The sequence below is a fragment of the Dreissena polymorpha genome, chromosome 1 (genome assembly GCF_020536995.1).
Source record: "Dreissena polymorpha isolate Duluth1 chromosome 1, UMN_Dpol_1.0, whole genome shotgun sequence".
In the NCBI taxonomy this organism is placed as follows: Eukaryota; Metazoa; Mollusca; class Bivalvia; order Myida; family Dreissenidae; genus Dreissena; species Dreissena polymorpha.
Window position 1 is genome coordinate 103822942 of NC_068355.1, and position 72089 is coordinate 103895030.

The 72089-nt window shown below is 35.7% G+C and overlaps 3 protein-coding genes and 1 long non-coding RNA gene across 4 annotated transcripts; 1 reads left to right on the plus strand and 3 right to left on the minus strand.

Annotated features, from left to right (window-relative positions):
• Positions 1-8859: 8859 nt before the first annotated feature.
• LOC127842052 (protein SET-like) lies at positions 8860-26296 on the minus strand. Its single transcript, XM_052371409.1, has 8 exons — positions 26225-26296; positions 25275-25412; positions 24004-24075; positions 22286-22403; positions 19106-19272; positions 17899-18064; positions 14734-14880; positions 8860-12871 (listed from the first exon to the last, which is right to left on the minus strand). Exons 1-8 carry the CDS (start codon positions 26294-26296, stop codon positions 12396-12398), a joined length of 1356 nt encoding a protein of 451 aa, XP_052227369.1. The 3' UTR covers positions 8860-12395.
• LOC127865276 (uncharacterized) lies at positions 24531-25170 on the minus strand. The gene is made up of 2 exons (XR_008042565.1): positions 24898-25170; positions 24531-24735 (listed from the first exon to the last, which is right to left on the minus strand). It is a non-coding gene; the product is annotated as an uncharacterized LOC127865276 (long non-coding RNA).
• A 4485-nt stretch (positions 26297-30781) lies between the features above and the next one.
• LOC127865232 (uncharacterized) lies at positions 30782-39522 on the plus strand. Its single transcript, XM_052405248.1, has 4 exons — positions 30782-30853; positions 33704-33827; positions 36146-36331; positions 36715-39522. Exons 2-4 carry the CDS (start codon positions 33707-33709, stop codon positions 37095-37097), a joined length of 690 nt encoding a protein of 229 aa, XP_052261208.1. The 5' UTR covers positions 30782-30853; positions 33704-33706; the 3' UTR covers positions 37098-39522.
• Positions 39523-42219: 2697 nt separating this feature from the next.
• LOC127865183 (kelch-like protein 10) lies at positions 42220-49606 on the minus strand. The gene is made up of 5 exons (XM_052405155.1): positions 48440-49606; positions 46984-47153; positions 44311-44502; positions 43472-43591; positions 42220-42573 (listed from the first exon to the last, which is right to left on the minus strand). The coding sequence occupies exons 1-5, from the start codon at positions 49576-49578 to the stop codon at positions 42287-42289; spliced, it is 1908 nt and encodes a 635-aa protein (XP_052261115.1). The 5' UTR covers positions 49579-49606; the 3' UTR covers positions 42220-42286.
• Positions 49607-72089: the final 22483 nt, after the last annotated feature.

The following is a 72089-nucleotide window of genomic DNA, read 5'->3' on the forward strand; positions in this document are numbered from 1 at the left end:
GTTGAGGTTTACTTTTTTTCTTTGTTTAAATTTTATTCTTGATTTGTTACTGCAGCTTATTAGATACAATCTTTACATTTATCAATATAAAGCATTTAATGACAACTTTCATTGCATGCCAAAATCTGTAAAAAGGCCCCTTTACTATGTTCCCGAAATACTGCATTGAAACGAACTTTCTCCATGTATGTTTAAATATATGCAAGTAGGACACTAAATTAGATTTATGACACGTGGTCAAGTAGTGAAATTTAACTGGTTTGGAAAAAAACAATAACGGCATAATTCCTAAGCGATACAAAGTCGAGATTAGGAAAAAAAGTCGTGGTCTGAGAAAACTGGGCTTAATGCATTTGCGTAAAGTGTCGTCCCAGATTAGCCTGTGCAGTCCGCATAGGCTAATCAGGGACGACGCCTTTCGCTTTTATGACATATTTCGTTTAAATGAAGTATTTTTTTAGCAAAAATCCAATTTAGGCGGACAGTGTCGTCCCTAATTAGTCTGTGCGGACTGCACATGCTAATCTGGGACGACACTGTGCGCACATGCATTTTGCCCAATTTTCACAGAACAAGACACACATTATGACTATGAACGCGGAAAGAGATTGAACGAGTAATGAATACACAGAGACATGAGTGGCACAGCTATGGAAATATGATATAGACGTGTTAAAAATACAGCACTTTAAATAGCAAATAGCCTGCTATTGACTTATAATTGTCGGTTTAAATCGTAACAGGAAAAGACAATTGACCTTAAAAAATCATATTCAAGCCTTTTTGCACATCACATAATTTTAACAATTTAAGATGATCGAGATCACTCGTGAATTCAAATCAACAATCAAAAGCAAACCATATCCTATCTATAAGTGTAATTAAACCAATATTTTTTATGAATTTTAGGAGCATGCGATAATTATTGAGACCTAGTTTAAAGAGCGATTTTTTTAAGTGGTTTAATTGTGCGCTAGCACATTTTTCTGCTAATACCGCAAGAAATCACGGTAAAAATATCTACTAGTCAGCAAAAAAAAAAGAAAAGAAACATCGTATTACATATATAAGTATTTTTATGATCAAATATGATATATGCGGAAGACGCCACTGAAGGGAGAGAATGGGTCCAGAACTTATTTGAAAGCACCAGGTTATCACCAGGTTGACAGTGAATGTATTTTGTATAAAAACAATCCCAATACTGTGTTACTATGTTTGCACGTGGGAATATTGGTTTTGCAGAATACGTCCGCAAAACATGCCTTCATGTGGTATGTCTCGCTATGTCGTTACTTTGCCACATAAAACACGAAATCAGCACTTAAGATTTCCACCGTGCTAATGCCCGCAAAATTAATCGCTTTTTATTGAAAAGTTATCTTCAGCCTGATTCAAGTGGCTGAAATGTAAACAGTCAATTAGCCCAAGGAGAATAATGGCCTTCAAAAGCGCTGATAGAACGTGCAAACAAAATGCCACTAGTGCTTAACGCCACAATGTTTATAGGGCTTCTAGACCAACAAATATCAAATGATTGAGACCAATATTGTTAGCAATTATTTATAGTGTGTTGATCGGTATTTTGTAATGTTTTTAATGAAAAAAAGTTTATATCTTTGTTATAATTGTAATGCATATTTCCGTCAATCTAACAATGATATTCAATGGCTATTCTAGACAAAATGTAGGTACGGCGTATCGGATATATTGTAACTAAATGCTATCACAATATTATTTACCCTATTGTAGATCTGTTGCGCAAGTTTGCAGTTGAAGCAGAGAAAAAATCGTATCGATTTATGATTCGAATAAAAATCAATGAATTTGTTGAAATGATTGGTCCAGTAGTTTTTTGGTCATTAACAGTCAGCACCTTTAAACAGTTTTGTTAAGTCGATCGGTCACTAAGTCTTATTTAAACATTGCGAGTTCAAGATTAGTTTTAATAGGGTTGGTTGAACGAGATTATCTTTCGGGTTGAAAGTTATATGAAGATTGGCTTCCCACCAACTTGCTTACAATAAGCCATTCATTTATCTTTCATTTAAAATGAAATTATATTTACAAAGGACGGTATGTATTAAACACATCGTTCTACATGGGAACTGACAAAATGTTGACAGGCATTTTTATTTTAACGTGGAAATAGATATTAATTAGTTTATAGATTGTAGCTTTTGCACAGGTGTCGATAATACGCGAAATAATTTTTTTCGAAGGTCTTTGAACAACGGCCTACATGTTTAATGCAATAAAGCGAGCTTTCCTGACGGTTTGAAGTCATGTAAAACATATGTCCATGTGTACATGTAATGAAATGAAAGACGTATGCATGTTCATATTACAATCCATCATTTTTACAGAACAGATACCACTATATATAAATGCCATTATTTTATTCAACCATATCAAATCGAAATGTTTACAAATCTCAGCTATAAATGTTGAAACAATAACATTCACGTAATGTCTATCCACACTTACGAAAGTTTTCAAACCAGAAACATAAGAAAGCAACTGAATATGTGAAATGGTAACCTGAATATGTCCCTTCAAATATCAGTCAACAAAATGTATTTACATCCCTTGTTGCAAGAAAATAAGCAAGATCCTGCGTTCAATGAACGCCTATGCACCTAGTGGTGATTCATGCGCCCATTTGAATAAGTAAAAAAGTAGGTAAACTGCAAGGTAAAAAGGTTATGTCATATGGGTACGGTGGCATAGAGGTGACATTCACTTTTCTTTTTTAAATTGCTCTCCTCTTTTTTGTATCTCGTGGCTGCAAGTTAGCTATGTGGCCAGTAGTAGTAGTAGCAGCAGCAGCAGCAGTAGTAGTAGTAGAAGTAGTAGTAGTAGTAGTAGTAGTAGTAGTAGTAGTAGTAGTAGTAGTAGTAGTAGTAGTAGTAGTAGTAGTAGTAGTAGTAGTAGTAGTAGTAGTAGTAGTAGTAGTAGTAGTAGTAGTAGTAGTAGTAGTAATAGTAACAGCAGCAACAACAACAACAGCAGCAGTAGTAGTAGCAGTAATTGTAGTACTAATAGTAGTATGTTATGTTATATCAGAGCCTTGCCTGCTTTGACCAACTATATATATGCGTACAGAATATTTACACATGTTACGACATAGCTAACTCGTGGCCACGAGATAGAAAAAAGAGGAGAGCAATTTAAAAAAAAGAGAAGTGAATGTCACCTCTATGCCACCGTATATGGGTGTCTTGATAGTGTTTGGATATAATATCCATGCAGGTATCAAAGCTTTATGTAGAAAGCGGTATTTATATTAACTTTATTAAGACGAAACGCGTAAAGTTGGGTTAACATAGAATTCGGCCCTTCTCAAGTAAACAAAGTCCACAAAGTAGGTCAATGGCAATACCAAAATGAGGTCAGGTGAGGTGGGTGTGCTGATAGCGTTCAAGGACGCCATCCATGCAAGTATCAAAGCTTTGTTTGAACAATGATTGATTTTGGAAGAAATGTGTCATTGTTTTAACCTTATACGGACGGAAAAAAACGGACTTACAGACGGAAAGACGGACAAAAATAAACGAACATACCGACGGAAAGACAGACAAAAAACGGACGTACCGACGGAAGAACAAACAAAAACGAACAAACATACCGACGGAAAGACGGACAAAAATGAACGAACATATCGACGGAAAGACGGACAAAAAAACGGACGTACCGACGGAAAGACGGACAAAAACGAACAAAAATACCGACGGAAAGACGGACAAAAACGAACGAAAATACCGACGGAACGACGGACAAAAATGAACGAACATACCGACGGAATGATACACATAAGTGAACGAACATACAGACGGAAAGACGGACAAAAATGAATGAACATACCGACGGAACGACGGACAAAAATGAACGAACATACCGACGGAAAGACGGACAATAATGAACGAACTTACCGACGGAAAGACGGAAAAAATCAACGTACATACCGACGGAACGACGAACACAAATGAACGAACATACCGACGGAAAGACGGACAAAAACGAACGAACATGCCGACGGAACGACGTACAAAAATGACCAAGCATACCGACGGAACGACGGACAAAAATGAACGAACATACCGACGGAACGATGGACAAAAATGAACGAACATACCGACTAAAAGACGGCCGAAAATGAACGCACATACCGACGGAACGGCGGACAAAAAAGAACGAACATACCGACGGAAAGACGGACAAAAACTCGAACATACCCACGGAACGACGGACAAAAATGAACGAACATACCGACGGAAAGACGGACAAAAACGAACGGATATATCGACGGAAACAAAGACGGACATAAACAAACGGACATATCGACGGAAAGACGGACAAAACGATCGAACATACAGACGGAAAGTCGTGACAATATATTAATAATAATTACCAATATTAAGTTGTACTAAAATACTAATTGTACTTACACAAGGCCGTAAGACTACTTCCATAACAACACCCACAGATCGATATGTTGGGAAGAAAAGTTAAAAACAAAATACGTTTTCTACAACGAACTGAATACCACTATCGATAAATTTTAATATAAAACCAATCGATACTTTAAATATCCATAAAACCATTTAACTCTTTGCGGCGACGTGATATTACTGAACAATGTTTCTGGGCCTTTAATGTACGTATTATTAAAGTTATGAACTCGGCCAGACAAAAGCTCATTATAGCGTGAAACAGATATGAAATTAGTATTACTGCACAGTCCATGTACTTGTCAAGAGTTCCTGCAGGTCTAGAAGAAAAGTAACTTGCCTATTGACACCTGCACTGTCAATGTGTGCTTCTCTCTTCTGAATAAGTCACTATCTCTCACTTCATTACTCACTAGCTTATACTCATCCTTAAGTACGACCTACAGCCCACCTATTGTCAATTGAGTCGCGTTCTAAGAAAACTGGGCATAATGCATGTGCGTAAAGTGTCGTCCCAGATTAGCCTGTGAAGTCCGCATAGGCTCATCAGGGACGACACTTTCCACTTTTATGACATTTTTCGTTTAAATAAAGTCTCTTCTTAGCAAAAATCTTATAAAGGTGGAAAGTGTCGTCCCTGATTAGCCTGTGCGGACTGCACAGGCTAACCTGGGAAGACACTTTACGCACATGCATTATGCCCAGTTTTCTCAGAACGCGACTTAATTAATTACCACATCCATCCTATTCACCATCGGTAACTAACTACCTCTCTAGGATGTGCGTATGTCGGTGTGTATGAGGTCCTTCCGCACCAGAGGCTGCATTTTGTGAGGACCCAGAGTGGGCCCAAGCACTCCTTCCTAATCAACTTACCTGTCTCACGTACTTTGGGAAGAATTTTGGATCACAGCTGCTATTTCCAGCTTGGGTTTTAATGAAAGATTTCAATTTCGTTGCGGTCTTTTGCCGTGAACGGGGGGGGGGGGAGGGGGTGGATGCCGGAGAACCGTGAGGAAGCCCCAGGTGTCCTGTACGGTGACCACCAAACAAACTCACATGCTGCCGGGAACGGGCATTGAACCCGGGTTGCCATGGTGAGAAGCCTGTGAACCAACCCCGGCGCTAACCAGACAGCCAGTATCGACCCCCACCCAACTCGCAAAATAAAGTCATTACCTCCAACTTACCTCGACTTACTACCTCAAACCTTATCGATCACCCATACTTTACTCTTCCACAATTTCATATAATGAACCGTATCACATTGTTTGACGAGAGTTTTTGTTCTTATAGTTCGAAAAGTTTATACAATTCGCTGTTATATGTCGACACTTTCGTCCAGTAGGCCTAAAAATAACATTGCGGGAAGTCAGATCAATTTCTGTGTACGCAGCCTGAAAGGACTTTCGCTAACGAGCGCTGTGAGTTTAAACGTCGCTCTTTTAACTGTCATTCATATATCGATGATCAATAGGTGCGATCACTATCTAATTATTGAATAGGATATGGATTTTCCTTGGCCAATTCGAACGTTTAGCTGCGTCGATTCGCTGATTTTGTGGGCTATTGAGTACAATGTGCGGATGCGGATCAGAAACTACTTGAGAACTGTCTATGAATTTCTAAACAATATTTCGAGCGTTTGCACTTCTGACAGGCTATGTGTCTCATTTTTACACTTGGCGCTGAAAAATGAACACAATTGATTCACATTTATATAACTATAACTAAGCACAATAATAAGTAAAAAACAATCGAAGTAGTTTAATATTAATAACGCTCGTCTTTTTCTAGACCCGTAAATTGCTTTTATGTTGTATTTGTGACTTAACCAACAAAGCAACACAGTCTTTAACTGAACGAGGATCTATTTGTGAATCAAGTAGCAGGTTTAAGCCGAGGAATAGAATCTCTTGAAATGTATTGTCCTCGTTTTGCACGTCTTCCAGCAATGGGGTTTCAGAGCAAGAACATATATTAACACCCCTGTTCAGAGCACGGTTTAACTTAATTGTATATGTGTGTGTAAATGTCACATCTTATGCTAAGTTACAAGTTGCTAGTAGTTTACGTACTATTTTATGTACACCATGCTATAAAATCAAACTAAACACGACACCTGTAAGGGCATCTTAAAGAAGAACGCCTCGGAATTTCAACTGCAATAAAATGGTGGCAATTGTAATGTCACAAAACAAAGTTCATATAAACGAGACGCGTTCTGAGAAAACGGGGCTTAATGCATGTGCGTAAAGTGTCATCCCAGATTAGCCTGTGCTAATCCGTCCTCACAGGCTAATCAGGGACGACACTTTAAGCTTTAATGGTATTTTTCGTTTAAAGGAAGTCTCTTCTACACCAAAATCTTGTTAAGGCGGAAAGTGTCGTCCCTGATCTAATCTGGGACGACACTTTACGCACATGCATTATGCCTAGTTTTCTCAATACAAGGAACAAATAGCTATGACATATCTTGATATCTGTCTTGACATATTTGGCAATTATTACAATTATTAAGAGTGATCGTTATATAACAAAGGTGGTTAATAATTTGCTCGTCTGCATATTTTAAGAATAATGCTCATTACTAAATATCTTTTTAGACAAAATAAACTTCATGACTTTGTAAAGGCACACAATGGCTAATAAGGTATAACTGCAACAGAATAGAAAAGCCTATGATTTGAATTTATTTCTTAAATTGTACAACATTACGGGCAAGTTTAATTAGATTTATGTAACAATCAAATATTTACATTTACATGCAAAAGTTTACTCTGAAAACATATTTACAAACAATAGAACTTATTAATACATTTTAATTGATTTTATGTGAGTTTTACGAATGCTGCCATTAAGTTTATTTATTTTAAAATATATAACAAATGTTATTTTACACAATTGTTTCAGCATATTTACAATTAAACGCGATTTACAAATAGTGTATATGTATGACTCTATTTCCAATGAATTCATATAATATCTTGTATTAAAATTTCATGTTTGTTTTATATAGTTTTTAATGACACCAAAGAACAGCACAATTTCACAACATAGTTTCAAATGTATAATTTAAAATCGACCTCTTCAAAAATAAAATGTTCAGATTTACAATTTGAATGACATTTGCTCTTAATTTCCCTGTCAATACTTGTATACAATTTTAGACAAGAGTTCCGCGGTCGGAGATGACCGCATTGAAGCCGGATTTTTGATTTAAATGACAGGAAAGTACCTTTCGTGTTTTTGTCAATGCAATACTTAAATTACTGAAATATTGTTCAAAGGTCAAAATGAAATGTAAGTACTTTTCAAGGCATGAGCAAACCTTGTGTTATGTTTTGAATGCATGCATATACATGAACAACAATAACATTTAAGGTCACAAATATGAACTTGAATTGACAATTAGGAAAGTTTGATCTCAATTTTTTTATTAGCAAATTAGTAACATATTGTTTGAAGTTTCCATCAATTTCATTATCAAATGTAAGAAAATAAACTTAGATGAAATAATACTATTTATTGTTTTGCTTTCACATACCTACACAGAAATCCAGACATTTTTACATTCAAGGTCACAGTGACCTTGACCTTAGAATGAATGACCTTGAAATGACCAGTGGTCATCTAAGTGTGCTTGCAAACCTTCATGTCAAGTTTGAAGACTCTATGTCCAAGCATACCAAAGTTATAACAATTTTAACATTTTAACATTTAAGGTCACAGTGACCTTGACCTTCAAATGAATGACATTGAAATGACCAGTGGTCATCTTCTAGTACTGGCCAATCTTTATTTCAAGTTTGAAGACTCTAGGTACAAGCATACCAAAGTTATAACATGAAATAAGAACTTTAACATTTTTACATTCAAGGTCACAGTGACCTTGACCTTCAAATGAATGACCTTGAAATGTCCAGTGGTTACTTACTAGTTCTGGCCAACCTTCATGTCAAGTTTCAAGACTCTAGGTCCAAGCATACCAAAGTTATAACAACTTTAACATTTTTACATTCAAGGTCACAGTGACCTTGACCTTCAAATGAATGACCTTGAAATGTCCAGTGGTTACTTACTAGTTCTGGCCAACCTTCATGTCAAGTTTCAAGACTCTAGGTCCAAGCATACCAAAGTTATAACAACTTTAACATTTTTATATTGAAGGTCACAGTGACCTTCACCTTCAAATGAATGACCTTGAAATGACCAGTGGTCATCTGTTAATCCTGGCCAACCTTCATGTCAAGTTTGAAGACTCTAGGTCCAAGCATACCAAAGTTATACCATGAAATAAGAACTTTAACATTTTCGAGCACGCCGCCACCCCGCCCGCCCGCCCGCCCCCCCCGACAACATCAATCTATAAGCCGAGATTTTTTCGAAAAAAATCCGGCTAAAAATTGAGTAATAGCTGCCAATATAGATGATTTTAATTATTATTGTTTTTCATAAAGTAAAAATCTGATTATACATTATGAATATATGACTGAAAGTTTAATGATAAGTAAAACAAATTTAATGAATACATGTAATAGCAAAAACAATAACAGGAGTTACACATGTACAATAACATGTGCAGAAAATGTCAGCTGCCAATATGAACAAATTTAAAACATATGTCAACTCAAGTCAGAAAAAAAACTATACTAAGTAATTGATTTAAAATAAACAAGAGCTGTCACCATAGGATAACTTATGCCCCCTATAAACGCTTGGTAGAAGTTATGAGCTTTTTTCGAAACCTAAACGTAGATTTCCAAACCTAAACGCGGACCTTAAGTTCAAGGTCAAGGTCACAGGGGTCAAAATTTGTGTGCGTATGGAAAGGCCTTGTCCATATACACATGCATGGCAAATATCAAATTGCTATCTGAAGCGACATAGAAGTTATGAGCATATTTTCGAAATCTAAACGCAAAGTGTGACTGACAGACGGACGGACAGATGGACCGACAGTCCGATCACTTTATGTCTTAGAATATCAAAATAAATCAGAAAGCCACATAAATTAGAGAGCGGACACCATGCTAAATTCTTGAAATGCACTAAGTGACCCAGTGACCTAGTTTTTGACCCAGCATGACCCATATTCGAACTTGACCTAGATATTGTCTAGATACAACTTCTGACCAAGTTTGGTAAAGATCGGATGAAAACTATTTGAATTAGAGAGCGGACACGAAATGTATGACAGACTGACAGACAGACTGACAGACAGTGCGAAAACTATATACCCCCTTTTCCTGGAAAGGGGGCATAAAAACAACACCTATGTATGTATAAAATATTATTTACAATAAGTTACTGTTTTCTGGGACTGACTTAAAGCAATACTGCACATAATTATTAAAAAGAGAGCCATAATGGCCTTGAAGCGCTCACCTGAGTTCATGTAATACATGTACCAATTTAAAAGACTTGACTTGGTGACTGTGCATTTGACCCATATAAAAAAGCAACGCCTTGACATTTAAATGATAATCATTCTGACCATGTATCATCAAGATCAAATTATTAATGTGGTTTCTAGAGAAGCAATATGGGTTTTCTCACCATACCTATAACCAAATATGGGTTTTTATAAAATTTTGCCTGGTTACCTAGTTTTTTGACCCACATGACCCAGATTAAAACTTGCCCTAGAGTACTGATTGACATTGTCAGGATCAACATTATGACCATGCTTTAATAAGGTTGAGTAAAAAATTTGGCTTCTAGAGTGTTTACAGTTGTTGTTTTTTCCAGATTTGACTTAGTGACCTGGATTTTGGACATATGTTACTCAGATTTGATCACAACTCAGATATTGAAAAGATAAACATTCTGACCAAGTTCAATCAGGATTGAGTCACAAATGTTGCCTCTAGACTGGGAACTATGTAGACACATGTACTTAAGACACATGTAGCCCAAATTCCTAACAAATCTAGATAATGAAAAACAATTATTTATCAAGTTACAACTTTCATCAAGATTGAGTCATAAATGTGGCCTCTAGAATTAAAACTAGGTTTTCATAAGATTTACTTAGTTACCTTTAGAATCAGGCAAAAGATAAGAAATCAGACTAGACATTGTCAAGATCAATATTCTGACCATGTTTTACATAGATTTAGTAATAAAAGTGACCTCTCAAGTGATAAGTTTTTTCTCAAATTTGACCTGGGGACCTAGTTTTTGGATGCACTTGATTGAGATTAAACTTGGCCTAGATTTAGTGAAGATAAACACCAAGTTTCATTCAGATGCAGTCAAAATTGTGGTCATTATAATGGTAAAAAGATTTGTCTAAGATAAGACCAAATGACCAATTTTTGGGTTTTGGGATGCATGTGACCAGAATTGTAACTCGGCCTAGACATACAGTAACCACGGGAACTCAACATGAGCACTTTCTTTTCAGGTGAGCTTAAAATTGAATAATATCTTAAATATAAATTTACTTTTTCATCCGTCAATAATATATATAAACATGCATGAAATCACAAAACTATAATAATACATGTACATCAGCCTCGTGAAGTATGTATTGCCATACAAATGGGATATCTTATGTATTTACTATTTACTAATGAGAATATCAATATAAATGGAAGAGGTGTACCTCATATTTGTGTGACGAATAATATACAGAATTTATTAACATTGTATTAAAATTTCATAAACTGAACAATTATCTTGAAATCAAAAACAACAAATACATTTGAATTGCTCAAATCACTAATGGACAATTGTGCATTGAAAAGTATGAAAAAATCACCCTTAAATAATTGTGTGTAAAATTATTGTTTTCATTTAAAAGAATCTATTTGCTTATTCAAAATCATTCAGCACTGTCTGAAGTAAACTTATAACACATAAGATAAAAAGAAATGACAATTGAATTCATTGCAATCACTTTAAAACTTATTTTGAACAAAGTACAGTGTATTCATTTTGAGATAAATGGACCAAGGTATTTATTAACAGTTACCATTTTCAGATTTCATTTATACAAACATGCACAAGCAATAACACTTTCAAAGATACACATGTCACTAAAAGGTTAGCAGAGGCAATTTAATCACTTTGGAACGTGAATTAAATTTAGTGTTCATATAAAGAGTTCATACACATGGAAAGGTGCACAAGAATGAAACAAAACTTAATTAATGAAGAAGAACATGTTTGGCATTTCTCAAAAGATAACAGCTAAATGATACAGCATGACGCTGCAATGCTTTTTAACACTTTTAAATTTTTACAAAAGATTGGAAAATCAAATTTATTACATAAATTACTTTCTTTCCAGTTTTAAGAAACCATATTAAACATGTTTAAGATAATTTATTGTTGGTTTTGATTGGAAACCTTTTCTTTGAATGACCAATCAGGTATGGCTATACTTTGTCAAAATGAGGTTGGCAGTGTAAAATGATGTTGCTTACTAAAAATACTGTTAAATTTATCCCCATTTACATTTTTGAAGTAAAAATACACTAATTGCTTAAGTTCAAAAGCACATAATTGTAAAAAGATTTGTCATTAATTGCAATTTCATGCATGTATTATACTGTATTCAAATTATCTTATTTGTAGGAAAGCTTCGCAAATGCAAGTTTACTAACTAACTTCCAGAACATGGTTTTAAACATTTCTTTTGAAATGCCATCAGATTAAGACATCAGGTAAAAGATAGTATATCTCTTATATGATTTGTGTTGCAATCACATTTGCTAGCAGTCAAAAAAATGTCCAGATAAATACATAAGCATGACATTATTATACTAATTGAACAGACCTTGGATGGTTTTTCCAAAGCTTTGAATTGACATTGACAATAGGATTGACATTATTGCCTTACGACAATTAGAAGGAACAAAATTTACATCAGTTAAACCAACACCGGCAATTCTGGCTAAAACTATGCTGCCATGCTCAGACAGAGTTAAGAATAAATCAATCAGCAGTATCTAATGGTCTCTTTCTACTAGGAGCCTTTTTATTGTTATTTGGTTTTTCTTTTCCCTCTTCTTCACTAGAACTTTCAACACCCTGCTCACCTCCTTTGTCACTCGAACCCTCACCATTAACATTCTTTTCTGCCCCACAGTCTTTTCCATCACTCTCACTTTTTCCCCCCTGACTGTTACCTTCACCAGTTTCAACTACAGTTTCATCGGAATCACCTTTAATTTTCTCTATTTCTTCCTCAACTGTCAAAGCACTATTATCCTTTTTATCAACAACACTAGGAGTATTACTCTCCAGTCGTTCTGCTTCACTGAAATCTAGCATGGCTGCAGCCATTACTCGGTCTATTGAGTCCTTTTCCGTTGGTGGTTTATCAGGCGTATCGGTGATTTCATGCACCTCTGGATCACTGTCGCTGTCTAGAACATGAATTGCATCTTCATCATCATCATCCTCATCTTCTGGAAGTGCAATTTACTCATAATTATTATGGGAATTTCAGTCATTAATACATTTTAGCTTAAGAGCAGTTTATTTTCATACAAGACACACAATGTAGATGAATATAAGTTTTTTCACACAGTCACTAACTGTAAACTAAAATAGAATATCATATTTCTTATCAATGCACATGAAGTACTAACAAACAGACCAACAAGGAGTGTGACAAAAAGAAAGAGGGCCACGCCAAATGCCAAACCAGATTAAAATGAGTTTTTAACTAAATAAACAAGAGATTGCCAAGCAATATCTTCCCCTCTAGTGGAACTCCACCATTGTCAGATTATTTTTTTATTTGTTGCCATAGCAACCAGAATTCTTGACGTAGGAACAAAATGAAATGACGTGCATACTCTCCATATTGCCATCTATCCATGTTACAAGTTTCATGAAAAAATATGAAGAACTTTTAAAGTTATCGCAGGATCCAGAAAAGTGTGACGGACAGACTGAATGACTGACACACAGAGCGCAAACCGTATGTCCCCTCTGGTTTCACCGGTAGGGGACAATAAAAGGAAACATGACAACTGCAGGGTGGGGCCAATTTTAACTGTATGGTAATAATTTGAACCAAGCTGGTACAATACCACCTTACCATGTTACATGCCAAAAAATACAGCTCAGTGTTGTCGTTTTAGAGAAGAAGATTTTCAAGTAATTTTGATACACATATATATTAATCATGTGACCCCTGGGGCGTGGCCATTTTTGACCCAGGGTCATGACTTAATCAAATTAAGTAGAGGACAAATAGAAGATGTTAAACACCAAATATTAAGCCCTGACCCTTGTGGTTTTAAAGAAGTTTTCATTTTTTATATCTTTTGTCACCTTCAAATGCAATGGATTTACAATTAGAACAACTTTGAAAGGGGGTAACAGAAGGATCATTGATGTGAAGTTTAATCAAAATATGCCTACTCCTTTACAGTTTCATTAAAGCTCAAATGACTGCTTATCCCAAGTGTCTATGACCTCAGGTTAGCATATACTTGTGGAAATTTGTTTCACATCCTCACAAACAGAACGGAAACAAAGTCTCATTGAGAAAGACAAAACAACATCCATTTCCCGCTTCCCCCATCTTTTCCACATGATTATCAGGGGACAAAAATTCCACTCGTCCGCTCGTATTGACGAGTGAAATCTTGAAAGGACGAGTGAATTTCCCTAAAGCTCTCGTCCTACAGGACGAGTAAAAAAAAGCTGATGTTAAAAAATGAATTTTCTGACCAGTAAGACTTATTTTTCATTTAATAAATTCATTTTCTAAAAGCATATCTATTCCGAAAGTAGAATGCGAATGAACCGGAAATTGTAATTGTAAACTTCATACAGCTGGTGCGCGTTGTTATGCGAGACTTGTGTCCCGAGTAAATATTGGCTTTTTGGTGTAAGCTTTGCGCGTACATGTTGACAGGGAACCATGCGACTGCAGTCACTGTTAGTATTGAAGGGGGCAGGGGCGATTTTTTAAACGTCCGAAACGAAAAGCACGCGAGCATTAGAAAAAATTATTTATTTTGTGTTCCTCATAAATAAATTAACTTATTTCACTGCTTAGCAGTGATATACTTTAGGAAATGTTATAAGTCATATCAGCCCTTTGCAATCTTTATTTCACACATATTTGAAGGACGAGTGCGTGTGTTTGCAGGACGAGTGAAAAATTTTATGCACTCGTCCTGCAGGACGAGTGCAGTTTATGAATATTTTTGTCCCCTGATCATTATACATGGTTATTGTAATGGTTAACAAAATCATCAATACATGCAAAGGTGAATGAGCAAGACAGAGAGAGAAAACATTTTCTACAAACCAAACTCGTCATCTTCTACTTCAATGGATTCCACTGTCTCTTCAAGCTCCTGGGCAGAGTCTAATCCCTCATCATCGCCATCATCATCATCATTCTCAGAGTCCTCCATGCTTAGTTTGGAGTCATCTTCTACCTCATACACATCATCTTGAACAAATACAAGAGGTGTCAGCTAATTTGGGTTAATACACAATCAGTATCTGTAAAAACTGTCATGTTTAGTGATTTGAATTCTATAATTTTTTATCGATTACAGCCATTGTAATTGATTTACATGGTACAAAGACTTCTTTTGATTCAAATATTAACCGTTTTCTGCTCAAAGGCAAAGTGAAAATTGCTACATGTAACCATCAACTTGCAGGCTGTTCAGGTTTCATGCTATTTGCTGCTTCTCAATATGTTAAGGTGGGAATGAAGCCTTAAAACTTGAATCTTGTAAAAAAAAGATTTTTTTCTAAGCGACTTCAAACAAGTCAAAATGTGTATATAAGAGGTAAAGGCACAGGCACTGTTCTTTTTATACTAGTGTGAATGCAAGAACATGCTAGAGTATATGGATAAAATGTTATGGAAACTTGAGGTATAGGTTTGAAATATGTTCACATTTCTCGAAGCTTGAGTATAAAAGTTATAGCTAGTCTAACACTGACATGAGAACGTTACACACAACTATTTAAATGTAATCTTTATTAGAGTCTTAGCTTACACTGACATGAGACCGTTACATACAGCTATTTAAATGTAATGTTCATTAGAGTCTTAGCTTACACTGACATGAGAACGTTACACACAGCTATTTAAATGTAATGTTCATTAGAGTCTTAGCTTACACTGACATGAGAACGTAACACACAGCTATTTAAATGTAATGTTCATTAGAGTCTTAGCTTACACTGACATGAGAACGTTACATACAGCTATTTAAATGTAATGTTCATTAGAGTCTTAGCTTACACTGACATGAGAACGTTACACACAGCTATTTAAATGTAATGTTCATTAGAGTCTTAGCTTACACTGACATGAGACCATTACATACAGCTATTTAAATGTAATGTTCATTAGAGTCTTAGCTTACACTGACATGAGAACGTTACATACAGCTATTTAAATGTAATGTTCATTAGAGTCTTAGCTTACACTGACATGAGAACGTTACATACAGCTATTTAAATGTAATGTTCATTAGAGTCTTAGCTTACACTGACATGAGACCATTACATTCAGCTATTTAAATGTAATGTTCATTAGAGTCTTAGCTTACACTGACATGAGACCATTACATACAGCTATTTAAATGTAATGTTCATTAGAGTCTTAGCTTACACTGACATGAGAACGTTACACACAGCTATTTAAATGTAATGTTCATTAGAGTCTTAGCTTACACTGACATGAGAACGTTACATACAGCTATTTAAATGTAATGTTCATTAGAGTCTTAGCTTACACTGACATGAGACCATTACATTCAGCTATTTAAATGTAATGTTCATTAGAGTCTTAGCCTACACTGACATGAGACCATTACATACAGCTATTTAAATGTAATGTTCATTAGAGTCTTAGCTTACACTGACATGAGAACGTTACACACAGCTATTTAAATGTAATGTTCATTAGAGTCTTAGCTTACACTGACATGAGAACATTACATACAGCTATTTAAATGTAATGTTCATTAGAGTCTTAGCTTACACTGACATGAGAACGTTACACACAGCTATTTAAATGTAATGTTCATTAGAGTCTTAGCTTACACTGACATGAGAACGTTACACACAGCTATTTAAATGTAATGTTCATTAGAGTCTTAGCTTACACTGACATGAGAACGTTACACACAGCTATTTAAATGTAATGTTCATTAGAGTCTTAGCTTACACTGACATGAGAACGTTACATACAGCTATTTAAATGTAATGTTCATTAGAGTCTTAGCTTACACTGACATGAGAACGTTACATACAGCTATTTAAATGTAATGTTCATTAGAGTCTTAGCTTACACTGACATGAGACCATTACATTCAGCTATTTAAATGTAATGTTCATTAGAGTCGTAGCTTACACTGACATGAGACCATTACATACAGCTATTTAAATGTAATGTTCATTAGAGTCTTAGCTTACACTGACATGAGAACGTTACACACAGCTATTTAAATGTAATGTTCATTAGAGTCTTAGCTTACACTGACATGAGAACGTTACATACAGCTATTTAAATGTAATGTTCATTAGAGTCTTAGCTTACACTGACATGAGACCATTACATTCAGCTATTTAAATGTAATGTTCATTAGAGTCTTAGCCTACACTGACATGAGACCATTACATACAGCTATTTAAATGTAATGTTCATTAGAGTCTTAGCTTACACTGACATGAGAACGTTACACACAGCTATTTAAATGTAATGTTCATTAGAGTCTTAGCTTACACTGACATGAGACCGTTACATACAGCTATTTAAATGTAATGTTCATTAGAGTCTTAGCTTACACTGACATGAGACCATTACATTCAGCTATTTAAATGTAATGTTCATTAGAGTCTTAGCTTACACTGACATGAGACCATTACATTCAGCTATTTAAATGTAATGTTCATTAGAGTCTTAGCTTACACTGACATGAGAACATTACATACAGCTATTTAAATGTAATGTTCATTAGAGTCTTAGCTTACACTGACATGAGAACGTTACACACAGCTATTTAAATGTAATGTTCATTAGAGTCTTAGCTTACACTGACATGAGAACGTTACACACAGCTATTTAAATGTAATGTTCATTAGAGTCTTAGCTTACACTGACATGAGAACGTTACACACAGCTATTTAAATGTAATGTTCATTAGAGTCTTAGCTTACACTGACATGAGAACATTACATACAGCTATTTAAATGTAATGTTCATTAGAGTCTTAGCTTACACTGACATGAGAACGTTACATACAGCTATTTAAATGTAATGTTCATTAGAGTCTTAGTAGGACTTTAACATCAAAAGTACATGTGCTAGCCATATGCCCCTGATAGATACGCAGAAGCTTTATTTTTCAAGGTTTTTCATGCATGAACAATATTTTACACATATTTTGTAGAACTCTTATAAATAACCAAAAAATTACATAGCTTATGCAACATTCACCATTACCATCATCACTGTCATCATCACCGACAATGACAACAGAGTCATCCTCAATATTCTGTATGGGGATATCATCATCATCATAACTGTCGCTGTCAGTAAATCCATTCTCATCCACGTCTGCTGCTAGGAAGTACTGAAGAGGGTTTGGCCAAATATCATCCTTCAACATCTGAATTGGAGAAAATTTAATAATTTATTTTTTTAAAACTTAGGACTTTGAAATATTCAATTCAAACATGTAAAGGGATCTCAGTGTATGGGATTTCTGAGGTAAAGCTTTAAACTATTTTACTTTATTGTACTAATTCACATTAATTGAGGCAAGGTAACACAGTACCAATAATCTTTGTGTACAAATCAATTTTACCCATATAATTTTTTTACAAGTTTCAAATAAATTGTATTATTAATATTCATTAAGGCAAAGTAACATCATACCAGTAATCTTTATGTAACAAACAATATTCTCCATATAAAACATATTACATGTTTAAAACAAATACATACACATTTAAAGGGACTGTCAACCACGACAACGAAGAAAAGAAAAGTTGTAAATTACCGTATTTTTTAACAATTATTAGTCTATATTGATTAAAATATCAAGACTGGTATATTACATTACTTGAAAAAAGTTCTTAAGTTTTCATATTTTCAGTATATTCGGTAATAAATTTTACTGGGTATGTCTACCAGGTAACTACCAGTTAACCATAAATAACGCCAGTAGGTTTATCATCGTCACGTGGTAAATCCAGCATTGCAAATTGTGAATGCGTAGTGAAATGTATATATTTTATACATAAAATGATCAATCTATTTGCGTTATTTATAGTGTGTATATTCTTATGTCACCTATTTTCGCGATGTACTTTCGCTTTCAAATCGCGAAATTGTATTACCTAATATACTGAAAATATGAACTTTTTTCAAGTAATGTAATATACCAGTCGTGATATTTTAATCAATATGAACTAATAATTGTAAAAAAAATACGGTATTTTACAACTTTTCTTTGTCGTCGTGGTTGACAGTCCCTTTAAAAGGTAATACGTATAAGTTTCACATTCACAACAATTTGCATATGGCATTTACTATAACAAACAAATTATGCATAGTTAAATAATAAAAACACAATGAAAAAAAACATACAACATATAAGACTGTTTCTTAACCTAAAACTGCTTGAACTCGACTGAGCTGAATGTACCTTTATGATTCTATCCCTACTTGCTTCAGTGACCTCCACAAACCATGAGAAAAATGTGCGCCCGTGACCTTTCAGGGCCCGTTCAGTGTGCTGCTGTAACAGGTTTAAGCCCCCGGATTTACTGGGCTTCCAGCTGATCTCAGTGGAGTTAGAAGACTTCTGTCCCGCTGTAAGTGGAATCAATGATCGTATCAGAATACAGTGACTTCTCTTAGTGGAGTCAATGATCATATCAGGATACATTGAATTCTGTTGGAGTCAATAATCATTTCAGAGTACAGCAAATTCTGAACCGGAAGAAAATGATCAGAATACAGTGAATTATGTAAGTGGGGTCAATGATCCTTTGCAGTAAATTCTGTTCATGGAGTCAATGATCGTATCAGAAAACAATGAATTATGTAAGTGGAGTCAATGAACATATCAGAATACAGTTATTTCTGTAAGTGGGATCAATTATCAAATGAGAATACAGTGAATTCTGAATTGGGTCAATGATTGTATCAGAATACATTGCATTTTATATGTGAAGTCAATGATCGTATCAGAATACAGTGAATTTTATGAGTGAGGTCATTGATTGTATCAGAATACAATGAATTCTGTAAGAAAAGTCACTTATCATATCAGAATACAATGAATTCTGTAAGTGGGGTCAATGATCATATCATAATACAATGAATTCTGTAAGTGGAGTCAATGATCGTATCAGAATACAGTGAATTCTATGAGTGAGGTCAATGATTGTATCAGAATACAATGAATTCTGTAAGTGGAGTCAATGATCGTATCAGAATACAGTGAATTCTGTAAGTGGAGTCAATGATTGTATCAGAATACAGTGAATTCTGTAAGTGGGGTCAATGATTGTATCAGAATACAATGAATTCTGTAAGTGGAATCAATGATCATATCAGAATACAGTGAATTCTTTGAGTGAGGTCAAGGATTGTATCAGACTACAATGAATTCTGTAAGTGGAGTCAATGATCGTATCAGAATACAGTGTATTCTGTAAGTGGAGTCAATGATTGTATCAGAATACAGTGAATTCTGTAAGTGGGGCCAATGATCGTATCAGAATACAATGAAATCTGTAAGTGGAGTCAATGATTGTATCAGAATACAGTGAATTCTATGAGTGAGGTCAAGGATTGTATCAGAATACAATGAATTCTGTAAGTGGAGTCAATGATCGTATCAGAATACAGTGAATTCTGTAAGTGGGGTCAAGATCATATCAGAATACAATAAATTATGTAAGTGGAGTCAATGATCGTATCAGAATACAGTGAAGTCTGTACGTGAGGTAAATGATCATGTCAGAATACAATGAATTCTGTAAGTGGAGTCAATGATCGTATCAGAATACAGTGAATTCTGTAAGTGGGGGTCAATGATCGTATCAGAATACAGTGAATTCTGTAAGTGGGGTCAATGATCGTATCAGAATACAGTGAATTCTGTAAGTGGGGTCAATGATCGAATCAGAATACAGTGAATTCTATGAGTGAGATCAATGATTGTGTCAGAATACAGTGAAGTCTGAGAGTGGAGTCAATGATCATGTCAGAATACAATGATTTCTGTAAGTGGAGTCAATGACCAAATCAGAATACAATGAATTCTGTAAGTGGAGTCAATAATCATATCAGAATACAATAACATGTAATTCTGTAAGTGGGGTCAATTATCGTATCAGAATAAATTGCATTTTATATGTGAAGTCAATGATCGTATCAGAATACATTGCTTTTTATATGTGAAGTCAATGATCGTATCAGAATACAGTGAATTATTTATGTTAAGTCAAGGATCTATTAGAATACAGTGAATTATGTAAATCGACGCAATCATCGTATCAGAAAAAAAGAATTATGTAAGTGGAGTCAACAAGCGTTTCAGAAAACATTGAATCCTTTAGATGGAGACAATGATTTGTTCAGTAATTCAGTAATTTCTGTTACTGAAGTAAATGATCAGAATCTAGTAAATTATGTATGTGAAGTCAATGATCATCAGGATACAAAGACTAATGTAAGTGGAGTCATTGATCATATCAAAATACAGTGAATTCTGTAACTGGAGTCAATGATTGTTTCAGAAAACAGTGAATGCTGTAAATGGAGTCAATAATCGTTTCAGAGTACACTAAATCCGATAGTAATACTGTTCTGTATATAACTATGTAAAGAGATTACAGTTTAAAGGAAAACAACTTAATTTTTTCCACACACATTTCTGAAAAGGACACACTTACTACTCACTCTTTATATGAAGTTATTACTTTGTCTTAAATGAGTTTTTTAAAAGTTTGTTTTTATAAATTGAGTTAGATATAAAAAGCATAAAATAGATCACTAACAACCTACAAACTTGAATTTTTAACAACTAGAGATGTGTATGATAATTAAAAGAATGCCCTGGACTTAAAAGAATAACAAGAAACCGTCGGAGACTGGTGATGCTCCCCAAAGTTGTTTTTTTTCTGTCACAATATTGCACTATATATTCAGATAAAAGGAAACGTCTTAAGGGGCATAACTTTGGACAAAATAATACGATGGATGGTTTAGCAACTTAAAAATTTCAAAGGGCTATAACTCTCTAAATAAATCATCTAACCAGAACCCACAAATAACATGCCCATCTCCTCAAGGTAGTTGAGCTTTTCATAAAGCTTCATTGAATTCCAGTCAGTAGTTGGGGAGAAATAGCCTGGACAAGAATTGCACTATATGTACAGTTTGTAGAAAATTTCAAAGGGCCATAACTCTGTGAAAAATCATCCGACCATAACTGGCTGATAATATGCACATCTCCTCTTGGTAGTGAAGCTTCTCATAAAGATAAATTGAAATCCGGTCATTAATTGCTGAGAAATAGCCCAGACAAGAATTGCACTATATGAACATTTAATGGAAAATTTCAAAGGGCCATAACTCAGTGATAAAGTGAAAAATCATCCGACCAGAAGCGGCTGATAATATGCACATCTCCTTTTGTTAGTGAAGCTTCCCATAAAGTTTAATTGAATTCCGGTCATTAATTCCTGAGAAATAGCCCGGACAAAAATTGTGCACGGACGGACACATGCATGGACAGACGAAGCGGGGACTATATGCTCCCCCCAAAAAATTTGGGGGAGCATAAAAATGCATTGAATTTACCAAAATATACCTTTTGGGGAGAGGTGGAAGGACTTAGTAAGGACTTGGTTACTGAAGAATGGGTTTTCCTCAAAATGAAAGTGCACTGAAAAGCCTGTCCGCATGTCTGGAAACTCTTCAAAGTTTATCTACAATGAAACTGTTAAACTTAACTACAAAATACAATATAAATAAGCCCTCTTCTGGGAAAATGGGGCTTAATGCGGGTACATAAAGTTTTGTCTCAGATTAGCGTCAGCAGTCCACACAGGCTATTCAGGGACCACACTTTCCACCTAAACTGAATTTTCACAAACAAGAGACTTCCCTTGAACTAACTATGCAAAAAAGTATAGTTTGTTGTCGCTGATAAACTACACAGGTTGATCTGGTACGACACTTTACGCACGTGTTTTCATAAGAGTTAGGCTCAATTTTTTTTCTACAAAGATTCTTAAAAACAAGTTTTATTAAGGGATAATTAATTTGTCTTAACTATCTCTGGACCACAAAGAATACTAGTAACATTAACATGGTGGAAACAAGGTAACACAAATTTTAAGCCTAATGAAGAATTTTGAAGAAGGTACCTAGTTAAATGTGAAAATATTATAGCTACTTCCTGTAAGGAAACATGTCAATCAGTGCTGTGGTTATTTGAAAAGAAGAGAAGATTAAACAGTGTTCATCTTCACAAGTATGTAGACAAAGAATTAATTAAAATACATTAAGATTCCGACAAAACAGGTTTAAAGACAAGTCAGAGAACACCTAGACATTCACCAAATAAGCTAAGGGCTTTCAATATAAGCATTATTGAGTAAGCCAAAAGCATATTTTCTGATTCTTAGACTACATGTACCTCAATGACTATCCAGTGTGAGTAGAATTTCATTGATGAGTTGTAAGGGAAGGCGGATGCCATAAGACTGACACATAACAAGCAATGTAAACAGACAGTCTGCTTTAATATTCAGTAGGAATTTAAAGTGCTCTGTGAAAAGGGGCTTTAATGCAGTTCTCACAGGCCAATTAGGGACAACATTTCTCTTTTATGATATTATTCATTTTAGACAGTCTCTTCAATAGCAAAAATCCAGTTTAGGTGGAAAGTGTTGTCTCTGATAAGCCTTTGCAGACTGCACAGGCTCATATGGGACGACACTTTACGCACATGCATTTAAAACTTTTTCACAGAGAAAGGCTCAATATTGTAATAGCAGCTGAGTCTTGAGCTACATTGGCAAATGTCAATAACCTTACATACATGTAATGACCATGCAAACACAAGTGAACTACATGTAGTCCAGTTAAAATTGTACCAAGGCCTGTATTCAAAAGGCTCCTAAAGGTACTGTTAACTTCAGTCGTACTTAGGTGAACATTTCTGATAAAATCATCGAAGTGAATATCCTATTCTCCCTGTGAGCAAAATGATTACATATAAGCAACTTACTGTTGCAATTCAAAAGATGTAACGTTTGAAAGAGCTTTACACAAAATAACAAGAGACCAAAGAAATGTCAAGAATTAAAGTACAGCGTGTAATTTTCATAAGAATATTATATGATAGAATCAGTAATGGGACTCTAGTACACTCTAGTAAACAATATTATTGTATGGGCAATACTATTGTCTTATATTTAGTCCTGTTTAAAAAGTAACACTTAATTTGCATCTTTAATACTGATATATTTGAGTAATTTTAAGAAGATAAGGCACTTTGTTAATAAATTTTGCCACATGCACCTGTTTCAAGTGACGCAAGCATTCTTCTTCATCTGCCTCCACTATGTTGGCCAGTTTGGGATGGTTTAGCAGCTACACAATGGTCAAGGAGTCATAACAAGTGATGCTTTTGAAAGTATTTTTGGGAGCATAAAAAGTGGTAACTTCAAATGAAATCAGATTTGTGTTCCCTACCGCTTCTTGCAAACTTATGGAAACACATAGTTATTAGTAGAATTTACATTCATTTAAAGGCATGAAAAATAAAACTGGTTCCAAATACCCAGGGACTACTCAAATATGTTGCTATACAATACATGTACATTTATATGGCCATAGCGATCAAAATCATTAACATCTACTGAAGTCAACATTACCAGTGCCAGCTCAGTTATTCAGGTTCTTATTACATTTTACATGTAAATGGAATGTTGACCCCAACATTTTAATCGAAGACAAGGGACAAAATTGTCACAAAACCAGGTTTTCATTGTGAAAAAAAAATCTGATAAAGGGAGAAAACTCAAACTGAACTTTTGAAATGACCAAAAAAAATTAACCCCCTTTGTAAGTTTTTTTTTTTTTTTTAATCTATTTTTAGTCGTGGCGACCTTGACATTGGAGATATTGACGTGAATCTTTCGTGGGACACACCGTCCCATGATGGTGAACAAATGTGCCAAATGATTTTAAAATCTCACAATGAATGACATAGTTATGGCCAGGACAAGCTCATTTATGGCCATTTTTGACCTTTGAACTCAAAGTGTGACCTTGACCTTGGAGATATCGACGTAATTATTTCGCGCGACACACCGTCCAATGATGGTGAACAAATGTGCCAAATGATTTTAAAATCTGACGATGAACGACATAGTTATGGCTCGGACAAGCTCATTTATGGCCATTTTTGACCTTTGAACTCAAAGTGTGACCTTGACCTTGGAGATATCGACGTAATTATTTCGCGCGACACACCGTCCAATGATGGTGAACAAATGTGCCAAATGATTTTAAAATCTGACAATGAACGAAATAGTTATGGCCCGGACAAGCTTATTCCGCCAGCCCGCCAGCCCGCCAGCCAGCCAGCCAGCCCGCCAGCCAGCCAGCCCGCCAGCCAGCCAGCCCGCCCGCATTCGCCAATCTAATAACCAGTTTTTTCCTTCGGAAAACCTGGTTAATAATATAAAAAGATGTATTCATCAAATCAATGCTTTACACTCCTAGTCCTATTCAATTCTAAACAAAAGTAAGTTAGTAACATAATAATGCTCTAAAAATAAGGATACAGAAGTAATCCAGAAATGGTCAATTCTTGATATTATCTCATTGCGCTTGTCGAAATGAGGACGCTTCAGTTGTATGTACTTGAGTTCCACTTGCATGATTTCTCCACTTGCTTTGTCACTCAGGTCTTCCAGGGTGCTCTAGCGATACAAGTAAGAACATGGTATGACCTTATCAATCATGCTATCTCACAACTCTTTCCCTTTAACAGGGTTAACCAACACTCTTCATTTTTAAATACATTCTGCAAAGTTAAGAAATGTAAACTTATAAGAAATTGGACGATAGGAAATAAGGCTAAATGGAACGGGAAGAATCTGCATTTCAAAAATGTATGAAATTATGTTTAAACAATCTTTGATTCAACATATACTATACTATATACACTGACTGGATAATATATATACATCGACATGTAGGATAACAAAAGCTCCATAATGCCATTAAAAATGAGCAGAACCAGAATAAGGTAATTTTTTTTTCTAACGTCATTTAGCGAATTTATTTGTTACAAATGTGTAGACCTACCTAATAATTCATCGAATATTTTTGTAAAAATAAATTAAATTTTTTAATTCACCAGCACAGAGAGGCAGAAAGTGAATCAACACTCTAGATCTTGCTTGAGCAGGGTTTTTTTATTTGATTTGGAGAAAGAGCCTTCCATTTTGGGGAAAAATATAAAAAACTGAGAAAGGGGGAACATTTCTCGAAGTAAACTTAAAATTTTGGGAAATTGCATCATTTCAAAGAAATTATCTTGGAGAAAAAAAAATGGTGAGATACATGTACCTATATATATTAAGAAATGCATTTCAGTACATGTAAATTATGATGTCAAAAAGCATGATACTGGGCCATATGTTTTTATTTATGACAATTGCCTTCAGAATATATTTAAAATACTTTTGTTAATTTGTAAATATCTTTGCTATTTAAAAAAACTTATCACCTGGCAATCTTCTATATCTTCCAGTGCTTTCTGTATATCCAAACTCATGCACTCCTTGTCTGAACTTGACATTTTTGGTACCTTTGCATCTGACGGTGCTGACATTTTGTTGTAGATTTTGGAGTCCTTCAGCTATCCACATACGAAAGTTAAATAAACATGTGGTCCATGAAGATCTTAAGTGCCTGAGTATCAACAATTAAATTAAGATTTGCTTAACAAATTGAGACTTTCAAAATTGGGAATCCTAACTTCAAATTACTAGTGGAAATGATGCTTAATGAAACTGCCATCAAAGGTGACAATGCAGGGGCGTAGGTAATGGGGAGGCACGGGAGGCGGCCGCCTCCCCAATATTTCCGCTAGTTGTTGTTATATAAATAAAATGTAAAATCCCCAAAAATCGCAGCCCCAAAACCAGTATTTGTGTAATCATGCTCCGTCAGTGCAGAAGCCATGTGTCCCCTTTCCGTCTGCTCCGAGGTTGCCAATAGTGATGTGTCAATATCCCTTGTTAGGGGTCATAAACCAGGGACTCGGGTAAAGGTCATTGCGTTGTTTTATTGTTCTTTTCCGTGATTGCACTGTCGATGTTTTGATTAAGGAAGGCTTTTCTTTTAATTTTAATTGATTACTTTAGTTCAAAGGTAACTGCCACTTAAAACAATTTTGAGTAAATATACGCGTGAAAAACATTAATTTGATTGAAAATATTTTTGTTCTCTTAGTATAACAGTTATTATTTGATTAGAAATCATTGAAACAATATCATATGTGTAATTGTTTAATGTTCAAAATGAGTATTCCTAATCAGCCTCGAAATTTTGCTTTTCCTAAGCGTACATTCGGGAAGAAAAAGCCAGAACAGCGTTCATTCCAATCTAGTTGGTTTGATTCGTTCACATGGCTCCACTACGATGAGGTATATGCATGTATATTAGTATTAAATTTTATTTTGCGACCGTCCTTACCTTTTATAAACCTAACGTCGATCTAAATACAAACAAAATTTAGAAAAAGACACAACATACAAATAATACTTGTATTGTTGCTTTGTAATAAATGTTTTTTTTTATTATTATATATAATATTTAACACAAAATTTATTACATTAACAATGTTAATCTTTTCAGAGCCGAGACCTTGCGTCAGCTTCCCCAATGTTTGGAGGTTATCTACGCCCCTGCAATGAATATCTTATGGATTCTTAATGCTTTTGGAAATGTACAGGTGCAATACAGACGCAGAAGCAGGTAACATGGCTTTAGCGCTTCCACTAGCTTTCAAAAGTTGCAAGTCCTTACTTCCAAGCCTTCAATTTTGGATGTCCTAGTCATAAGGTTTGAAGTTACATTTTTATTTCAGTATTTTACTATTTTAAGTAATACATAGCAGTGTTTTGCCGTGGATGTGCCCTTGTGTCATCGGCGCAAAAATTAAAGATTTGTCCCCACCCGTTTTCTGTATATGGGTCCGCCGGCGCACAGGAATTAGGAATAAAAACTAATAGATTCAACTTGTAAGTCGGTAAAGTAATCGAATGAATGTGTAACTAGAACGAATTATTTCATTGGATGTGACGTCATTTCGCAGCCAATGGTTAATTGACTTTAATAACACTTTATTGCAATGGTAAGTTGAGATTATAACAACCAATCAACTGATATCAAGGAAATTTTCACACCTTTCAAAATGGCGAAAGTGACCGGCTGACGAAAACCAAATCCATTTTAGTTTTTTTTCCTCCGGCAAGTAAAATAAGAAAATATGACAATAATAATAACAACACCCCAACAGAGTCTTCCCAAGTCCCAACATCGTTTAGCAATGACAAAAAAGTCTGCCCCTAAACGTACATTCCAAGCAAATTGTCCTCGAAAATTATCTTGGTCACTGTTTGACAACAACAAAATGATGTGCAGTTTGTGCATAAAGCACAAAAAAGAAAACGCCTATACTATTGGTAATTCTAAATATGGAACAAGTACTTTGACACACAATACGGAGTCCAATGACCATAAATCTGTTCAAAGTTTTGTAAATATGTTGACAATTGCTTGACAGTTTTAAAAAGTTTAAAAAATGTTCAAGTTTGAATAAGAATGTTACATCCTGTGGACTGGCTGTAAGAAGAAATCAAGCAAATTTAAGAGTGCAAGTAAAGGGTAATTAGTTTCCGAAAATTTTAATTCTGCTACAAATATATTTCTATTTCCCAAGATTTTTTCCCTTTTGTCCCCACTTTTTTAACCCTAAAGGGTCCCTGTCCCCAACAGTAAAGATTCACGGCAGAACACTGCATAGTAATGCCATACATTAGCTCAGAGATGGAGTTAACAGATTGAATGACAAGATTTAGTGTTGAGATTTATACCTGCTGTGTATTAAAAAACCATGGGTGAAAGTAGGAAATTGCCAAAATACTGAATATAAATCTGGGGGCCTGGAAGCTTCTGCATTTTAGCTTATTTGAAACAAAGAAATCACTTCTCCTTAGCTTAAGGACACCTGTATTTTTAAGTGATTCAAAACAGAAAAAACAGTTAGTTTGTCTAGAATATATCACAATATATTTTTTTAACATTTCATGTAGATCAAATGTGATAGGCAAAATCTTAAAGATAACACTAAACTTTCTCAACTACATACAAATATTTACAGTATAATATACATCAATGAAGATGTTATAGCAATACATTTTCTGTCTTGTATTTTAAGTAATTTGTTTTTATATCTTATCTAGTTATTTACTAATGATTTGATTTACACGTTCGGTAATTTTTCACATGCGTAACGTCCTCGGCGTGAGACTTGAACGCCTTTTTCCCATTTGATTGGTACTTGATCGTTTTGAAACAGATATCACAATATCATATGCGCTACCCGGAATCATTTTTTGTTTGTTTGTTAAACCAATCTCCCCATTTCTCTCCACGAGAGTCTCTTTCATGGAGCCATTCCCATCGCCACTCGTTTTTCACATCACTTTCAAGTTTTTTTGTGTCAAACCCCGGAAGCAAATACATGATTTGGTCGTGTTTTTTTGGTTTCGGTAGTTATTTTGACTTGTCCGCCATATTTTTTTGAGAGATAACACCGTTTCATAACGTCGATTTCCATTGGTTGACGGATTTACGTAAACCAATCAAAACGCTTTTTTGGAAACCAAGTCGGATTCCCGATTAACTTCGAGTTATTCTGTGTGTTAAACCATTTCATAGACAAAGGAATCATAAATTATCGGCAGATTTCGTCAGAATATTCTAATGAGGTGAAGCCACGCTGCCTTCTGCATGCGCAGAGGGTCTTGCCGGAGACATGTTATTTCGGGCGAATAGTGCCCAGAGGGATAGAACGATTCGCGAGGCTATAGAAAATGAAAGAGAAATACGCCCAGGGGGAAAGACTTATAGAGAAGCAATTGCCGCGTCGAATCTATAATCAGATATGGGTTAACAGAACAGTGGGAAACCAATTTATCACGTCTGGAATCGAGCGTATTTTGTTTATTTTGTTTGTCGGCATTGCTGGACACATGGCCTACCCCCCCCCCCCAACAAAATCTCATCGGATTTACATAATTCACGAAAACCACCTCTGAGAAGCCAAAAAATACGGAATTCTGTAATAATACGGAACACTTTCACCCATGAAAAACAGAGTTCATGCTGATTATTGGACATCCAAGGGACTTCCACGGCACCAGTTGTAAAATGGATGTGTGAGTGAATTTTTTGGCGTAATTTATGCCTGGACAACCACTAACAGAAGTGCTGTTGCTTTAGCAGCTCCTATATTTGTACAAAGGCTTGTTAAGCTTTCTTGATCTTGTAATGAAATGAGTTCAATACTGGAAGAATAACCATAAAAAACAGTCAGAATTTTTTTATTTTTTTTTGCAAAAGGCATTTCATTTTATGAAACAAGTCTTGAAATTGATCAGCCATTTTGATTTGAAAATTCTTGTCATTAATCTTTCAATTGTCAGAAATGCACACATATATATATGGCATAACTCACGTTACAGTGTTGTTCATTCTGCTATTTGAAACATTTAGTTTAGTTTAACCTACTATTTGACCTCGCGAAAACATATGCCATCGACATGTTCAGAATTTAAATAATCACCTGAAATATTACAAATGTAATATTATGACAATTGTTTAATTTACTTTGTAATCTGTTGACGATAAAAAAATCTGCGGGTTACAGATTATGTCATTCGTATGGTGTCCATTCGCTTTGTTTACATTCATAGTATACTACATCAAAATATATTCAATGTTTGAAAGTGCAGCTTTTATTGGGCGAAGAAGAACACATTGAACCAATCAAATGCCATGAGATATTTACTAATAAGGTTACAATCAACATTTTTTTCAGTTGAGTAATTTATACACAATTTGAAACAACATTTAAGTGTGTTTGTTCTAAATATAACTGACGAAGGCGTTTTCATGTTCTGTAAGTGAACAGCTTTTTTCTGTTATGAATATTTAATTTAATATCAAATTACGAAATATAAAAGTGTATTGTAACCGAGTTGTAAAATGTTACCTCCCCTATGCGCAAAACTTTCATTGATTACTCATGAGATTTACATCGAACTTCGCAGTAACTTAAATTTAAGTAAGTATATGTGATAACAAGCTCTTACAGGGAAGCATATACAAGATAACATGTGTCAACATAGAAATTGACAACCTGTGCGTAGTTTTGTAAATATTGTGAAAATACGGAGCTCAAGTGGGGATTTAACCCACGACCTCCAGAGTGGTAGACACTTTAACCGCGTCGCTTAAGAGCTAACCCAACCATACATGCCAGACGTCCCGATCTTGGCGGGACAGTCCTGCTTTTGGGGTGTTTGTCCCGATGTCCCGATGTGATACTATTTGTCCTGACATTCGTACAAAACGATATGCGCTCTTATAAGTTCACAATAAAATTCCCTACTCAAGCTCCGTCTGGCTTTATTTACCATTGCTAATCCCTTTATTGCCCCCTATTAACAAACCATATCTACTAGTCGAGTGATCCAGTGTTGTTTTTGACACCTTATCAGCGATATATCGGCAAATTATTGATTTTATTCGGCATTCACACCAGCCGACCAGGGTATTTTTATGATAAGGGTCATTTATTGCTAGTGATAGATGCATCGTAGTGCATTAAGCAGATTGCTTTTGTATTTCAAGGCCCAACTCAAGTCCAAAGATACTATTATTACGCACTATTCCATGTATTCAGTGTATTATATGTCAAAAAAATCGAGGGCTGACCAATACCAGAGACATAAATTTACTTTTGTTTTTGACTGATTTTCAGAAAATAACTTGTACATATTGCATCAATCTAAATTTAGAGTTAATGGATGATTGGTGGAATAAAAGCAGTGCTCGATGTGCGCACATCCCGTTGAACGTTGCCTTAGTCCCATATGGATTCATCCGCATAGTGCACATGTTTGTATACTTCCGAAAAATGGAGAACGTCTATGTTCATGCAATTCTAAACACATTTATCGTCAATATTTGCCAGAAATTATGTGGTTTGACTTTTGTAAGTAATTAGCTGATAACTGACTTCAGTTAAGGTGGCATGATTGATCGTTTTAGGTGTCCTGATTTTTGGTCAAATATCCCGACATTTTTAATGGACTGTCCCGATTTGGACCAGAAAATTTCTGGCATGTATGAGCCCAACAGCATGGCTGTTGGAAGTGACCAACTGCATAACTGCACTACTCCCCCTTTTAATGTTTCAAGGCCCCAGACACTTCTGCTACAAACAAAAATCAATCAGCCGCTACACAAGCTGCTCCCTGAAATCATTACACAAAGTTCAGACCAATTTGCATGTTCACAGTTTATGTTTGCCTTGTCGCCATTATTGTAAAAATACGGAGCTCAAGCTGGAGATTGAACCCACTACCTCCAGAATGGTAGTAAGACGCTTTATCTGCATCTCTAAAGAGCTAACCAAACAGCCTTGCTGTTGGGACGTGACCTTAAATCACTACATAAAGTATAATTCCGAATCTTTTCCATTTGGATCTCCATCTTCCATTTACTTTAACACATCAGTTTTTTTAAAGCCTTACATGTATAAGGAAACAGCACAAACAACTTCTTTACATCGTATGTATTATATTGTGAATTCAGAGTTTTAAAGCAGGGAGCTTCCTTTTGGTTTCCATGACATTCTCCTCTAAATTGGTAAACACAAAAAAGTGAAAATCTTGTGAAAAATAGTATATTTTTGAAAATGTATTCAATCGCAAAGGAATAAACATTGCTTTTGAAACATTTAATCTGTAAGAATAAGAAATCCTTTAGATGTAGTAAATTATATAATACTGTTACTTGCATGGTTTCATATTCCACTCTGCTTCTTTCAGCACTCTGTACCTCATGTGATCCTAGATCTTTCCTTCTTCTTAAATGCCTTGAGCTTTTATGAGAAAATCTTATTTACCTTATATCTTACCTAAAACAATGTAACCAACACAATACGTGTTCCCATCCACATCAATTTGTGTGTTGTTTGTTGATAAATGCTCAAAAAAAAAATTTGATTAAAAAATGTAAGCAGACCAATAGCAATTTTTTTTTAATGACCATTTTATCTATCTTATTGAGGTTCTGGTGAAAGTCTGTATAGCACAATTGGTTGATTAGACACAAGATCTATCTTGCTGAGGATTCTGAAGTTAGTCAATGTATTCATAAGCATATTTTCACATTCGGAATACTTGGTGTTTTCAACTGCAAAAACTTACACATTTTCGTGAGCCATTGACATGTTTGAAACTTGGATTAATATCATCATTCTGTGCACACACCATACAAGTAAGTTGTTTTTATGTGTATACATTATGTATACAAAAATATATGAACATAATGGCTATTCATAAGTGATTAAGGTTGTCTTGTCATAACGTTTGCTTACAAGATATAAAAACTATTAATCAACCCAAAAGAAGAGACCGGTTGGTCATATTTTAGTTTTTGGTAATTGTTGATTAATTTTCAACTTGTTTGCACATTCTGGTTGGCTTTGGTCACATTTTTAAGACATCCTGGTAAACTTGTATGTATCTTAAAGTAAAGAAAGCAAAATTAAGGGATTATGGAAGCAAATATTATACTTAAGACAAACTAGTGCCAAAGCACTTATAAAATTATCACCAATATGTAATTCAGCCAAATAGGTGACCTTTTTCAAATGACAATAGTGCAGTTTATCAAAGTCCATTTATCTAATGGAAAGCTTTGCATAATAAGGTTTAGTTGTTCCAGAGAATCGTAAGTCATTTTGTCTGTTTAAATACCTCTAATGATGCATAAACATGAAGACCTTGCAAATATCTATTTATATCCAATAATGTTATTAAATTTCAACACACCTTATATTGTCTAAAGATCTTCAATCAACATTACATTTTATAACAAAATATTCTTTTTTTTTACTTTTTAGACAATGGGTTCTGGCACAGGCCATGGTGAAGCTAGAGGAAAGACTGAAAGGATAGCAGTCCCTGCTATGCCCATGCCTTTAGCCATCATCTGCTGCATCCTAAATTTCCTTGTGCCTGGACTAGGTATGTTTTCAGTCAGGTTTTTTTTTCCTTCTTTGGGACCCGCCGAAAATCGGCCCTTTCCCCTCGGATTTTTTTTCCCCTCAGCTGGTAAAATTTCCCCTAGATTTCATTTTCCCCTAAAAAAAAAAAAAAAAAAGTTTTTTTTTTTTTTTCCTTTAAATATATAAGTTATCCTGATCCACTGTAGAAACTAGAAAAATCTTGCATAATTAAATTATCTGTTGCCTTGAATTTGTTTTAAAAACAGTAAAATATGTTAAATTGATTATTTTAGACTTTGCTTATTTTCCCCAAGATCCAGCTTTTCGCACAATTTTTTCCCCCAAAATTCGACATTTCGCGCGATTTTTTTCCCCTCAAAAAAGGCCAGGCCCTTTCCCCAAAATCAGATAAAAACCCCTGTTTCAGTAGATTATTCAGTAGTTTATGATTTTAAATGGTCTTCATTGAACAGGTGGATGAATGTGATACATGTTATGGTTTATTTTTTAGCTCACCTGATTGCTCAGATGAGCTTTTGTGACCGGTCTTTGTCCGTTGTCTGTCCGTTTGTCCGTCCATTTGTCCATCCACATTTGTTCGTTAACACTCTAGAGGCCACATTTATTGTCCGATCCTCATGAAACTTGGTCAGAAGCTTTGTCCCAATGAAATCTCGGTCGAGTTCGAAACTGGGTCGTGCCGGGTCAAAAACTATGTCACTAGGTCAAAAAAAAGAAAAAACTTGTTAACACTGTAGAAGTCACATTTCATGCCCAATCTGCATGTAACTTTGTCAAAATGTTTTTCTTAATGATAGGTTGGTTGTGATTAAAAGTGGTTCTGGTCCGTTGAAAAACATGGCCACCAGTGGGCGGGGCAGTTTTCCTTATTTGGCTATAGAGAAACCTTATAAACAGTCCCAATGATCATGAAGGTTAATGGTCAAAACATTGGTTTAATTGATTTCTCGGACGAGATCGAAAATGGTCAAGATTGGTGAAAAAACATGGCCACCAGTGGGCGGGGCATTTTTCTCTAAATGTATATAGTGAAAACATGTTAACACTCTAGAAGTAACATTTTTGGCCCAATTTTCATGAAATTTGGTCAGAACATTTGTTTCCTTGATATGAGAGTTTAATTCGAAAATGGTTCCGGTCCGTTGAATAACATGGCTGCCGGGGCGGAGCAGTTTTCCTTATTTGGCTATAGAGAAACCTTGTAAACACTTTAGAAGTCACAATTCTTGTCCAATCATCATGAAAGTTGGTCAAAACATTGGTTTTATTGATATCTCGGACGAGTTTGAAAATGGTCCAGATCGGTGAAAAAACATGGCCGCCAGTGGGCGAGGCATATTTCTCTATATGTATATAGTGAAAACATGTGAACACTCTAGAAGTCACATTTTTGGCCCAATTTTCATGAAATTTGGTCAGAACATTTGTTTCCTTGATATGAGAGTTAAGTTCGAAAATGGTTCCGGTCAGTTGAATAACATAGCTGCCGGGGGGGGAGCAGTTTTACTTATTTGGCTATTATAGAGAAACCTTGTAAACACTCTAGAAGTCACAATTTTTGCCCAATGATCATGAAACTTGGTGAAAAGATTGGTTTAATATATATCACATAATTAATGCCATAATTATTGCCCTTAGATTGTCCAATTTTATATTATATTATACAAAATCCTTGTAAACACTCTAGAGGTCACAATTTTGTTTCAGATTTTATGAATCTTGGTCATAATAATTATTTTTGTAAGCAAAGTTTTATGTTTGGTAAGGTGGGTCAACTCAAAATATAGGTCACCAGGTCAAATCTTACAAAAACAAAAACACTCCATATGCCAGAGTTTTGGTTCAATAATGATGAAACTTGACCAGGATGTTTGTCTGGACAATATATAGGTCAAGTTTGACGTTTGGTTAAGATTGAATGAACCGACTCCTCTCAGGTGAGAGAACTAGGGCCATCTTGGCCCTCTTGTTTTAAATATCCAGTATGTTATAAATAACCTTTTTATTTAAGCTCTATTGCATGTAAAGCCTAAGGCTTATATTGAAACGCTCTTGAGGCTCTGTTCTGGGTAGTGCCAATACTTGGTATCTTTAGTCGAGATCTAAAGAACTCAATCAACCTGTGACCTCTTGGTCGCTATGCACCATAACCACTACACCAGTTGCTATTAGAATACACAGCTTATGGTTTAATAATTTTCTTTCAAAAATTATTTCTGAAGACCTGATCAGTTACAACAATAAGCTGCATAAAATTTAGTTTCCCAATTATAAACATCTACATCTGTATTAATTATTTTTATATGTATATTTCAGGAACAATTATTGCAGGATTTAGTGCATTTTGTTGTTCACGAAATGAAGACATCTCATGTTGTAACCGACTGGGCAGCTGTATGCTGAACTTTGGGATCGGACTCTTGCAGCTACTGACGAGTGTGATACTGTTGTTAGGCTGGGTTTGGAGTTGTTTCTGGGGGACTTTCTTTATTGGAATGTCTTGTAAGTTGTGTGCATACATATTTTGATCTGCATATTTTAACTTAATATGATAGCAAGTGGCACTAAGGTTTTGATAATCATACAAGTGTATAATAACACAATTAAAATATACTGTTAGGTCATGATGTAGTCTCTGATGTGTATCAAGAGATTATCTTGCATTGTTACATTGACATGGTTGTGTTTGTAAATAATTTAGACATTTCTTTTGTTGGTAGTTTATTTTTAAAGTAATTTTTTACAAACATGCAATTAATAATATCTTTGTATAGAAACTGTTTACCGTACAAAATGTAAGAAAACTATTTTGTGTTATTCAAAATACTAAATTGTAGAATTCTTTCTTCAAAAATGCTTAGGTATTGAATTTTGTACATTTTCAGCTGAATATTACAAAGACAACCCTGTGGGTGGGGGCACTGTTCTCCATACAGGTCAAGGTCAAGCTGTGTTAATTCAGCCAGGATCAGCAAATTATCCTCGGTGCTACCCCACACAAGCCCAAGGTCAAGGTCAATCAACTAGTTTCCCTGCCCAGCCATATCCTAGTTACCATGGGCCACCACATTCAGGTTACCAAGACCAAGGTCAGTATGGTTTCCAAGGGCAGCAGTTTAACCAAGGTCAACATGGTTTCCAGGGGCAACCAGGCCCATTCGACCAGCCACCACATGGATATGTAGAACCTCCCCCACCTTATACAGAAAGAGATATCAGGCCCTCTGCTCCACCAGAAGAGAATTGTAATAAACAAAGTGCTTTTTAACCATTACTGTTATTAAAGCTTACCTCCAATCAAATTGTTTAAGGGTGAACTTTTGTGATTACTGGTAGTTACCAACACACTGTTGTCCATCATTTTATTAGCTCAGCTGTTTTCAGAGATAACCCCGAGGTATTGTCATAGCCAGATCATCGTGTCCGTCGTCGTGTCGTCTGTTTTGTGCTAAAACCTAAACATTTTGTCAAGGTTTTGAATATTGCCTCTAAAATGAAAGTGCTTCAACCTACAACTTTGAAAGTTTGTATGAAGCTGCACCTTAACTAGCTCTACATGCCACACAAATTTTTGGGTCACTAGGTCAAAGGTCAAGGTCACTGTGACCTCTAAAAAAAAAAAAATCTGACTAGCTTTCATTTATTCAAAAACTGCACCCGAGCCGAGCGTGGCACCCGTTATGCGATGCTCTTGTTATCAACATGGTATGACAGCAACATTCTACTATACACCTGTTACTATGTGAGAATTTTTCTGTTAAGTTAAACAAATCTAGGCGTTATCAAAATCTTGGCAGAAATATAGTGGAGTGGTCTGGTGAACCAGTTGGAATACGAGAATCTCAAACGATATATCACAATTGCAACTACAAGCTAACAAGTAACGAACAGCTTTTCACAAATGATGCTTAAATATAGTGAGGATTATGAATGAATGTTATATACATTGTATATATATTTTATTATACCCCCATTACCATTGGTAATATGGGCTATGTAGGTGTCACTTTGTCGGTCTGTCTGTCCCGAAAACTTCATCCAATCTTCACCAAACTTGGTCAGAAGTTGTATCTAGATGATGTCTAGGTCAAGTTTGAATATGGGTCATGCCGAGTCAAAAACTAGGTCACTGGGTCACTTAGTGCGTTTTAAACCACAAGTTTGTCCGGACCATAACTATGTCATTATTCGTTAGATTTTTAAATGACTTGGTACATTTGTTCACCATCATGGGACGGTGTGTCATGCAAAAGAAGTATGTCGATATCTCCAAGGTCAAGGTCACACTTGGAGTTAACCATAAATGAGCTTGTCTGGGCCATAACTTTGTCATTTATTGTGAGACTTTAAAATCATTGGGCACATTTGTTGACCATCATTGGACGGTGTGTCATGCGATAGAATTACGTTGATATCTCCAAGGTCAAGGTCACACTTTGAGTTCAAAGGTCAAAAATGGCCATAAATGAGCTTGTCTGGGCAATAACTATGTCGTTCATTGTTAGATTTTAATATCATTTGGCACATTTGTTCACCATCATTGGACGGTGTGTCATGCGAAAGAATTACATCGATATCTCCAAGGTCAAGGTCACACTTTGAGTTTGAGTTCAAAGGTCAAAAATGGCCATAAATGAGCTTTTCCGGGCCATGACTATGTTGTTCATCGTTAGATTTTAAAATCATTTGGCACATTTGTTCACCATCATTGGACTGTGTGTCATGAGAAAAAATTACTTCGATATCTGCAATGTCAAGGTCACACATGGAGTTTGAAAGTCAAAAATGACCATAAATGAGCTTGTCCGGGCCATAACTATGTCATTCATGGCGAGATTTTAAAATGACTTTGTACAAAAATGTTGTTCACAGTCATTTGACGGCATGTCATGTGAAAGAATTGAAGAGTTCAATGGTCAAAATGGCCATAAATGGTAATGACATAATAATTCTTAAAAATCACCATAAATTAGCTTCTCTCGTTTAGTGTAGACAGCATGCAAAATATTCTGTGTCAATGCAGAATGTGGGGGTATATGTCACGCCTGTGACAAGGCTCTAGTTTTATTTGTAATTAATCAAAGTGTTTTTTATATATTGTTTGTTGATATATATAGATGACCATTTGACAAAATAAGGCCTCTTTTATTATTGTGGCTAACTTTGTTTTGCAGTTATAATATAAAATGTTACAAATCACAGAACATTGTTTTGTGTACATTTACAAAAGTGTTATGGGATAGATGGCTATTATTAATAAAATCTATGCATGTTTTTGTGATAATCAATTTTATTCACTTACTATATATTTTGTTATATTGAATTTTTGTTACCGGTAAATTATATGATATGCAAGTGGGTGCCTCTTCTGTTATGGGTGCATCCATGCGACCATTGTGTTACTTGATAATATCTTGAATTGCAAATATCTGTTTCAATTGTTACTATATTTTATTATCATTTTATGGTTTGTTATGGATTATATAAATTTTGCTGTATTGAATTTTTTTTCAAATGATACATGTTTTTACTTTTTGTAAAAATTGTAATGATTCTATTGCAGAATTCTTCTTGTGAATCTCTTATGGAAACTGTTAATATTATTTTGCATTTGGTTCAATTTTCAGACCAAATGCAAAAATAATGTTTTCAGCTGACAAAAGAGTACTTGGTTTAATGGCTTTAGGATTATTTGGTTATTTAAAATCTTTTAAGGACGTTGAACAAAAATTTCCTTAGAAACACCCCTTAAGGCGTTTCCTGATTAACATTTTCCTATGAATTAAGGCGTTTCCGGATTTACATTTTCCTATGAAGCTTGGACCTCACATTAGTATTTGTTTAGACATTATGCTTCAGTCTGATAATTTTTAAAGCATTTTTTTCAAAGTGTTTCTAGTGGTAAAAAATAATGTCTACCACCATGCATACAAATTATGAATATTTTAGCTTCTGGGTAGTAAATAATAATAAAACCCTGTTAGGATCCCTTTTCTATGCTTAAAAGTCTATATGGTCTGCTTCAATGTTAAACCTTGTTACACTCTTACACTTTTGCGTGCCTCTCCATACTTAACTTTTCTCTTACCTCACTCTTTCGTTGCATGAAGACAGTGTTTGGAGAAGTAGTCAGTACTGCGTCAAATATCAATTTTGAGATTTCATTAAAATTTGTATCTTCTAAACATAATTTGGTTTTAATTTGTAGAATGAAAAATATTTTAAGAAACAAGCTTTTGTGTGATGTTAATTTAACCTCACAAATTTGAATTTGCGTATTTATACCGCTTGATGCAATGTACAATTATGCATACCGGCATATCGACTTTTTAGCTCACATGAGCACAAACTGCTTGACAATTTTGACATACATATAGGCTAAGCTCAAATCTGGGTCATATGAACCAAAATCCTAGTTCACCATGCCAAATCGTATACAAACATTGTTATCACTCTGGAGGCCACATTTATGACTCAGTCTTGATGAAGCTTGGTCAGAATGTATATCTTCACAATGTCTAGGCCAAGTTCGAAACTGGGTCATTTGCATCTTTAAACTGGGTCACATGCTCAAATCATATAAAAACTTTTTTATCACTGTACAGGCCACAATTATTAATCAAGCTTGATGAAACATCATCATAATTTGTAACTTGACAATATCTAGAGTTTGAATCTGGGTCACATGTTTCTTAAAAATATCGTGACCATTCAGCCTAAATATAGGTGGATTGCATCTCAGAATTCCATCACCAGGTTGCTTAGAAACACTCAAGAGGCCAATTATGACTCACTCTTAACTAAGTTTTGTCATAATGCTTAATTTGACAATATCTAAACACTGAATGTATTAATTAATCTTAATGAAACAAGGTCAGAATGTTAATCTTGACAATGTTGAGGCTGAGCTTGAATCTGTGTCACATGCATACAAAACCTAGGTCACCTGGTCATATCTTAGAAAAACCTTGTAACTACTATATAGGCCACCCTTTATATTTCAATCTTGATGAAACTTGGTTAGAATGTTTATCTTTAAAATATCTAGGTCACTTTCAAATTGGGGTCAAATGTGTCCAAAAAGTAGGTCTTCAGGTCAAGTGTCAAAAATTTGCTTCTTCAAGCTCTTTAGAGCCATCACTGCACATTGTTCATGTTAAGTTTATTCACAGAGATTTGATTGAAGAATTGCTACTATTTATTTATATTTTTATACTCGAAAGAAAATAAATACTATATTTACATCAATTTCGTCTGTACTCAGTGAGTCTAGCAACATATATAAAAAGATGAATAACTGTCTTTCAAATTTGCTGTGCTCAGTTTGTTTAAGAAAGTTTATGATACATTCATATATCATATAGTCCTTTAATCCTAAGTTTGTTTGTGTACGTGTTTTGGAAGATAAATTACAGCATTTTAATAGTGACATTTTCTTCTTTCATCATTAACGGATCCCAGTACGAATATTAATGTATTTATTAGAACAGTAGCAAAACTACTGAGCACCAAAACTCAGCTGAAATGTGTTACTTAAATTACCATTTTATCACTAAAGTTCACATTATGGATTGTATATGCAAAATATCAATATGACTTCAAGCATAAACAAGCAAACGCAAATTTATATTAAATCATTGGGACCATGTGTGATATGCTAGAGGAAGTTACACAATCAAATGTTGCTGACAATTTAATTATAAAACTACACAGTCCATTCATGTGCTGTGTTTGTAAAATAACACAACTTCTTTAACTTACATTAAACGCTTAACGGACTTACATGTTTGAATATTGTATTGCGAAGAACCTATTGCGAAATATTTATAAAATATAAGCATGTTATCACATAAGTAAAAAAGCAACTTCTTCTGTATGTGTTTTCTATTAACAAAACTTAAGATACTTGATAAACAAATACTGTTACTGTCGGATGTAATTGATCTAAATGTTTCTTTTTGTGAACAAAATAGTAACTCCTTTTCAAAATCAATTCATTGGTCAGTGCTTTTTGGCCATTTAGGCGCCAGGTTTCGGATCAATGCAGCAAGCATTGGCAGAGCATGGAAACTGCTTACCGCTTTAATCAAAGTGCTGAGAGTTCTATTTGTTCCATTGTGGCTTCATGTACTTAACGGTTTTAATTACCAGAAACACACATATCATGATATCACATATGACAATTATTTGTTAAATGTGTGTGTAAAAGTTTTATAAATTATACACGAAAATAAACCACTACCAAAAATTTCAGAAAAATTGTAAAGGTTTAAGTAAATATCTCATCGGAAAGTATTGTCGAATACAATTAGAGGGACTGCGTTGAAATGGCTGCATCATATGAATTTCTTTTGTGACGTTTGAAGTACTTGAATGTGACAACCTTAATCTTTGAGTTTGCACACATATATATTCTTCAAAAAATGTGTCATTCACTCTAACACAGTATATTGCGCTTCAGATCTCCGTTACATTTCCTCGTGCATTTGGAGACGTTCTCCATTTGTTCAGTCTGCGTGCGAACTCCGTGTTTTTGGTCGCCGTGGCTGTTTCCGTTTCCCCGAAGATCTCATCAATGTCTGTGGCTCTGGCACCATTGCCGTGAAACGAGAAGTCGCGTGTGTTGTAAATGTCGCGAACGGCGCATGCGCTAACTGCACTTCTTCCGATCTTCATGTCGTTCATGGCGTACCAGGTTTTCTTGTCCGATCGGTAGCACTCCATTTCCGGTGACGTTTTCTCACCTGAAAATATGACATGTTTGTTTTGTCCCTCTTTTTTGCGTCATAGCGTATCTTCCAATTCAAGAACAACATGCTTTGTATCTGTCAACTGATACATTTTTTAAAATCTTAGTCAATGTTGTCATGTTTTTGCATGCCTTGGGTACCGAATTTGCTACGAAGCCTTGTCAAGAAGTTTATGTGTATGCACACATAGTACACGAATGAATATCCCAATATGCGAAACTGAATTATTATTAGAGCATTACATACATTTTATCAAATGAAGTGCAAGTATTACACCAATTTAGTGACTTCTATATAATTAAAAGCACGTACTTAATTATATTATAGTTCTGGTTTAATTGGCCCCTCTCAAAATATGTATTTAACATTTTACAGAGGGGATAATCACGTGACAACCAAGATGGCGACGTTCATGCCGAGGCAGGTATTTTTCGTCGTTTTATACCCTGTATTACTTGTATTATTATTTTTTATTCTGCTCACTTTCCAGCCATATCAGGAAGAAAGCTACTGGCTTTATTTCATAGTAATATTCGCTCTATATCTCGACTTTACTCGGTGCGAAATTAATTAGCGGGATGACCTAATTAGTGCTCCACTAAGAAAATTTGCGGGGAGTAAAGTCGAGATATAAAGCGAATTTAAATACAAAATAAACGCTAATCACCTTTTTATAGATATGGCTGGAAAGTAAGCGTCATTTAAAAAATAAAAAGAAGTAATAAAGGGTATAAAGCGGCGAAAAATAACCGTCTCGGTATGGACGTCGCCATTTTGACTATCACGTGATTACCCCCTCGATATATTCATATTCCAGTAACGTATCTTTGCTCGACGAATCAAATTGTTATTGTCTTCTACTTATTTTTGATACCATCATGTGCACGCTTACCGTCGTAGCCTCCCATAGCATAAATATTTCCGTCCATGACAACGCACGAGAAATTACTCCGCCCGAGAAGCATGCTGGTGGCAGAATGCCATAGGCCCCGGATGTGGTCAAAGTACTCCACTGGAAAACGGTCGATAAAGGCAAAAACAATCGCAAATTAAGGCTTACTAATTATTCGTGCATTCATTTGTTCAAAAGTACAAGACAGCGGATGGTAAATAATGTGCGATGTCAATATGTTGTCATAGCTTTTTGCACTTGTAAATTTATGAGTGTAGGCAAGTAAATTTATGAGTGTAGGCAATTTGAGTAGTTTCACACATTTTTATACATTATTGCATAAACTCTATCTATAATGCCCTCTGGCGGGGTGCAACAACTTGGCAAAAGGAGGGCTTGAACGGGAGAAATCGTGTATTAACATTGCGATTCACATGCCGTTCAAGCCCTGTTATCATGTAAAACACAACCTTGAACTGTATTGAAATAATCGATTTATTTTGTCGATGTCGAATGAACAAAACATTTTGTTTTCAATGATATTTAAAATTATTTTGGTATGTGTGATTTGTTTATGCAATAATAGCGAAAATACAAATTTTCTCGGACATGATCATCTGCGGGCGCTCTCAAAATCCGTTCCTGCCCGAGTGCGCACGGATTTTTCGAGCGCCCGAAGATGATCATGCCCTCGACAACGTGTGTTATCCCTATATTCACTTAATAATTGGAATCTATTTAAATCGAACCGTATGATCAGACTCAACAGTTTTTGAGAACATGTGCCTGAATCTGAATCTTTCACGTCGCTTAAAATCATAAGAAAACATTTACAATACCCGTCTCGAGGCGGCGGTGACCGTCATATCCGCCAACGGCGTACACGTGGTCCTCGCAGGCCACAAGACTGACGCCGCTGCGCCGCATTGCCATCTGGGTGAGGAGCGTCCACTGGTCGGCAACGGGGTCGTACATTTCGGCCGTTAGCAGACACGCCGTGCCGTCGAATCCGCCGGCGATGTAGAGTTTGCCTTTAGAGAACAACAACAAAATAATGGTTCAGCTATAATTCCCGTTTTATATGTGTAGTTGACCCGTGATCATCCATCAATTTTAGCTCTACTGGTCGAAGGCCTGAAGAGCTTATGTCATGGCGTGGTTTCCGTCGTCCGTCCGTGCGTGCGTGCGTAAGACTTTTTCTTGTTTACGCGATTAAGTCCACAGTTTTCATCCGATTCTTTTCAAACTTGTTCAGAGTCTTTATATTAATGAGGACTCGAACCCTATTGAAAATGGGTTACATCAGAGTAAAAAGTCCAGAATTATCTCCCCTTGTATTTGAGAAAATTGTGAAATAAGGCTTGTTTACGCAATAAAGTCCACAGTTTTCATCCATTTATTTTCCAACTTGCACAGTGTCTTTATCTGAATGATGAGTCAAACCCTATTGAAAATGAGCAATACCGGAGTTATAAGTCCAGAATTATCTCCCCTTGAATTTGAGAAAAAAAAGGAAAATTTAGTTTTTTTTATGTGATAAAGTCCATAATTTTCATCCAATTCTTGGCAAACTTGCACAGTGTCATTATATCAATGACGACTCAAACCCCTTTTTATGCCCCCCCCCCCCTTCGAAGAAGCGGGGGGATATTGTTTTGCACATGTCGGTCCGTCCGTCCACCAGATGGTTTGTCCGACCGTCCACCAGATGGTTTCCGGATGATAACTCAAGAACGCTTAGTCCTAGGATCATGAAACTTCATAGGTACATTGATCTTGACTCGCAGATGACCCCTATTGATTTTCAGGTCACTAGGTCAAAGGTTAATGTCACAGTGACTCGAAACAGTAAAACGGTTTCCGGATGATAACTAAAGAATGCTTAAGCCTAGGATCATGAAACTTGATGCGTACATTGATCCTGACTGGCAGATGACCCCTATTGATTTCCAGGTCACTAGGTCAAAGGTCAAGGTCACTGTGACTCGAAACAGTAAAATGGTTTCCGTAGGATAACTCAAGAATATTTACGCATACGATCATGAAACTTCATAGGTACATTGATAATGACTGGCAGATGACCCCTATTGATTTTCAGGTCACTAGGTCAAAGGTCAAGGTCACAGTGACTCGAAACAGTAAAATGGTTTCCTGATGATAACTCAAGAATGCCTACGCCTAGGATTATGAAAGCTCATAGGTACATTGATCATGACTGGCAGATGACCCCAATTAATTTTCAGGTCACTAGGTCAAAGGTCAAGGTCACAGTGACTCGAAACAGTAAAATGGTTTCCTGATGATAACTCAAGAATAATTAGGCCTAGGATCATGAAACTTCATAGGTAAATTGATCATGACTGGCAGATGACCCATATTTATTTTCAGGTCACTAGGTCAAAGGTCAAGGTCACAGTGACAAAAAACGTATTCACACAATGGCTGCCACTACAACTGACAGCCCATATTTCATTCATTGTATGTGTGTGTGTCCAAAAACTTTAACCTTGGTTAAAGTTCCTTGGTTAAAGTTTGATAACTTTTGAAATATTGAAGATAGCAACTTCATATTTAGCATGCATGTGTATCACACTGAGCTGCACATTTTGAGTGGTGAAAAGTCAGGGCAATGTCATCCTTCAAAGTCAAAGATCATTGTATTTTTCTTTCCTCAAGTTTTAACCCATTTATGCCTAGGGGACTCTTACATCCAGCTAAATTGGATCAATTTATCATGACTGGCAGATAACCCCTATTGATTTTCAGGTCACTAGGTCAAAGGTCAAGGTCACAGTGACAAAAAACGTATTCACACAATGGCTTCCACTACAACTGACAGCCCTTATGGGGGGCATGCATGTTTTAAAAGAGCAATATCGAAGCAATAAGTCCAGAATGACTTTCCCTTGAATAAGAGAAAATTTTGAAATCACGCTTGTTTACGCAATTAATTCCACAGTTTTCATCTAATTATTTCCAAATTTGCACAGTATCTTTATATCAATGAGGTCTTGAACTCTATTGAATATGAGCAGCATCGGAGAAATAAGTACATAATAATCTCCCCTTGAATTTGAGAAAATTCTCATTGTTTGCGCGATTAAGTACACAGTTTCCATCTTATTCTTTCTAAACTTGCACAGTGTTTATAGCAGTAGAGCAATTCAGACCCTCATGGGCCTCTTGTTAGATATGAGGAATCATAATTTTATAAGTCTTCAAAGATTTGAATGCTCTCTGACCCCTTTAACAGATGTATGCTTCAGGTACCCCAACAATCAAACCTTTCACAGTGGTATGATTTTCTGTCTGTGCCATTAATCAGGTAAGCGCTTTGGGTCCGCATAGTCCTCTTGTTTATAAGCCCCACTCCCCAATTCCTTTTAACATTTAAATTTAACAGAAAATGTTTCTAATGAACATCTAACCCACCAAAATAGTAACAAATAATTCATGTATCTTATTATGAGCGCCGTGACATTTTATGACTAGTACCATAAATCGATTTTCACCTCTTAGAGTGGTCGCCCCAGCGTCGCTACGGCGGTTAAACATGGGCGTGACGAGCGTCCACTGGTTCCGCGTCCGGTCGTAGCGCTCCATGGAGTTATGACGCTGACGTCCGTCGTATCCGCCGCAGGCATATATAACGCCGTCGATCTCAACGACGCTGACGTAACATCTGACCCCAGACAAACAATTTAATAATGGGGGTGTAAAATGCACAGGATTTTTTTTTGTGTGTACTGATCATAGTTGTTTGCATGATATATAACATATTTTTCTGTTTGTGACATTTTCGAAACATACAGATACAGACTTCGGAAATAAATCGTGCAAAACTTAATAAATTTAAATGTATTACTTTTGTATATGGTTTTATTTTACAGAAAATTCGAGTGATGCGTTTTAACTATTTGAAACGACACTTGCTCTGTTTTTGTAAACATGAAGCCTTTAAATTATTGAGTGCCAAATATACATGCACGACCAATTTTCGAAATCATCCGAAAAAAACGCAATAATAAATAAGCGTACCGGTTAACATTCTTCGTTGTTGTTCTTTACATAAGTAAAATTTAAATTAAAACGACTAATTGTTTGTTTGCTATATGTCAAAATCCATTGATCGAGCATTAAAGGGACTGTCAACCACGAATGACGAAAAAATAAAAGTTCTAAAATACAGTGTGTTTTTTTACAATTGTTAGTTTATATTGATTAAAATATAATCTGGTATGTTACATTACTTGAAAAAAGTTAATATTTTCAGTATATTCGGTAATAAAATTTCGCAATGTGAAATCGAAAGTACATCGCGAAAATAGGTGACAACGATTTACACACTATAAATAACGCAAGTAGATTGATCATTTTATATATAAAATATATACAATTCACTACGCATGCACTATTTGCATTTCTGGGTTTACCACATGTCGATGATGATCTATCTACTGGCGTTATTTATAGTTAACTGGTAGTTACCTGGTAGACATACCCAGTAAAATGTATTACCAAATATACTGAAAATATGAAAACTTAACAACTTTTTTCAAGTAATGTAATATACCAGTCGTGATATTTTAGTCAATATAAACTAAAAGTTGTAAAAAACAACGGTATTTCACAGCTTTTCTTTTCTTCGTCGTCGTGGTTGACAGCCAATTTAACGTTTCAATCCGGTTAAAAATAATAACAATGTTATTGGAGTATTTAGGACAATGCGTTGAACCACGTTGACTGGCTTTGTAATTTTTACGTCCCTTGATGTAATAAGCGCAAACAAATATAGTTGTTTATGTGTGATCGTTTAATTGCGTATGTTTCATAACGTCGTTTTGCTGTACTGTTATAATATTAATATGTACCATTTTCTAATTAATAATTATTACATTCACTTATTAGTATGTATTATAATGAACATGCGACGTGACGTTAACTATTTGGCTACCTTCACTCTATTACCTGGACATGTACATGGACGCCTTTTCTTCCCACTTCTTCTTCGAGACGTCAAACATGACCATTCCGTTCAAGTAATTCGACCCGTCGAACCCACCTGCGACGTAAATCTTATCTCGAATGGTTACAGTGCCGTGATAGGCCCGGGGCCGGGGCAACTCGCATTCCCTTATTTCGAACCACTGGTCAGCGACCTTGTCGTATGTCTCAACTGAATCCGTTACTCCTTCTTTTGCCCATCCACCGAGAACGATTATAACCTGATTTGGAATCCGGGGCATCGTCGTTTGGGTCAACATGAAGGTTTTTGATTTTACCGATGGATCTCTTGTTGATCGGTATTTCTTCACCATATCATATGACTCTAATATCCTGTCCATACATGGGCCTCGTTTGAGGTCCCTGCGATGTAAAATCTTGTCTTTGAAGCATTCTTCTGTTATAAACGGAAATCTGACCGCCTCGAGAAGAATTGTGACATGCTCTTTACGTTCCCTTGGAGCAAAGTCTGTCCACTTCATAACTGCTTCATATACGTCGTCTTCCAAATGAGCGTTAAGCTTATCGTCAGATATAATCTCATACAGCTCTTCTGGTTCTAATTGCGAGAATTCATCACTACGCTCTGTAATTTCTTTGAAATGTGACGTGACAAAGACCCAGCATAAATCGCCAAGTTCTTTGTTGTTGTAGTATCTGGCAAATCGTAGAAACCCGATACAATTTTCCGGAGCTATTTCTGACGCAAAGAAATCTATGCATTCTTGTAATAGGCCTAAAACGTTGAATCTATCGGCGGCTGCGAATAACTCTTCAACAATGTCGGTAGTAATTGTAACTTCTTTCGTGTAAGCGTAATCAATTACCATTTCCATCATCTTCATAGAAATTCCTTGGATTGTCACTTCATTTGTAAGGGTTTCTTGAAGACCGTTGGTGAAAAGAGATCTGAAGAATTCGCTGCAACTTGACATGATTGCCCGATGAACAGGCAATGTTTTCGATTCGCCGGGAATGCAAATATTGGCATCGCAGAACATCCCAGTTTTTCGCATTAATGCGAGATTGCGACGGAAATCAATGTTTTCCTTTATATGCGTCGATTCGTCCATGCTTGTTGTGATGCTTTTCATAGTTGGCATGTTTGTCCATAGGTATCTAATTGGCGCTGTGACGTCGATTTTACTGACGTAATTTGGCGGGAGGGCTGACGCCGTTTTTATGCGTAACATGTGTTTATTATTGTTTTAAGTTACTGCGAAATCGGACGTCTAAATTAAGGGTTACGACATGTATTGAAAGTAAGCAATATTTACGCCTCGAGTCCTGACAGGGCTGTTTTTTCGCCTTTAACGTAAAACTAATGTGTTTTTAAACGGGTATGAAGTTTGCTATTATCTTACTTATCTTATTATACGAATAGTATAGCTCGATTGGTCATTGTCGGCTCGGGTACTACTTACAGGTTCCCTGGGTACTCTTAAGTATACTTACATGTACCCCGGATACGGTAAATATATCAAAACGTACCCGAGAAGTTTAACGCTAAATAGGTCGTTGTCGGCTATTTGTTTTAAATTAATTATGTTCATACCCATGTCTATTTTCTGTTCAATAGCCTCTGTATTATCGAAACTCATACTCAAAAAGCATGTTGATGCAGTATTTTTTAATATAAGTTTGTTTCGTAAATACGGTTATCAGTGCGCGTTTTACCACATTGGATTTTGGGCGGGAATACAACTCGGGTACAGAATTATATCGGCCGGGTACGTTTTAGTATATTTACCGTACCCGTACTATAAGTAACGGAGCCGACAATTACCAATCGAGCAATAGTTTATGAAACCGTGTCAAATTCTTTACGTATCAGTAAACGATTTTCAACAATTGTCAACCCGAACGACATTCCATAATAATTATTTTTTTATTCAACTATTTCCCTGCATATACAAAATCTCTAACACTCTAAGAAGAAGCTAGAGCTATTATTTTAAAACGCGTTGAACGCTCATACGTATTATTTCCCACTACACTTCCATTGTGGAACTCGTATACAAAATTTGTATACACACGTATGCACACAAATGTAGTGCTCCCGCTGCTTATCTGATCTCTTCCATAAATCGTCATTGACCCTGTTAACTGTTCATTTCGTGGAATAATTGAAGATTGCATTCGCTGTTCAATTTGGGTCAAAAGTACGCATACGCCAACAGCTAAAACTATATATCATCGGTAACAAAATTGTTACCGCGGTGGTACATGTATCTTTTTTGTCACTGCCGTAACAATTTTGTCACAGCGGCACGGTGCCTAACCAATACGGAGAATACTGGAAACATTTGTACTTTTCCGGATACTAGTAATACGCAATACGGCAACGGATCATATCGGAAAATAAACAAGCAAATTCGTTAAATTGATATCCCCCGCCATTATACTTCTGGACACAAAAGTTTTGTGGACGGATGGACAACGCCAACGTGCTCATCCTCTTATCCATATATATACTAATACCAACTTTCAATGAAATCCGTCAAAGCACTTCCAAGATATGGCTCCGGACACACACACAAGCATTTTTTCAAGATACAAAAGGGCCATAACTCCGTTATTATCCGATGGTGTATAGTACCATTTGGCGAGCATCATCCTCTTATCCATATATATAATAATACCAAGTTTAATGAAATCCGCCAAAGCACTTCCAAGATATGGCTCCGGACACAAAAGTGCCGGAGGGACGGACAACGCCAAAACAATATCCCTCTGCCTCTGGCGGGGCATAACAAGGTAAAATGCAGGATGCGCCTAGTATTGGAAGTGAAATTGGCTACAAAGCCGCGTTAAAATGCCAAATACTATTGCTCACGGAACATTATGGTGTTTCAGCTTATGGTTCACTTCAAAATTTGTTATGAAAATAAAACATTTTATCAAAACGAACGAAAAAAATGAATCATACTTACCTCATAGTCATGAAATAGTTTAAAATACTTGCTTTTTGTAACTGGAGAAAAAAAACCATATAATTCTACTACTATACAGTATTGTTATAATCATTCAGAATTATAATGAAATTGTATGAACTTACTAGCAACTTCAAAAGTATGAGTATTTGCGTTTTAAAAGGGTCGCATATTGATTTCACGGTCACCGGATAACACAGGAAACCACAAAATACTGCCACCGGATACATTCCCGAAACACCACACTTGATAATACACGAAATCGTTTGATAAATATACAGATTATTACGTGCTTTTCATCATGTTTTATAAACAACATGTTCACCTTGTATGTTAGACGTTTAATATAGTACATGTACTTGAAGTTGGTGACGAATTTCGAACTACCGGTATGGCTGCAATTTTCAGTCATGTGCTTGTGACTGAAATATATTCATTAGGAGATGCGTATATAGGTTTTGGCATTGTGGGAGACAAAATACGTACCGTAATCATTAAACGCAGATTTTTGTCACGCGTATTATTTCTTGTAAGAAAAGCTTATGATCTTAACTTCCAGGTATTGCGCAATAGGCATTAAAGCACCCATGAAATGTCATTTCACTAGTACCACCTGTCGTATATAAATTCCAATTAAACACTAGATTTATTTACAATTTACTTTGATTCTTATGAGATGGCTGCATTAATGTAATTTGTTTGGGTGTATATTTCTTTGTTTACAAAAATCATGCATTTGATTCAACATCGAAGCGCGGAGAGCGGCAACGAAAATCTAAACGGTCCGATATAAGTAAACCGCATGAAGTCGCAATTAAGGGGCTGTTTGCCAATACGCTGCCACCACAAATGTGATGAATCGAAGATTCTGCCGCCAACCACTGCTCTTGGCATGACATTGCAGGACAATAGGAGAGTGTACATTTTATTAATATGTCAACATAAAAAGAGATATTAAAGCTAACTTAATTAGGTTCAGTCAGTGTTCGAACCTGCTACTACCACATTAGGAGGCCAAACTGTTTAACGCGGAATAGAACGAACTATGTTTGACACTGTAATAAACAATTTTATTTAGTACAATGTTTTAGTTCATTCATGTTTGCATGGTTTATACAAAAAGTTCAATACTTAACAAACACTTCAAGAATTTGTCTTTTAAAGTAATAGACATACAAGATTTAAACGTATAACTTCAAAATGTAAACATGTTTTGTACAAATCAAAGTCAATAATGTTAAACTTTACCTCAAATCATAGACTTTTGCCACGTAGCGAAACTCTTTTGTTAATCAAATCAAATCTTTGTTTCAAATATTTTCTAAAAATTATTGAATATATAGAGAAATTAATACGCTTTATTAAAATATTTAAGAGTTCATAACATTGATTTTTAAATTATGTCATTTAATATTAAAAGATGTCTGACATGATAACAGTTATGTACATTGTTAACATGACAAGATAAGGGATATCATATCTTTATGTTGATTTATTTTCAATTGATATGAACACTGTCTACTAACAGTATTAAGAAAATAATTATGGAACTCGACAAATACAGGATTCCAATAAGTAGTACACTGTATACCGCTTTCGGCACAGCTTCACTATTTTCATAAGTGTGATAAATGATGCGGTCTACCCACATGCACATATTCAATTATATACATGTTTCCATACATTATTGAACTACCGGTAAATCTCTATAATTTCAGTAATATTGGCCTTGAATTTCTTCAACAAAATCTTTAGACAATAACAATACACAACATAAATTATAATTATACCTTAGGTTACCTTAGGTGGTTTACCACCGCAGGTCTTTGGAACCTCTGTAGTGGCCTCTTCTTCGTCCTAACTATTTAGTAGTCTCAGTGTTTTGCTTCCGGTTATTATTATATTATAGTCACATTAATAGTCGTACATCATCGGGTGGTTGATCCAATGTTTATCCAGGCGTCTTTTTAATGTATTCGTGTTCTTGGCTGCGACGACAGCACTTGGTGATTATTCCATGTGTTTACAATACGGCTAGAGAAAAAGTTTTTGCGAATGTCACGTGCATATCTGTGTTTTAAAAGTGTCAAGGGATTACCTCTATTTATGTTTGTGTCCAAAGTAAAAAGTCCAGCTGTTGTTCTTTTGTCATATATATTATTCAAGATCTTGTATGTTTAAATCATATCTCCCCGTAGTCTGCGAAATTTCAAAGTGGGTAGTTTAATAGATTTAAGTCTTTCCTCGTATGACATATCTACGGTGGCATAGAGATGACATTCACTTCTCTTTTTTTAAATTGCTCTCCACTTTTTTCTATCTCGTGGCCACGACATAGCTAACTCGTGGCCACGAGATAGAAAAAAGAGGAAAGCAAAACTAAATAAAAGCGAAGTGCAATTAAAAAAAGAGCGGTGCAGTAAATAAAGGCAGAGTGCATTAAATAAAAGAGGAGAGCATTTTCGTCATCTCGAGATCCCGAGTTAGTCAGCCAATCAAATTTTGCGTAACATGTGTAAATATTCTGTACGCATATATATATAGCTGGTCAAAGCAGGCAAGAACCTTATATAAGTTCATTTAACATAACATACTACTATTAGTACTACTATTACTACTACTACTACTGTTGTTGTTGTTGTTGCTGCTGTTACTACTACTACTACTACTACTACTACTACTACTACTACTACTACTACTACTACTACTACTACTACTACTACTACTACTACTACTACTACATTTTAACACATTTTGGTAAGTCATTTATGATCACCACAAATAGGATAGGTCCTAGAACGGAACCCTGAGGAATGCCGCTGGTGACATCGTGCCATTGTGAATAGCTCCCATAGACTTGTACCCTTTGTTTACGGTTGGTTGAAAAATTATGTACCCATTTACATGTTTGTTTACTGCATGATGCCATATTTTTCCAATTTATATATTAATCTTTTGTGTGGGACCTTTTCGAACGCCTCCATGAAATATGTGTATATTGTGTCAATTTCGCCGCCTTCATCTAGTATGCTAGTCCAGTGGTCCATAACTCTGAGTAACTGTAGGTTGGTTGATCGGGCACCAATAAATCCAAACTGCCTATCAGTGAGTAAATCATTAGAGTTCATATGGTCAACTATCCGTTGACGAATTAATTTTTCCATAAATTTGCAGATTACACTAGTAAGACTGACTGGTCTATAGCTTGAGGCTAGTTTTTGGTATTTACAACAAATAGTGGTCATTTTGCTATATAAAACGCGATCATACGATAACAAAAACATACCAACAAGTGGTATGCTTTATTAAACTTTTTCAACTTGTCTTGTTTTTGTTACAGTTTTGATTGACGTTTTGCGCCACTGATATTTGTAGTGTGTCACCCCACAAAACGCAACTGTTACAAACAATTTTTTCTCACAGTATCTTTTCAATACTTGTCAGCATTTTCAATAAAAGTGCAAGAATATCGATCTAAACGACTAATAACGTTCGTAATTTCACAATTTAATATAGGTAGTTGAATTATATAACTCATTGTCAATGATTCATGTGCAGAAAACTTTCGAAATAAGTAAATATGTACCGGCAGAACTTTAACATTTTTCGGATATTTAAATCCTTAATTGTTATTCGGATATTGCAACTATACTTTCCGAATGTTGTTTATTGTTTGCTTTTTCGAAATCTGTCATTTATTTGAGTTTCAGTTATTATCATGGTCTCATCTTCGTAAAGGATGAACATTAACATTCTTGAATGATTCTTTGTGTAATTTTAACAATCCATAAAATAAAATTGTGAATCGCAACATTAAAAATGATGATTTGATCTGATGTGCTGCAATAAATAATGTCCCAAGTTATTTTGTGTTTGTTTCACAGTAAAGAGCCAGAATGGTGGTAAGAACATATCAAGATGAACTCAAATATCTGGAGAGGATCAACTCGGTGACATGGCGCATCAAGAAAGGCTTTGTGGAAAACATGAATGTTAGTAATTTAGTCTGTTGGTATGCCAACCCATGCGAAAGACATCAGCAGCCAATTGTATAAGTCTGGATAACTCTTATCCAGTGGATAACTTTCGGTTATCTTCATTTTTTTGATAAGACAACCAAAAGTTATCTGCTAGATAAGAGTTATCCAGATTTATACAATTGGCTGCAGATCTCTGACGGGTGCTGGAGGTTTCGGTAAATGACAAGTTCGGTAAATTGGATTTATATAGTAAATGCCATGGAGGTTTCGGTAAATTGGTTTTTAGGTGGTTTACCTACAATGAGGTGTTAATGACACCTATTATTGGCTTACAATAACATCAGGGGCATATATTTGCAAACTGTGGATTAATTTTTAGTTGAGCAATTAATGCTATGCCTACGGTAAAGAATTAAGGGGCATGAAAAAGCTACCTCTGAACTTTTTAAAACGAATTCTTTTAGGAAATTAAAAAAAAAGGTTCTTGTAAAATATTGTAGACATGATTTATTAAAAATTATTTCAGTTTAAATATAAAGCCCAATAGTATTTTAGACCACCGAAAAGCACTCAATTTCTCAATAAATATACATGAGGTAGTTTGCCAACATAATGAATATGTTGCTCAGCTCTTGCCACGTGCAGGCCACCTCTTGTAAGAGCCAAATGTTTAATTTTATGCCACATATTACAATACACCATCAGCAGCAGAGCGCAGAATACGCTACAAAAATTGTGCGCTTTATATATAACAATATTTTATTATTTATTTCTGGTTGAGAAAAACACAAGAAAAAAACAATATGTAACATATAATACGTGTGAGTAATTTATAAAAAGAAATATAATGATACGCGTTATGTTTTATATTTTGTTTAAGTGCGCGTGCCATTGAACGTTGAGTTAAGTGAAGAGATGCAAACTAAATTACACATAATTAAAAACTGATAAAAATGACATCTAACATAACGCCAGCAGACCCGAATGAATACACTGTGTATAAGCAACCTGCTGTGGTGATCCCTATCTTATCAGCTTAATACATAGGCACCTGGCTAATGTATTGGAACAATGGGATTTACGGTCAAAATAACTGATTTCATCTTTTGCCTGAACAAATCCGTTAAATAAAAAAATACTAACTGATTAACTTTATAATCCGTTTTATTTACCATATATTATAAATAAGACACATTTAAAACATGGATACAATATATATAAGACATATTTGAATCTTTCATTTCATTAAAAAAAAATAAGGGCATAGTCATATATAAATAAGATACATTTATGACATAGTACAATATAAATAAGACACATTAGCATATTTCAGAGTTTCCTCATTTGAAAATGACATATCAATGTAAACTTTTGTATTAAAAAGTGTATGTGAATGTCCGAGTTTATTCACAGGTCATCGCTGCTTCTTCATGACGCCTGTCGTGTGCTGACCTGCTTGTAGGAAAAAGAACGAAACAATAATTCATATAAGAAACAAATATATCGGATAAAATTATTATTATTTTTATCTGATACACTTTAATTAAGGTTTTTCCAACTAATTGTATAAAAACATATATTCAAAACAAAAAATCATGACCTAAAGATAAACTTTTAATATATAAATTACCTCCCTTGATTAGAATATTAATGGGTTGCAAGCCTGGATATTTAATATTAACACTTTGCAAACATCTCTAAATTGATAACATCAGCTCCGTACATTTTAATCAGATAATTTTATTAGTGCCAAACAACTCAATTAATGTACACGCTTATCGACTAAAGGTGCGATAATCCCTATTTATACCAATTTACCGAAACCTCCACGGCATTTACTATATAAATCCAATTTACCGACTTGTCATTTACTGAAACCTCCATAACTCTCTCTGACATATCCGATACAATTTGCTGAGGTCCAGTAACATTTCGAAAGTTTCAAACAAAAAAAATATGTAAAACTTAGGTTAAAAATGAACACGAAACAAAAAATATTAATGAAAAAATTCTAACTGGTTTATGTTTTTTTTATTATGATAGATTATTTGACTTTAAAATAAAACAGATTTTACCAACCAGTGTGTCAATCTCTGCTGGTGACAAAAATCTCCAAGCATGATTCTAAGAACCAATCAAATACTGCACCTTGTTTCTAAGTGGGATCACAAAATTGCATCTCTCGCTAAGAAATTTGTTACAGGCCATGTCAAGATAATATAAAGCCAATATTAATATCATAGAAATGCTTATCACTTTCTTAATTAACAATATGGCTGGAATTTAAGAGAACGGGATTAAAAATTTAAACAAAAGAATTTTAGGGTATAAAACGGCGAAAAATACCTATTTCGGCACTGACATCGCTATCTTGATTTCCTCGTGATAGTCACCTCTGAGAGTACTGGTGTTTTATATTGCTGTTCAAAATTACTTGTATATAAAAATAAAAAAGCTTGCTGCTCTTTTATTTATTTTTTTCCATATGTTTTCATAAAACTGGTTTAAATTAAGTTGTTATTTTATTGTATTTAGAAATGGTATATTTGAACATCATTTTTATAAAATTAAACTCTATAAAATTTATTGCTATTATTTGGTTAACACAGAAAGAGGTCAAGTAAAATCTATTTAGGTCCGGTTAATATTTTAAGACCTCATGTCCGGTTAGATTTTTTTACTTTAACATGGGTTGTGGTAGGCTGCATATTAATTTTAATGATGCAACTTTTGAGATACTCTGACAAACCACTTTTTTTTTACAAATTATGGCTAGTTATTAGTAATATGTGTTCTACATGCAGCCCAATCTTTTCTCTTTTTTATAAATAATTTCAACATTAAAATTGTGTATTCACCCACTCAATATCATTAAGTACATGAAATATAAATGTGTTAGTGTTAAAAAATAGACAATGTGACAAGTTACTGAAATACAGAAATACAATAAGAATGCTGGACTACCCTTCAATTGCTGGTGCAATGTGTTTTGTCTAGGATTAAGAATACTCTGTGTATCAGAGAGGAAAATAGTTTTTAATGACCGTCACAGTGTGATGCAGTTTTGCTCATTAAGAATGTGCATGTATTGTGCATAAAAACTTACACAAGTGTGATATTTTGTTAAAAAAATGCAAGATTTTAATGAAATTGATAAAAGCCACATTCACTTTAATGTTATGGATTCAATAGAAATGACATTCAGTTTTTGCCACAAACTGTTCAATTGAATGCTAAAGTTCTATATCTGTACCAGGTGGAAGGCATGTTCTTCGTGAATGAGTTCCTGGAGAAGTTGATGTTTGATGAGCTGAAGCAGTCTTGTCGTTCTGGGGGCTTCGGGGGCTTCCTGCCTGGCATGAAGCAGATTGGCAATGTGGCGGCACTCCCTGGGATAGTCGGGGTTTGTGTAATATTTTGACGGAAATATGTAAAGATACCTCAGTTTTTTTTTGGCCCAATTTTATAGCCGAAATTTGGCTATGTTCCCAGTCCCAAAAAATATACTTTTTTCCCAAATTGTGGCAAAAAATTCCCAATTTCCCCCCCAAATTTTTTTTTTTAAAGAAGTGTCTTATGCGTATTTTATCTCAATTTTAATTCCATTACATCTAACAAAGTATTATATGATTTGTTCTTTTATTTTGAATGTTTATAAAGAGTTATATGAAATTTAGTATTTCCCTAATCAGTGGACTTTAAGTGTGAAAAAAAAGGCAAATGAATTTATTTTCCCAATTTCATGAAAATGCCAATAAAATTCCCAATTCTAAAGCCATGGGCTATCTTCCCAAAAAGTGGAAAAAAAACCTGTACCCATATTAAAGACATTTCTTACGAGATTCAAGTTTTATAGGCTTCATTTCTATCCCTGAGATACTGATGAGTAGCAATAGCATAAGACCTGAACAGACTGCAAGTTACTCGCAGGCTGTTCTGGTTTTATGATGGTTGCATGGAGCCATTTTCAGTTTGCTTCTGAGCAGGAAAGAGTTAAATATTTGGCATGGGCTATTTGTAAGTTTGGGAAAAGACAGCATACAGAGGGAGTAATCACTAATCACGTGATTATCAAGATGGCGACATCCATGCTGTTCCCGGTATTTTTCGCCGTTTTATACCCTTTAATAACTTGTATTATTTTTTAAATTCCGCCCACTTTCCAGCCATTTTAGCAAGAAAATAACTGGCGTTTATTTGATAGTAATATTTGCCCTATATCTCGACTTCACTCTGTGCAAAATTTCTTAGCGGGATGATCTAATAAGGGCTCCACTATGAAAATTTGCGGAGAGTAAAGTCGAGATACAAAGCGAATTTAAATACAAAATAAATGCTAATCACTTTTTAGCTCACCTGATTGCTCAGTTGAGCTTTTGTGACCGGTCTTTGTCCGTAGTCCGTCGACATTTGTTCGTAAACACTCTAGAGGCCACATTTATTGTCCGATCTTCATGAAACTTGGTCAGAAGCTTTGTCCCAATAAAATCTCGGTCGAATTCGAAACTGGGTCGTACCGGGTCAAAAACTAGGTCGCTAGGTCAAAAAAAAGAACAAACTTGTAAACACTGTAGAAGTCACATTTCATGCCCAATCTTCATGTAACTTTGTCCAAATGTTTGTCTTAATGATATGTTTGTTGAGTTCAAAAGTGGTTCCGGTCTGTTGAAAAACATGGCCGCCAGTGGGCGGGGCAGTTTTCCTTATTTGGCTATAGAGAAACCTTGTAAACACTCTAGAAGTCACAATTTTCGCCCAATCATCATGAAAGTTAGTCAAAACTTTGGTTTTATTGATATCTCGGACGTGTTCGAGAATGGTCCAGATTGGTGAAAAAACATGTCCGCCAGTGGGCGGGGCATTTTTCTCTATATGTATATAGTGAAAACATGTGAACAATCTAGAGTCACATTTTTGGCCCAATTATCATGAAATTTGGTCAGAACATTTGTTTCCTTGATATGAGATTTGAGTTCGAAAATGGTTCCGGTCAGTTGAATAACATGGCTGCCAAGGGGTGGGTGGGCAGTTTTCCTTATTTGGCTATAGAGAAACCTTGTAAACACTCTAGAAGTCACAATTTTTGCCCAATCATCATGAAAGTTGGTTAAAACATTGGTTTTATTGATATCTCGGACGTATTCGAAAATGGTCCAGATCGGTGATAAACATGGCCGCCAATGGGCAGGGCATTTTCTCTATATGTATATATAGTGAAAACATGTGAACACTCTAGAAGTCACATTTTTGGCCCAATTTTCATAAAATTTGGTCAGAACCTTTGTTTCCTTGATATGAGAGTTGAGTTTGGAAATGGTTCTGGTCAGTTGAATAATATGGCTGACTGGGGGGGGGCAGTTTTCCTTATTTGGCTATAGAGAAACCTTGTAAACACTCTAGAAGTCACAATTTTTGCCAATCATCATGAAAGTTGGTCAAAACATTGGTTTTATTGATATCTCGGATGAGTTCGAAAATGGTCCAGATCGGTGAAAAAACATGGCCGCCAGTGGGCGAGGCATTTTTATGCCCCCTGTAGGGTGGCATATAGCAGTTGAACTGTCCGTCAGTCAGTATGTGTGTATGTCAGTCTGTCCGTCTGTCCGGAAAAAAACCTTTAACGTTGGCCATAACTTTTGCATTATTGAAGATAGAAACTTGATATTTGGCATACATGTGTATCTCATGAAGCTGCACATTTTGAGTTATGGAAGTTTAAGGTCAAGGTCATCCTTCAAGGTCAAATGTCTAATATATGGCGTCTGCCGGTCCGTCCAAAAACTTTAACATTGGCCATAACTTTTTCACTATTGAAGATAGCAACTTTATATTTGGCATGCATGTGTATCTAATGGAGCTGAACATTTTGAGTGGTGAAAGGTGAAGGTGAAGGTCATTCTTCAAGGTCAAATGTCAAATATATGGCGTCTGTCTGTCCGAAAACTTTAACATTGCCCATAACTTTTTCAATATTGAAGATAGCAACTTGATGTTTGGCATGCATGTGTATCTCATGAAGCTGCACATTTTGAGTGGTGGAAGTTCAAGGTCAAGGTCATCCTTCAAGGTCAAAGGTCCAAATTTTATTATTTTTTCAAAGCGGCGCAATAGGGGGGCATTGTGTTTCTGACGAACACATCTCTTGTTCTCTATATGTATATAGTGAAAACATGTGAACACTCTAGAAGTCACATTTTTGGCCAAATTTTCATGAAATTTTGTCAGAACATTTGTTTCCTTGATTTGAGAGTTGAGTTTGAAAATGGTTCCGGTCAGTTGAATAACATGGCTGCCGGGGGGGGCAGTTTTCTCATATTTATATATTAAAAAAAGCTTTTGAACACTCTAGAAGTCACATTTTTTGCCCAATCATCATGAAACTTGGTGAAAAGATTGGTTTTAAATATATCACATTATTAATGCCATAATTATATCCCTTAGATTGTCCAAATTTTCATTATATTATACAAAATCCTTGTAAACACTCTAGAGGTCACAATTTTGTTTCAGATTTTATGAATCTTGGTCATAACATTTATTTTTGTAAGCAAAGTTTGATGTTTGGTAAGGGGGTCAACTCAACATATAGGTCACCAGGTCAAATCTTACAAAAACAAAATCACTCCATATGCCAGAGTTTTGGTTTAATAATGTAGGGATAATACACGTTTTCGAGGGCATGATCATCTGCGGGCGCTCGAAAAATCCGTTCCTGGAACGGATTTTGAGAGCGCCCGCAGATTATCAGTCCGAGAAAATGTGTATTTTCGCTATTATTGCATAAACAAATCACACATACCAAAATAATTTTAAATAACATTGAAAACAATGTTTTCTTCATTCGACATCGACAACATAATTCGATTATTTCAATAAGTTCAGGTTGTGTTTTACATATGCCTCACTCGGTCATCATCCGAAATGACGAGGCTTTACCTTCGGATAGGCAGTTTTCGATTTAAAATGTGTTTAAACAGTGGATTAATGCAAAGTTGAAATGCAGCCGCGTAAAGTAAGAAATGAGGAATTATTTTGGAATTTACAGCAGGTACGTTGAAGGTACATAACACTTACATTTACAGCATAGTCTTTTGAAACTGTTGTGTAAATAACCTTAACTTCAATGACGTTGCCAATACAATAAAGCTGTGTCAAGAGAGTGCAGATGGTATAAACTTGAAAAGTGGATTGAAATAGTCATTATCCCTGCATGCATGAGGAAACTGGTGCTTATTCAGTTCCCCATTTATGCTTGGAAAGTCGTCGAAGGCTGGAGAAGGGAAGTAACTGCGCGTAGACCAGATTATGGATATGAAAAAACACATAACAGGGCTTGAAACGGCAAGTGAATCGCATTGTTAATATACGATTTCTCCCGTTCAAGCCCTCCTTTTGCCAAGTTTTCTGCACCCCGCCAGAGGGCATTATAGATAGAGTGTATGCAATAATGATGAAACTTTACCAGGGATGTTTGTCTGGACAATATCTAGGTCAAGTTTGACGTTTGGTAAGATCGAATGAACCGACTCCTCTCAGGTGAGCGAACTAGGGCCATCTTGGGCCGTCTTGTTTACTGATACGGCTGGAAAGTGGAGCGTGGTTTAAAAAATTAAACAAGAGTAATAAAGGGTATAAAAACGGTGAAAATTAACTGTCTCATCATGGACATCGCCATCTTGACTATTACGTGATTACCCCCTCTGAGCATAGCAGATATTGCAATGATTTTGTTTTCACAATTGAGAAAAGTATCCATACAGTACCAATGGGGACATTTTTGTTGAAAAACCTTGAAATTGGGAAAATTCTTTCATTAAATCTTCAGATTGGTAATTATGTAATTTTTTACTGCTTGGTATAAAATGCACAAATCAGTTCAAATATTCAGTTACATTCATTTTGGCTTGAAAATTTCAGTTCCTCTGCTCATATTATTTTTTAACTTGTATATAATGCACATTGAGAATAAAATTCTTGAAATTTTGCTTCTTTTTGTGAATTGTTCAATTGGCAATTGGGGATTTTGTAATTTTTTCCTTAATACCTTTTTACGGGTACTTTATAAAGAAGGAAAAGAATCGCTGTATTAATTTGCACCCAGCAATACTGTCAGTAATTAAGTGTTTTTGGTGGCTTCAATAAGGGCCAGTGTCCACTTCTCTGGAGTAAATATTCCACCTCCATGCAGTGCCAAAACATCAACTTTGGGGAAAGGGCCACGACCTTTTTTTCGGGGGAAAAAAGGCACAATTTTCTGGCTTTGGGGAATAAAAATACTGAGGGAGATTGGACATTTAGAGAAAAATGCATGATTTTAAATAAATTTTTGTAGGGTAAAGGGCCTTTTTGATTAAGGGGAAGAAAAAAGAGGCCCCTTGCTAAGAAGGGTTTTTTGGCCTGCCATGTACCCTTTTTATGATGTAAGTTGTTGTACTTAAACAGTGAGAATGTTGTTTTAGTATATATAAATTAGACTTAATTGGAATTATCAATAAACCATATATTTGTAAAAAAAAGAAAATAGTTTATTTATTTTCAGAAATCTATTGGTTTACCAGATGTGCATAGTGGGTACGGATTTGCAATTGGTAAGACATTCTAGCAGGAAACTGATAGTCCTGCTTTTAAGGCTAACATTGACAATAATATTTTGATAATTGATACAGTCAGTCATTTTGAATGAAAATACAAGGAAAAAAATTAATAATCTGAATGAAGCATGCAAACAATTTCTAATTGTGTATAAAAAACAGGCTTTGTGGCATGGTCAAGGTCACAATTCAGAGTTGAAGGTACGCAGGCAGATTTGTAAAATAAGTGGGCTACTATTATATTAAGTGAGTTTTTCTCTGGGTTTGGCATGACTTTGGCAATTTTTAAGTTTGGATTTACCAGCATAATAATTGCTGAATGGTAAATATTTAAGGAAGAACTTTAATAAATAGTTTAGTCAAACAGGTGTATTATTGTTTGCATTATTTATGATGTGATATTCCAAGCAAAGTCATACCATAAAACACTTGTTCAATCTAAACATCTGATTTTCAATTTGTTGTTGTGAGAAATATTTTAGTATGCTCCCCGAAATATTTTCGGTGGAGCATATAGTTGCCAGTCTGTAGTTCCTAACTTCCTTACTTCCTTCCTTCCTTCCGTCACACTTTGTTACAGTTTCTCATAGCACCTTCAATACTTTATAGATCTCTTTCATATTTGGCATGTAGGTACCTTGCATGGACCTCTACCTTTTGATGAGGTTTGAGGTCACTGGGGTCAAGGTCAAGGTCAACGAGGCTAATAATAGATTTTTCCGTCACACTTCTGTTACAGTTTCTCATAGCACCTTCAATACTTTACCGATCTCTATTTTTGGCATGTAGGTACCTTGCATGGACCTCTACCTTTTGATGAGGTTTTGAGGTCACTGGGGTCAAGGTCACCGTGGCTAATAATAGATTTTTTCCGTCACACTTTTGTTACAGTTTCTCATAGCACCTTCAATACTTTACCGATCTCTTTCATTTGGCATATAGGTACCTTGCATGGACCTCTACCTTTGATGAGGTTTGAGGTCACTGGGGTCAAGGTCACCGAGGCTAATAATAGATTCTTTTAGCTGGTATTTTACACAAAGATTGACATAGCGCATCATCGGGGAGCATCCATCAGTTTCAATGATGTTTTTGTTTATCGAGCATTTAGATGTGTGGTCATTTACATGTGCTTGTTTTATGGAAAATTGAAACACACTTTAATTACATCTACCTTACAATTATATAAATACAATATTTGCATTTGCATGTTAATAGTGACTTCTGATCTGCTAATCTGCCCATGTGCCCTACCTTCTTTACCCAAATTAATCCACCACATAATTGTTCAAAGTAAGTTGTCAATAAGTGGCCATATATATAATTTCATCAGGAACTTCAATTGTTGACTTTTATATGTAAATAATTTTTATTCAACAATCATATGTACTCCATACTTAGATTTTTTAGGTTTAAAACAATATTAAAGTAGTTATTTGAACAGACATGTAATCAATACATTACAAACCAGGGCCCTCAATCTGTCAAATCCACGGCCGAAATTTGGCCGCATTCCCCCCTAAAAAGTATACTTTTTTCCCCTTTTTGGGGGAAAAATTCCCCCTAAAAAAAAAACATAACTTTTTTTTTTTTTATAGATAGATGTCTCATGATTATTATATCTCAATTCTTTTTTAATTTAATCTTGTCAAACATACTAAATTATGAAATGAGCAATGAATATAGTGCAAACATGTACAAATGTAATAATTAGAGAGTAAGTTAAAAATCCCCCAATAAGGGGAACGCCGCGAATATTCCCCCCTGCTATGGGTAGCGACCCGCTTCCCCTAAATGGATTGAGGGCCCTGCAAACATACATACTACTTGTAATAAAGTATTCCAAAACTGTTAAGTACTGCTATTTGCTACTACATTATTCTGCAAAGTGAAAATTGACAGGATTGAGGAAAAAACGTGAGGCTATGTTTGATTTATTTGTCTTGCACATCTTCAGGAAACATGGCAGCCTTTGACATGGCAGATCCCAACTCTGTCATTTCGCCAGGTGGGGTTGGCTTTGACATAAACTGTGGAGTGCGACTCCTGCGGACCAACCTCACAGAGAAAGACGTGCTGCCAGTGAGGGAACAACTGGCTCAGAGCCTGTTTGATCATATCCCTGTAGGCGTGGGATCCAAGGGGATCATCCCAATGAATGCCAAGTGAGTGTGACCAGAACTTGAATAATTTGATCACTACGATAGAAAGCCTATGTACATAAAAAACAACTGTAGGAACCAAGTGGTTATCATAAATTAGATTGCACTTTATGTCTTCAAACACAAGAATAATCACACTACTCCCCCGGTCAACTGCAGTCATTTGAGTCGCATAAAGTAAAAACTAAAAATATCATTTGTGTGTCTAATTTGCAAGTAAAGAATCTGATAGCAATAACTGCCTTTTTGTTTATATGATAAAATATGACGACACTTTCCGCCTTAACTAGATTTTTGCTAAGAAGAGACTTTCTTGAAACGAAAAATATCATAAAGCGGAAAGTGTCGTCCCAGATAAGCCTGTGCAAACTGCACAGGCTAACTTGGATGACACTTTACGCACATACATTAACCCCTTTTTGACAGAGTACGGACCAAATGTTGTTGTTTTCAGAGACTTGGAGGAGTGTTTGGAGATGGGAATGGACTGGTCCCTAAGGGAAGGTAGCAATCCATTAGAAAATTTAAGCTTTTCTGATTGTCTTTTTGTTAATGATCAGATTTCAGTGTGACTGTTTGATTTTTCCATTAGCTTCTTTGAGAAACTGTACAAAGTCTATGAAATATCTTAGTAAAGGCTATTGTGAAAATTTTGCATTAGTGCCCTTAACTTACAGTATGTTTTAAAAAGTCTAGTAAGATAGAAATGTTTTTCAGGTAATAGAAAATATTGGCTTATGTGGCACTAAGGGTGACAATAAATGTAGTCTTAAGGAAGCATTCATATAAAGGCCTCCAGATGTATTATGTGAAAAACTGTGGTGGTTGAGGGTATGGTGTCCAAGACAATGTTGTTAGCTCTCTAGTTCAAACAGTTTTATTTCAATCATCATGAAACTTGGAGATAATGTTTGTGGGTTAATCAAGTTCAACAATCAGCCAGATCACCTGAAGCACTTCTGATAACCATCCCATGGATTATAAAAAATTGCAAAATTAATGATGTCAGCTCTCTAAATCAAATACTGTGAAACCATTTATATTCGCCACCACGAAATTTCGTTATTTTTTAAAAAAAGGACGTTTTTGTCAGCACTTAAATTCACCAATTACTGACTTTGAAAAAAAATTAAAATAAAAAATGCTTCAGTCAATATCCGAATGTTGTCAAACATGTCCAAAATATATTGTGGTTGCGATAAATCGTAGTGGGGAAAGAGGGAGGACACTTGAGAGTCACTTGCAGGAGGTGAGGCCAGTTTGTCACATGCCAATATACTAGTCTTTTGTTATCAGGTGATCAGTAATGGGCCCCCATTAGTGTATCATTTATTCATTATGATTATCGGATTAGTGGAACCGAATAACTGTTTATGAGTGTTTGAAACAGTGATGCCAATTTGTCTTATTCATTTACTATCATGGCAGAACTGATAACAACCTTACCTTTATATGCGCAAATTAAAGAAGGTGCGAACATTAATGGTTATAATTAGTGTTAACAAACTGTTTGGTCAGTTTTCAATAAAGTTTCAAGAGTTTTGCATCGTAAATATTGATCACTTTAAGTACAGTAATTTGTCTGACATGTCATTTTAATAATGTCAATGAATTTAGCAAAATTTAAATTAATAAACTTACTTCAATATAACGCAGATGACCGGGTCCAAGTCTCGATAAATGTGTTTAAAAAAATTGAATGCAATAGTATTAAAAGCAATGTTTTATTTGCGTCATTATCAGTCATTGGAAAAACGTGCTTCCCGTGGATTTCCTGAAAATGGCGCAAAACTGAAAGTGAATTTCTGTAAACAATTACCCTACGTTTGGATGGAACTAATCGTCTTATAAATGGCTAATTTCTCTTTATCTGTTACGTTTTCAAATGCTACAAATAACAATAATTTGAAACATGTATCATAAAATTTGTCAAAGTTGTCAATGACCAAAAAAAATCGATAGCCCATAAACGAACACAAGCTATTTTCACACCTGTATTGTAGTAAATGCTAACACAACCAAACACAAATCAATATGTTCTGTATTAATTTGTAACGAATGCGGAGAATGTATATCAGTCAGGTGTTGATCACACATCATCATCTTTTAATTTCGTTTGTCTTTGATCCGGATCCGCTGCGTGGAGGCTGTATAATCTGCAACAACACTGAAAAACACAATGCACACAATGGGTAATAAAATTGTTAACAATTAGCGCTAATCATTACTATTCTACCTAAACGAGGTCAACGCAGTCGATACAGCTGTACTCCACTCGCTTTTTACAGCAATGTCATGTGTCAGTTAACTACACTGTGTAATCTACACGAGTCAAAACCGGATTATCTTGATTACGAAACAATCGGAGTATGTATGCGTAGATTACGTTGGATTTTAATGCAGCGTGCCTTCGGTAATTCAGTCTTAACTTTGTTCATATATGGTACATGATTGTTTGTTAGGATCTTGAATTCGGTTGACTGATGTAATACACGAAAATTAATGCCTGACAACAGTAGTTGACATCATATCATCATCAGACTTGGTGCCTGGAATGTTTGTGGGCATGATAACTCGACAAAGTTTGATACACAGCCAATACCTTAAAGCACTTAAAAATTATTGCCTTGACAAGTTGGTACATGTACTCTTGTTCATAATGATATTACTGCTGTGTTTGTAGCTTGGTCATTTTTGGTCCGAAACTAAGTAGCTGAGCAATTAAAAGAAAAGCTTGTCAGATTTTCCATCAGAATATCTGTCACAACATTTGTTTTTATAAAATCTCAGACATGTTCAAAAGTTTCTGGTCAGAAATACGGAAAACTGACCAAATGAAAGTGAGTGCCATCAGGCTGCATTTTCAAAAGAAAATAAATGAGCCTCTTTCTGTGAAAACAGTTTTAGTGCATGTATGTAAAGTGTTGTCCCAGCTTAGCCTATGCTGTGTGCACAGGCTAATCAGGGACAACACTCTATGCATTTTAGTTGTTGTTGTTTAAATAAAGCTTTTAGCAAAAATCCAATCTAGACGAAAAGTGTCATCCCTGATTAACCAGTGCGGACTTCACAGGCTAATCTGGGGTGACACTTTACGCACATGCATTAAACACAGTTTTCCCGGAATGAGGCTCAAATAAATGAAGACTCAATCTGACGTTGACCATCTGTCCACTTGTGTGCAGGTTACAGCTGGGCTGAAGACAAGGAGCACTGTGAGGAGTACGGGCGCATGTTGCAGGCGGACCCTTCCAAAGTCAGCCCTCGGGCAAAGAAAAGGGGCCTTCCACAGGTAAAATGAAAACCCTTTCAAAGTGAGCCATTATGAGCCCTCTGGCAAACAAAAGTGGCCTCCTACAGGTTGTAAGATGAAAACCCTTCCAAAGACAGCCCTCAGACGAAGAAAAGGGACCTCCCAATGGTAAGATGAAAATCCTTCCAAAGTGAGTCCTGGGACAAAGGAAAGGGGCCTTCTACAGGAAAGATTAAAAGCTTTCCAACGTTAACCCTTGGCAAGAAAAAGGGGCCTCCCACAGGTAAGATGAAAACCCGTTTAAAGTGAGCCCTTGGACAAAGAAAAGGGGCTTTGCACAGGTATGCTGAAAACCCTTTCAAAGTGAGCCCTCAGGCAAAGAAAAGGGGCCTCCCACACATGATGCAGACCCATTCAATGTCAGCCCTTGGGCAAAGAAAAGGGGCCTCCCACAGGTATGATGCAGGCCCATTCAATGTCAGCCCTCGGGCAAAGAAAAGGGGCCTCCCACAGGTATGATGCAGACCCATTCAATGTCAGCCCTTGGGCAAAGAAAAAGGGCCTCCCACAGGTATGATGCAGACCCATTCAATGTCAGCCCTCAGGCAAAGAAAAGGGGCCTCCCACAGGTATGATGCAGACCCATTCAATGTCAGCCCTTGGGCAAAGAAAAGGGGCCTTCCACAGGTATGATGCAGACCCATTCAATGTCAGCCCTTGGGCAAAGAAAAGGGGCCTCCCACAGGTATGATGCAGACCATTAAATGTCAGCCCATGGGCAAAGAAAAGGGGCCTCCCACAGGTATGATGCAGACCCATTCAATGTCAGCCCTCGGGCAAAGAAAAGGGGCCTCCTAAGTATGATGCAGACCCATTCAATGTCAGCCCTTGGGCAAAGAAAAGGGGCCTCCCACATGTTTGATGCAGACCCATTCAATGTCAGCCCTTGGGCAAAGAAAAGGGGCCTCCCAAGATATGATGCAGACCCATTCAATGTCAGCCCTTGGGCAAAGAAAAGGGGCCTCCACATATGATGATGCAGACCCATTCAATGTCAGCCCTTGGGCAAAGAAAAGGGGCCTCCCACAGGTATGATGCAGACCATTCAATGTCAGCCCGCTGGCAAAGAAAAGGGCCTCCCACAGGTATGATGCAGACCCATTCAATGTCAGCCCTTGGGCAAAGAAAAGGGGCCTCCCACAGGTATGATGCAGACCCATTCAATGTCAGCCCTCAGGCAAAGAAAAGGGGCTTCCCACAGATATGATGAAGTTATAATGAATTAAAATAGACAACAGTAAACATGTTAAATGAACTATTTCATTTTTATGAAAATGCTGTACAATTATTTTATGATGCGTCCATGTGCCTGCCATATAGGGCTGCAACGAATCCAAAAAATTGGTTCGGATCCAAATCCGAATCCAAATAAGGTTTCTTCAGATTTTGTTCGGATCCAGATCCCTCAGATAAGACAAAATTAGAAATTGTCTTAATTAAAAGAAATCAATGTTTTAAAAGTATAATTTGACTAAAAAACATTAAACATTTATTAACAAAAAACATAACAAATTTCTTGTTTAACATTGTAGCAATGTCAGAATAAAACAAAACCTCAACACTTATTCACTTAATAGTTTGCTTGTTAACATACACTTAAACTGTTCATGCAGTTTGATGTTTGTTTTCACAAAAATTAACATATCAACATTGTCCGGGTCCAGGCAAGCCCTTTGAGCACTGATGAGGTCTCCTGCTGTGGAGAAGATTCCCTCACTGGGAATTGAGGTTCCTTGCATCACAAGATAGCATTTAAACTTATATATAGTATATGACGAAATATGCTGCAATACATGATGCAGGGACACAATTTGACAGGTCGCGAAATTATGCAAAATTTACCTGAATAACATTCCAGCCACACTGGATCCACTACTGTTGTTTTTAATACAAATCAGAAAGACAATAAGAATTGAAAACTTACTTATGCCATTAGGAATTGCATTTGCAATGTGTAAATCCTCCATGATTTTGAATTAGTTTTGCTTTCGGTGCTCATACGGAATGTCCAATGACACTCTTAGTCTTAACAACATTGACAATAAAGGATTTTGAATGATCTGCTATTGACGTCATGCGTAAAATATATCGATTATTATACGTATCTTTTATCTTTTAAACAGAACCAGTCTGTATAAAAAACAATACTTGTGAAAACAGCGCTAGATTACATAAAACTATGAAAATAAATATTCGGAACCGAAATTTCCAGGAGTAGATCTGTACCCGCGAATCTGAAGTTGGATCCGATATCATCGGATATTTCGGGTACCCGTTGCAGCCCTACTGCCATACCATGGTGAACCCAATCCAAAAATTGTTTACAAACTTATTGTTGTTCATAGTCATACCCATAGCATGCTTTCATTCTAACAGTATATTTCGAGAATCATTGACATACACGCCATATGTCCTGAATTGTCTGGGATTGTCCCGGAAATGAAGAACGTGTCCCGCAGTCCTGGAAATCTGTCAAATGTCCCGGATTTTACCCTATCTTAGGCTTAACTGCACCTCGAGTCTGTGTTCCCACTAATCCGCAGCATCGCCATGGCAATGCCTACCCGAATAGGTGACTACCATACGTGTCAAAATCGATCAATTAACAGGGATCCTGTCATCTATGATTGTCTCA

What these genes read in the sequence shown, in the direction of transcription:
- LOC127865183 (XM_052405155.1), bottom strand. Translation starts at nt 49,578, where the DNA reads ATGCCAACTATGAAAAGCATCACAACAAGCATGGACGAATCGACGCAT. An exon ending in GCGTCCATGTACATGTCCAG is followed by an intron (nt 47,154 to 48,439) that starts GTAATAGAGTGA and finishes GTCTGGGGTCAG; the next exon opens with ATGTTACGTCAGCGTCGTTG. An exon ending in TGGGGCGACCACTCTAAGAG is followed by an intron (nt 44,503 to 46,983) that starts GTGAAAATCGAT and finishes TGTTCTCTAAAG; the next exon opens with GCAAACTCTACATCGCCGGC.
- LOC127842052 (XM_052371409.1), bottom strand. Translation starts at nt 26,296, where the DNA reads ATGTCAAGTTCAGACAAGGAGTGCATGAGTTTGGATATACAGAAAGCA. An exon ending in ACCATTTCTGGATTACTTCT is followed by an intron (nt 24,076 to 25,274) that starts GTATCCTTATTT and finishes ACCATTGTGTAG; the next exon opens with CTGCTAAACCATCCCAAACT. An exon ending in GTAGGGATAGAATCATAAAG is followed by an intron (nt 18,065 to 19,105) that starts GTACATTCAGCT and finishes TCTCCAATTCAG; the next exon opens with ATGTTGAAGGATGATATTTG.
- LOC127865232 (XM_052405248.1), top strand. Translation starts at nt 33,707, where the DNA reads ATGGGTTCTGGCACAGGCCATGGTGAAGCTAGAGGAAAGACTGAAAGG. An exon ending in TTTCCTTGTGCCTGGACTAG is followed by an intron (nt 33,828 to 36,145) that starts GTATGTTTTCAG and finishes TGTATATTTCAG; the next exon opens with GAACAATTATTGCAGGATTT. An exon ending in TTTCTTTATTGGAATGTCTT is followed by an intron (nt 36,332 to 36,714) that starts GTAAGTTGTGTG and finishes GTACATTTTCAG; the next exon opens with CTGAATATTACAAAGACAAC.